This window comes from Dendropsophus ebraccatus, chromosome 11 (genome assembly GCF_027789765.1).
Source record: "Dendropsophus ebraccatus isolate aDenEbr1 chromosome 11, aDenEbr1.pat, whole genome shotgun sequence".
Classification (NCBI taxonomy): Eukaryota; Metazoa; Chordata; class Amphibia; order Anura; family Hylidae; genus Dendropsophus; species Dendropsophus ebraccatus.
Genome location: NC_091464.1, coordinates 36,671,706 through 36,743,794, shown reverse-complemented (window position 1 = coordinate 36,743,794; position 72,089 = coordinate 36,671,706).

Here is a 72,089-nt window from a genome sequence, read left to right as displayed (position 1 = left end):
TTTGTTCTTAAAGGAGAAGTCTGGCGGATTATAAAAGCTGGCAGTAGGCAGGGGGGAAATTAATTACAAGTACCAACATACCTCTCTTTGTGCCTGCGGTGAGCGGTGGGAGCAACCACAGGACCCCCGTTGGACGGCATCCCCCCCCCCCGATCACGACTCGGGGAAAAGGTCTGTCCCGGCCGATGGACTGGCTGCTTAGCCAATCAGTAACTGGAGTGGCGTCCCACCCAGTCACTAACTGGCTGAGCGGCCAGTCCATCAACCGGGTCGTGATGTGTCAGCTCTGGAGATTGGGGTTCCCGTGGCTGCTCACCGAAAATTGCATTTAATCCCTGAATTTCCAGTTTAGTCGATTTGTGGTTGGCTGAAGGATAGATATCAGAGGGTTGTTGTTAATGGTGTAGATTCCGAGCAGAGACTGGTCACAAGTGGTGTGCCACAAGGGTCTGTACTAGGTCTTGTTCTTTTTAATATTATAATATTATAATATTTGTAAGTGACATATGAGAGGTAAGGTAAGGTATATAATTCGAATTTAAATGATGATTGTTATATGTGTATGCAGGAGACAATCGAAAAATCGTTTGTGCGTCATTGATGGCATCTTTTAAGCTGACCATAAAATCATTGTTAATCATTCGCTAATCGTTCACTAAATATTCACTAAATGAACATATTTATTCATTCTTTTGCCGAGATCAGAATTAGTAAACAATTTTTGTAATAACCGTAACTAACGACTATTGTTCTGTGTGTTATGGGGAACAATTTCAGGTCGTTCCCAAAAGCTCAATTTGCAAACGTTTATCGTTAAAAATCGCTTTATCTAATAGGACCCTTATTCTTATTGCTTCTTCTGGGGTAATACTATCTTGTGTTACTTTATGTACTATGTAGGCGCTTATATTCTGTGTTGTGACTTTAAAGAGGATGTACCACCTGGTACATCCTCTTTAACCTAAACCCACTGATCGAACGGCGCCGGCACGGGGAAGCCGATGCCACGGTCCATTTTTCAGACCGAGGCCCCGTTCCCATGCATGGCGCTGTTCTATGCACCGGAACCGGCTGGTGCTCAAGCACTGGAGGCGGGCCGGGCCGCCCCCAGTGGGAGGGAATTCCCTCCACTGTATGACGCGGCTCCATTCATTCTAAGGGAGCCGCGTCATGGAGGGGAGGGAATTCCCTCCCACTGGGGGCGGCCCGGCCCGCCTCCAGTGCTTTAGCACCGTCCGGTTCCGGTTCTGTTTGATCAGTGGGTTTAGTTTAAAGAGGATGTACCTGGTGGTACATCCTCTTTAAATGTAACACCAGGTAGCTGATCTGATTTTGTACCTTGATTTGTTTTTGACCCCTGGCATATTTACTGGTTATTCTTCTGTACTCTGGCCTGATGTTCCTAGACTGTTACCAAATCAGACTGTTTGACTAATCTCACCACCTGATGGCCCCTGCCCTTTGGTCGCATAGGGACCATCGCCCAGTTTGGGTCTGTCGTTTAGAGCAGCACATCAACTAGGCAGGGACAGTGGGCTCAGATCAGTTTGAACTCACTCTACCTCCCTTGATGTGACATAGGCTGTTTTCTCTGTCCCACTATGCCCTGAAGATGCTAAATGTATGTAAGGCGTGCACTCTCCCTTCTTTCCTATTTCTCCCCATTACAGGTTCGATTGGTCTATTATCTGCTGTGGTATTACATCCATTCTTTATTTTTTATCTATTTGTTATGTGGGGAGTCATTGTTCCAGTTTATATATTACTGTGTACCCAGCTTGGTTGGGGTAAGATTTTTCATAGAGTATTTTTTATGGCACTGCAAAATATTTGATATAATAATATCTCTTTGGAGAATATAGTGATCTCATCTGTATCCTGTCTGTTGTGAAGAAGGTTCCTTGTGCATGTTTTTAATGTTCCTTTTCTTCCATTTGTTTTGATAAAAGTTTTTATTATTATGGTGGTGGCGTTTTCTGTGTATCAATAAAGATTATAATATTTATATAAGCTTTTCTAGGTTTGTTTGTTTTTAATTTTTTTGCAAACACACTGAGGCTATGTTCCTACTACATACTGGCAATGGCCGTTCTTTAGTGAATGGAGGTTGTTTAATGCTAAACCACAGCCGTTGTTGTAAAAATATGGCTGGAATTAGGCTGCATTCACATGTTCCGTGAAGTGGTCTGTGCTCACGGACAATTTTACAGTCCATTGCTTTCTATTGGGCTATTCAGGCGGTCCATGATTTCACGGATCCGTGATCCGTGCCTTAAAATATAGGACATGTCATTACTCGGAACAGACGCACCAAAATCAACGAGCTCCGTGTTTTTCATGGATGTGACATCCGTGTTCATCTGTGAAATCAATGTAATTTAAAATGCTTTAAAACAGATCCGTGAAAAAAATGGACACGGATGCAAAACGGACTGTTTTGCACGGATCACAAAGGTAGCCAGCAGACCACGATCCCAGACACGGAAAAACACTGAACGTGTGAATGCAGCCTTAATCATCATGAACATTACACATTACAACAATGGCCTTTGTTTGTAACTAATACTTACAAAGTGGAAATAGTAGCAATGATTATGCAGCACAGTCCAAGTGCCCACAAATAACTCTAACATTGGCATTTTTATTTTTGCACCAGCATAGCAATACCATTTGCACTAATCACTGTCACCAATTGGGTGGAAATAAAGGGAGCCAATAGGGTTTGATTTCCCCACAGAACCCCAGTGCTATAAAGCAACACTGCTAACCACTAACACAATGGGCTACCTTCGATGAGACTTAAAAGAGAATAAAATGTTAACTTGCCCACTTCAGACAAAGCATTGATCATTTCTCACACCATATATTATTTAAAGGTGTGGTTGTGCATAAGTGTATATGGGCACATGTGGTCACAAGCTATGCTTTGTTAGGTGCAAAGAAAAGATACGGATTTCAGACAACGGCAGTGATGCAGCCAGTCTCTGTGTTTCCCTTTTAACATGACAATAAATTATTGTTGGGTTTTAAACAAGATAATTTCACTAATTAAAAGCAGTAATCACCCCATCCATTTTGCCTTTGTCATACCGGCTTACTTCTTCATGAGTAAATAATGACAATGTACAATCTATTAGGTGTCATTTATCACATTGGATTATTTTTAGCTGCCCAAATCTATCTAATTGGAGGTTTCTATGTCTTTTTTTTACTGTCTTTGTGATACAATTTACACACATCACTGTATTATCTATATTATGTGCCTGCGAATATATTCACTGTAATGATTATGGTTTAATGTAGAGTGCAGAGATGAAATGATGAAACTGTATAAATGTATAGACAGTAGTGATGAGCGAACATGCTTGTCCGAACTTGGTACTCGTTCGAGTATTAGGTTACTTGATGGTACTCGTTACTCGGACGAGCATCTCGTGATACTCGAGAAAATCTCATCATCCATTTTCTGTAAGTTCGGGTGCTATTTCTCAGCCAATAAACATGCAGGAGACTCTTTGGTACATCCTGCGATCACGTGGAAACCATACATGTCGATAGCAGCGATTGGTTTGCCAGATCAGATGACCCTGCTATATAAAAATCTTGGCCGCCGAGGCTCGGCTCACATACATGTGGGAAAAGATAAGGGATAGAGCTGCTGCTGGTCAGGGAGAGTGTTAGGGAGGGAATTAGCATTTCAGTAGGCAGGGAATACTAGTGAAACAACCAAACAGCCCTTGTAAGGGCTTCAAATTGTTTTTTAATTGTATTACCACAGACTGCTGGCTGGGACTTGCAGTGCAGCTACCACGATTTTAGCAGCACACTGTGGTGATCAACTGCTGGCAGAAAGTTGACATTAGGTGTTGCATACAGACCCCTATCTAAGTTCACTACTGCTTCCACAGTGTAGAGGGGGTGTCACATAGTGTATCTTACAGCCACTCAAAAACTATTGGGACCACTAGTATATTTCCAGATTTCTGTATTTCTTACTTAATTCTTATTTAAGTTCACTACTGCTTGCAGAGTGTAAGGCCCCGTTCCCACTGAGGAAAGGTAGTGGAATTCCGCGACGGAATTGTCCGCCGCGGAATGCCGTTAGCCTCCCGCTCATAATGGGAGTCTATGGGAGGCGCGCGCTCCTGCCCTGTCCGCGCTGAAGAATGAACATGTTCATTCTTCAGCGCGGACAGGGCAGGAGCGCGCGCCTCCCATAGACTCCCATTATGAGCGGGAGGCTAACGGCATTCCGCGGCGGACAATTCCGTCGCGGAATTCCGCTACCTTTCCTCAGTGGGAACGGAGCCTAAAGGGGTTGTCACAGAGTGTATTGGTGCAGCCACCACCAGATTGTATCTCACAGCCCCCTAAAAACTAGTGGACCCTCTACTATATTTTCTGATGTCTGTATTTCTTACGCAAGGCATATCTAAGTTCACTACTGCTTGCAAATTGTAAAGTGGGTGTCACAGAGTGTATTGGTGCAGCCACCACTAGATTGTATCTCACAGCCCCCCAAAAACTAGTGGGACCACTATTATATTTCCAAAGTTCTGTCTTTCTTACTTTTTGACTTGGAGGTGCTGGGCTGCCCTGCCCCTAGTATGTTGTCAGAGTGGGTCTTCAGTGCAGCTGGTGGCATCATCAGTCACTAATAAGTGCACCCGCCTGTCAACTGACAGCGCTGACAGGCTGACGTTTATTAATATTTTTTTATTTATTTATGTCTTATTGAAGCCATATCCAAGCTCATTGCTAATTACCCTGTGTAATTAGCAGTGAGCTTGGTTGCGTGTGACAAAGGGCTGAACCTGGTGGCGGCTCTGCAACTCGGCATCCTCACATATGTACCATGCCTGGCCCACTTAGTCAACCTAGTGTTGCTGCCGTTCCTTAAAACCTACCCTAATTTGGCTGACTTGCTCACTAAGGTGCACTGCATCTGCGTGGATTTCCACAAGTCAACCATGGAAAGTTACCCCAACTGCTACAGTCAAATTCAAAGTCGAAACAGCAGTGGAGGGAGAAGTGGGGAGTCACATTAAGCAGGAAATGTTACCACAACTGCTACAGTCAAATTCAAAGTCGAAACAGCAGTGGGGGGGGGGGGGGGGGAGAAGTGGGGAGTCACATTATTCAAAGAAATTTACCCCAACTGCTACAGTCAAATTCATAGTCAAATTCAATTTAGCATCCTTGTCTTGTCCATTTCAAACCATATTATCTGTGGATGTCATATTACGGGTGTCCTCTGTCGTCCTTTCACCAGTACCTTTTACCATTTTTTGATGTTGTAGCCGTTTTGAAGGCAGGATTGACCAGGTCTTTTTAATAGACAGGCTACCGGACTTGCCCTCTCTTAGACACTCTTTAAAGGATTGAAAGTGTATTCATTCGATCAAATCTAATTCAGGGGCCTCTTAAGAAGACTGTATTGTTATTCTTCGTCCTTACCTCCAAAAATACGCCTCTCACGCACAACTGCATGAGGGTGTGAGGCTAAATGTAGCCATAATCCGGCTATTTTAGTTTTAGGCGCAGCAGCAGTGCCGTGGGTAAACGCCAACAGGCGGTGCTCAAACTGCTTAACAGCACCTTCTACCTTCCTTGGATGTTTTAGCTGTTTTGAAGGCAGGATTGACCAGGCCTTTCAACAGTAGCTTCTATCCTTTCTTGGATGTTGTATTAGTCGTTTTGAAGGCAGGATTGACCAGGTGTTTTACCAGTAGCTTCTATCCTTCCTTGGATGTTGTAGTAGCCTTTTTGAAGGCAGCATTGACCAGATCTTTTTAGTAGACAGGCTACCGCACTTGCCGTCTCTTAAACTCTTTAAAGGATTGAAAGTGTATTCATTTGATCAAATCAAATTCCGGGCCTTTTAAGAAGACTGTATTGTTATTCTTCGTCCCTACCTCCAAAGATATGCCTCTCACGCACAACTACATGAGGGGGTGAGGCTGAATCTAGCCATAATCCAGATTTTTTTTTTTTTTGGATGATTGTATTGTCCATCTTGGTCTGGGTCTGTGGTGTCAGGCTGTTTTTGGGTGGTTCATATGCTACCTCTGTTTTAATGGTTTTCTGTGTCCTCACCCCCATGATGTGTTTGGACTAATTTTTGGGAGGCTCACTTGCTACCTCACTCACTTTTAATGGTTCTCTGTGTTCTGTCTGCCATGCTCTGACATCACTATGTTTGCAGAGGAGCGGGACTGGTTTCTGGGGGCCCGACGATCACGTCCCCGGCAACCAGCCAGCTGTGTTATATATTTTTTTTGTGTAGTCGCGGCCAGTGCCTCACCACCCCCGGTCGATCGGCATCAGGTATACCCTTGATGGTGACTGACAGCTGGCCTAGCCAGTTAGCTGTCAGTACCTAGGTTCGTGTCCACTATAAATCCCAGCCCCTGGCCTCACTCCAATTTTCTGGGAGGCTCACTTGCTTCCTCCCTCCCTTCCTCCCTCCCGTTCACTGTGTCCTCAATGCCATGCTGTGTCTGGCCTAATTTTTGGGAGGCTTACTTGCTTCCTCACTCACTTTTAATGGTTCTCTGTGTGCTCACTGCCATTCTTTTTCTGGCCTAATTTTTGGGAGGCTCACTTGCTTTCTCGCTCACTTTTAATGGTTCTCTGTGTGCTCACTGCCATGCTAAATCTAGCCATAATCTGGCTATTTTAGTTTTAAGCGCAGCAGCAGTGCCGTTGGTAAGCACCAACAGGCGGTGCTCAAACTGCTGAACAGCACCTTCTACCTTCCTTGGATGTTTTAGCCGTTTTGAAGGCAGGATTGACCAGGCCTTTCATTAGTAGCTTCTATCCTTCCTTGGATGTTTTAGCCTTTTGGAAGGCAGGATTGACCAGGTCTTTTACCAGTAGCTTCTATCCTTCCTTGGATTTTGTAGTAGCCTTTTTGAAGGCAGGATTGACCAGGTCTTTTTAATAGATAGGCTACCGCACTTGCCCTCTCTTAGAGACTCTTTAAAGTATTGAAAGTGTATTCATTCTATCAAATCAAATTCCGGGGCCTCTTAAGAAGACTGTATTGTTATTCTTCGTCCCTACCTCAAAAGATATGCCTCTCACGCACAACTGCATGCGGGGGTGAGGCTAAATCTAGCCATAATCCGGCTATTTTAGTTTTAGGCGCAGCAGCAGTGCCGTGGGTAAGCGCCAACAGGCGGGGCTCAAACTGCTGAACAGCAGTCCATCTTGTCTGAACAGCAGTCCATCTTGGTCTGGCTCTGTGGTGTCAGGCTAAGTTTTTGGGTGGTTCAAATGCTACCTCTGTTTTTAATGGTTCTCTGTGTCCTCACCACCATGCTGTGTCTGGACTAATTTTTGGGAGGCTCACTTGCTACTTCACTCACTTTTAATGGTTCTCTGTGTCCTGACTGCCATGTTCTGACATCACTACGTCTGCGAAGGAGCAAGACTGGTTGCTGGGGGCCCGCCAATTGCGTCCCTGGCAACCAGTCAGCTGTGTTATCCTTTTTTTTGTGTAGCCGTGGCCAGGGCCTCACCACCCCCGGGTGATCGGCATCAGGTGTACCCTTGATGGTGACTGACAGCTGGCCTAGCCAGTTAGCTGTAAGCACCTAGGTTCGTGTCCACTATAAATCCCAGCCCCTGGCCTCACTCCAATTTTCTGGGAGGCTCACTTGCTTCCTCACTCACTTTTAATGGTTCTCTTTCCTCAATGCCATGCTGTGTCTGGCTACTGCTTCTACCTTGCTTACTGTGTCCTCACCCCATGCTGTGTCAGGCTATATTTTAGGGTGGTTCATATGCTACCTCTGTTTTTAATGGTTCTCTGTGTATTCACAGCCATGCTGTGTCAGGCAAAGTTTTTGGGTGGTGCATCATATGCTACCTCTGTTTTAATGGTTCCCTGTGTTTTCATTGCCATGCTGTGTCAGGCTGAGTTTTGGGGTGGTTCATATGCCTACCTTTGTTTTAACCAGGCTGTTGCCCAGAATTTGGCATAATGGTGCGATTAGGCAGCCTCAGAGGCATCCATACATGCTGCCCCTGCTGTATCCTGTGCATTTCCGTTGTGTTTCCATCATTTTCTGAGGTTGACAGGTTTTCACACGACCTTCCCTCTACCTAACTTGGGTCCCCTGCAAAAATGCTCAATGAGTTTCCCATTGACTTCAATCGGGTTTGTTACTCGAAACAAGATATTTGTCTTGAGCAACGAGCACCCGAGCATTTTAGTACTCGCTCATCACTAATAGACAGATAAAATGACAAAAATCAACTTATAAAGTAGTTGTCCACAGGATAGGGGACGTATAAGAGATCATGGGGGGTCCAATCCGCATCAAAACACTTAATTACCGGCCGGGAGGATCTGGACAGAGACTGGCCATTCCGTAACCTGGCCGGGGTCACGGAACAGACAGTCGTTCACGTAATGTGAACATAGCCTCAAACTGAAAAGAAAACATCAGTTCCTGCACTACATGCAGCAGCTGATAAGTACTGGAAGATTTTTAAACAGAAGTAAATTACAAATCTATATACCTTTCTGAAACCAGTTGATCTGAATGCAAAAGAGTTTCGCTGGACAACCCCTTTAAGCTCCATTCACTTTATTAGAACTGAGTTCCATAGGGCCAGCACTTACATACTGGCAGCGTTAAATCTGCTGCGGATATGTTACGTTTGAATCTAGCCACCATACTTACATGCTTTAAGAATATTAGCATATACTTCCAAAATGTTTTTATTATGGGAAAACTTTCTTCTTCAAATTAAATTAGAGAAATCTGATTTATTTTCTTACAAGTTAATTCCATTTCGATATATTAGTATGTGCTCCCTTTGCTATTTTAAATGTATGTTAGCTTGCCTTGCATACAATAGCAGAGCGATAATCTGCATAAAGCTTTTCATAGTGACACATTCACCTAAGGTGCTAGAACCAGTGCTAGATTTAGCTATATGTTAAAGAGATATGAGTTACTGCATTTCCATAAATGGCCACCAGGTGGCCACCATCTATACACCTGCAGCATTTACATCCTGTCATCTAATGATCCTAATGTTTCTTCATGCAGATTAATCTAGAAAATCATATGTGCTCATTTTCTCCATTCAGAAGACACTTGCACATAATGCAACACTGATCTTGCTATTTCAATCAATGCCACATTTTGTGCTAATGTCTTTCAAATGAAACACGAGGAAGAACTTTCATTTCCTGTAATAATTAGCATATTCTTCAGTTCAGACTGGAACTCGGCAGGAGGCTTCATGGCTTTCATAAATACCGTCTGTATTTGTGCTGCCATCCTGTAATAAATGAAGCTATTATGATGAGGGATATGTGCTAACAACTCTTCTAAAAGGATAGTAAAACAATATGCTAAAACATGTTAAATGTACACAGCAGTAATGACAGCACATGGGAAAGAATACATAAATAAATGTGGTGTTCTACCAGAATGGTAACCAATGGACAATCAAGCAAACAATACATAGCTTAATGTTCAATCCTCACTTTATGGCTGTTATGGCGTATCAATTCATGATAATGTCCAAGCCGGATAATGTAATTTTGCCAGAATTGGATGGTTATAAGTAAAGATTCTGATGATGTTTAAAGCGATTTTTGCTAGCATAAATACATCAGGGATTGCCGCTCGTGTGGAAATTGATAGTAGTTACAATACTTAATTCTGTTTTGAAAAATGGCAATAGATGCAGTACATTGGGTCTTAGCTTGAAATCACTGCAGCATATCTGCTATCCTATCATCTTGTAAAATAGCTGAAATAAATAGACTACATACTCACTTTCCTTCACAATTAACCTGCTGACACGTGCTGCACCAAACATCTTTGGGTATAAGTGCTCCATCTAGAGAGAAACTGCTGGCATTGCATGGCTGATCACACTGAAATGAATCATTCGGTGGGCCAAGAAGGTGGAGAACAGGGACTGATGGCTGCTAAAAATATTTAGGTTAGCGTGAACTTGGCAGATCTGATAGAATTCGGATGTGAGAGCACGTGAAGTGTAAAATCTCCTCTATCTACCGTCTTTTTTTCACTCTCAGCTCATTTCCAGGTTTGCAGCTTCTTGTTTTAAACCTTTAGCCATTTAGAGCTACAGTTGGGCAGAAAGGTGCTTGTACCTATACTGAGGCATACAAGGGCTATGTCATACTGAGTATGAGCTCACAGAACGCTGTACTTGCATATACCTATATGATGTATAACCATTTTTCAGTTTAGCTGTGTATTTACATTGACTGTAAAAGATTATTACAATGTCCCTCCATGTGATAGCCACTGTGATTTCCACCATATTTGTAAATCCCTTTATTCACCAAAATGAATTCCTTATTTTGAAAAACAGCTATAAAATCTTAGCTATTAGGTATCTTAAGGCTCTATTACATGAAATGATTATCTGCCATATTCGGCCGATATCGGCCATTACAGCCGGTAATCATCTCGCGTAATAGAAGACAATGATCAGACATAAACAATGTTGGCTGATCAATGTCTGTTGAAGACAAATGACTAAGATAGCAACGATATGCTGCCGTGCCCCGTGGAATAGGCAGCCCCCCCCCCGGTTCATACCCGCTCAATGCCGACATGTGTACGACAAGGAGTAAGTAAGCATTGACAGCGTTCATTTGCTCCTCTGCATCGACCCATGTAATAGTGGCTTTACTCTCTGCAATCTTCCGTCTCTAACAGTAGAAAGACCAGGACTTAACAGAGAAAGAGGGAGCAGGGCTTAGCTTGTTCTATGTAAAGAAGAGAGAGAGAGAGAGAGAGAGAGAGACTAAGAAAGTGTGGGTTGTGTACCTGCAAGCGGAGCCTTTCAGATATCTGTCTGTGCTTCCAGGATGTACAAAAATGATTTTATTCTCTGAGCTGTAATGCCTCCTTACTCACCTCCTCCCCCCTTACCTGCTTAATTGACATCTGGCAGTTTCAGGTATGGGGGGAGGGAGTTAGGAGGTGTTACAGCTTAAAGTGATATTAAAAAAGTGATAAAGTGATAGTATACTCTATACCCCTGTACCTACTGGTGTAAACAGTGCTGCAGTGTAATCTCCCCGTTTCCCCTCCCGTTAGCTTCTTCCTCTCCCTTTAGCTGCGAAACTCACCTTGTCTCCATTCTGAAGGGTTAGTTTAACAAAACCATGTTAGTATTTAAAGGAAAACTTAGCCAGGACCCACTTTTTCAGAACACCCCGGGGAGGGGATGGGTAAAAAAACCTAAGATTCACTTACCTACTTGCCTCCAGCACTACCACCGGCATTCCACCTCCCTGGTGTCCGGCTACTTCCTGATCTTGAGACAGGACTTGGGATTTGGGATGTAACGTGGCAGGCTCGCTCAGCCATTCTACGGCTGTAGTGGTGTCCTGCTTCTGCTCAACATACATAAATGCAGTTACAGAATCAATATAGTTTTCAACATAATAAAAACAAAAAAAATAAGAAACACACATTACTTAGCCCCTGAGTAATATAGGGGAATCACAAAACAACTGACTGCATCACAGTTCTAAATCACAGGACTCTTTCATAGGAATCTATTATAGGTATTTTTAATGCTGTTAGTTTAAACCAATACACCTGCAATTATGCCAGAAAGGAAAGGGTAAAGTAGAGACTCAGAAAAGCCGGTCTAACTTACTTAGCTAGATATAATATACCTCCTCCACTACACGAACCTAAGTGACTATGGGCTCTGGTCACAGTGGATGATTGCAAACGCTGGTGAGTGACTCCAGTAGGTAAGTATGAAAACAATTCGTTATTCAGGTTAAGACAGAATCTTAGTAGTAGGGATGGTCCGAAACCGCTGAACCCGAACGCTCGGCATCGGATTACCGCTGTCTGCCAGCTCCATGCAGCGGGCGGATACTGCGGGAGGACCGCCTGGAAAACTGGGATACAGCCTATGGCTATGACTGTATCCCAGTTTTCCAGGCTTTCCTCCCGCTGGATCCGCCCGCTGCACAGAGCGGGCAGACAGCGGTAATCATTGAGGATGGTTCGGGTTCGTACGAACTCCGTACGAACTCGGTTCGGACCATCCCTACTTAGTAGCATCAACTGTGAAAGGTTGTGTCAGGACTGTATCTTTGCGGAGCATTATGTGCCCCTCGGCTTGTGCCGTGCGGCCGAGAAGGTGCTGATTTTCTTGCATTCTGTTTCTGTGTTTTGTTTTGTAGTGTGTGAACACTGGTTATTTGCTCACCTTGAGAGACACACCCGATTTCACCTGCTGAGTTCTGTCTGGCCATGTCTGGGTTAATCTGTGTTTTGGTTCTGCTGTGACTGACAGGTCTTCCTGCCAGTGGATCTGTTTTGTTCTCAGGTGTCTGTGCTTGGAGTTCTGGGGGATGGCCCAATGATGTTCTGGATCAGAACCCTGGCCTCCTATATAACTACCTCAGTCTGGGATATCATTGCTGGTTATTGACTACTGCTTTGTATCTCTGACCTCCCTTGCTTGCTGCCTGCCCCTGATCATATTGCCTGTTTTCTGATTACGCCTTTGGATCCTGATTTTGTACTTTTGCTGCCCGACTGTTGTCACCCGGATTGTGGACTATTCTTCATTGTGTTTGTCTGTCTGTTTTGTATTTGTGTTTTACCTAGCCAGTGCAGGGACTGCCGCCCAGTTGCTCGCCGCCATCTTAGGGCGGATAGTGGCAAGTAGGTAGGTGCAGTGGGCGGGGCTGAGCTTAGGGCTCACTGTCTCTGTGTGTCTGGTGTCACCGTTTCCTAACAGGTTGCATCTAAGGTTTCAAAATAGTAGTTAAGTTATGTTGAATCATGGCCTTTTGTGTGAATCAGTCCACATCAGTCAAATGCTCTACAGGAATCAGCTGAAAAATAAAGTAAACTGGACAGGATTATTTTTACAGGTCTATCAACAGGGTCGGTGCATTTATCAGTATTGCTTCTTTGCCCTGGGTCAGCTTCAGAATATGTAAACAAATATTTTCTAATTCCAGCTTCCATCTTCTCTAAGGGGAAGATTTATCAAAGGGTGTAAAATTTAGACTGGTGCAAACTGGCCACAGCAACCAATCACAGCTCAGCTTCAAGCTCTGGTGAAAGGAAAGCTGAGCTGTGATTGGTTGCTGTGACCAGTTTGTACCAGTCTAAATTTTAAACCCATTGATAAATCTCCCCCTAAGTGTTTTATGAACCAGCTGACTTCTGGCACATGATTTGGTCATGTCCATGTTTAGCAAATTTCTGGGGGAAAGTAGTACATCTCCTTTCACAAGTTAATCAGTTATAGATTTGATCCTGCCAAATCTTTTTTGTACCCTTAACCCTTAGGGGACACAGCCAGTTTTCATTTTTGCGTTTTCGTTTTTCCCTCCTCGTGTATATAAGGCCATAGCGCCTGCATTTTTCCACCTAGAGACCCAAGTGAGCCCTTATTTTTTGCGCAACTAATTGTACTTTGCTATGGCAGATGTAATTTTTGCCTAAAATGTGCCGGGAAACCAGAAAAAAATTCAAAGTGTGGTGAAATTGAAAAAAAAAAACGCATTTATTTTATTTGGGGGAAATGTGTTTTTACGCCATTCACCCTGGGGTAAAACTGACTTGTTATGCATGTTCCTCAAGTTGTTATGATTAAAACGATATGTAACATGTATAACTTATATTGTATCTGATGGCCTGTAAAAAATTCAAACCGTTGTTAACAAATATACGTCACTTAAAATGGCTCCATTCCCAGGCTTATAGCGCTTTTATCCTTTGGTCTATGGGGCTGTGTGAGGTGTCATTTTTTGCGCCATGATGTGATCTTTCTATCGGTACCTTGATTGCGCATATATGACTTTTTGATCGCTTTTTATTACAATTATTCTGGATTTGATGCGACAGAAATTGCGCAATTTTGCACTTTGGGATTTTTTTGCGCTGACGCCGTTTACCGTGTGAGATCAGGAATGTGATTAATTAATAGTTTGGGCGATTACGTACGCGGCGATAGCAAACATGTTTGTTTATTAATTAATTAATTTATTTTTATTTATAAAATGGGGAAAGGGGGGTGATTCAGACTTTTATTAGGGGAGGGGGTTTTGTGTTATTAAAAATAAATTTTTCTTTTACTTTACACATATACTAGAAGCCCCCCTGGGGGACTTCTAGTATATGCACTCTGATCTCTCATAGAGATCCATGCAGTATAGTTATACTGCATGAATCCATGAGATCGGTGTTCTATTACTTTTGGCTGCTGCAGCCAAAAGCAATAGAATGCCGAGCCGGGATCAGCGCCATTACGGAGCAGACCCCGGCCCGGGATGGATGCGGGAATCGCCCCCCCGCAATCGCGCCGCAGGGGGGCGATCCCCCCACTAGACCACCAGGTATGCATTTGAAGAAGTATTTAGAAGCAGCTGTCAACTTTGACAGCTGCTTCTAAGTACTTAATTAGCGGGCACGGCGATCGGACCGTGCCCGCTAATAGCCGCGAGCCCGGGCTACACGCGGCACCCGGGATCGCGGCAGTTCAGAGGGGGGTCTCGGCGCGACCCCCCTCTGAACTCCCATAGCGGCACGAGGACGTTCAATAACGTCCTGGTGCAGCTATGGGTTAATGAAGAATGGTGGTCCCACAATTTTTTCCACTAGAAAACTTTATTTCTTGCCTGCAAATCCTTTGTTTTACACCAGATAGGTGCCCTCCAACTTGTTTTTCATGGAAAATGTTAGTTAAAGGGGTATTTCACCCAAGAGCTAAAAATGAAAAGCTAGCTCCCAAACCTAGTTGGTTTTTATTTACTAAGTCCCCCTGAGTATTTTAAGCCTTCTCCTGTCTTTTTTTAGTCCATTCCTTAGTTACAAGTTTTTGTAAAAGCCAGTCTATATCCAAGCTTGCACTGGACAGGAAACTACATTTTCCAGCATGCATGCACCTCATAGCCAACTGCCAAGTATCCGCCTCATCTTGTAGTATCTGTCCATCGCTGGCTCAATCAGCTTCTGCTTGAGACTGTAATCAAAATATCTATCTATCTATCTAGAAAAAGGAGAAAGCCGCACTTCCGAATCCAAGTAGCGGGTGCTGTACGGAGTAAGTCCCTTGGCACGGGATCCCAACAAATACAAAAGAAAATCCGTAGCACACCAGCGTCAGGTGAAAAAGAAGTGTAGCAAGAAACACAAAAAGGGATGCAACGTTTCTGTCTACTCCAAGACCATTATCAAGCATAATGAGGAGGTGCACATGGCCTCCTTAAATAGCAGTGCTGATTAGTGACATCATCACTTCATTAGAATATGTACACAAGTGATACAAGATATAAAATACATATAAATACATAAAAAACAGTGAATATAAACATCTCCATATATTTGGAAATATAGTGACACATGTGATCCGTGTACAGTGAAACAGATTGTGTTGTGGCGATGCTTGATCATAAACAAGCTTTACAAAGTTCATAATATGAGTTGAGGTCGCGGGATCCACTCACCACATTGATCAGGTAATGAAAAGAGTAATGTCTGAAGGAAGTATTCAGCAAGCGGCTGTATGATGATCCAGATGGCTAACTGAAAGGTAATGGTGCCGGGCGGCGTGGAGTGAAGCTGTCTGCGCATGTGCAGGGAACTCGTCCCTTATTGAATATGGCATTGTTTACCGTTCCCAGGCAACCAACTGAATGAATGGGATCCTGAGAGCTGCCGGTGAAGCCAGGTCCCGCAGTGGTATGCGGATCAGAGCCGCAGGTCAGATCAAAATGACCCAGCTGCAGTTCACACCGCTGCTACTCCTCCCACAGGACTGCAGGAGACAGGAGCTCACCTGATGCGGGTTGCTCGGCTTGGCTGCTCTTTTGTGGAAACCAGTAAGTGAAGGGTGAATCGGTCATCTTGGAAACAATAGGGGTTAATCCGCCATATTGGATTTGGCAAAAGGAGAGTAAATCCTTTCTTGCGCCTCCATAAAGACTGTGTAGTGTATAATCTGATGGGTGAGTGTTCCGGCGGCCTCAGTATCTAATAGACAAAGATATACAACGTTATTATTTACATATATACATATATACAAAGATCAGCCATTAGGAGGAGAAGGTAAAACACTCTATTTACATATTTTAGGGTTTACCTTAAATTCTACATTCAGCCCTCTAGGTTTGAGAGTCTGGAGTTCATGGATCCAGAATAGTTCCTTTTTCATAAGAATGCTTAGGCGATCACCACCTCTTTTAAGAGGTGGAACATGATCAATGAGCATGAATTTTAAGTCACGCTCTGAATGTCCCTTCTCAAAAAAAGTGACTAGAGACAGGAAGATCTTGTGTGATGCGTGTTTTAAAATCACATTTTGTTTCTCCCACATATAGTAAGAGACATGGACACCATAGGACATAAACTACGTATTCGGAGTTGCATGTTAAGTAGTGTTTCAATGTATATGTCCATTGCGTATTTGGATGTGTGAAGGTAGAGCCTTTACTCTTGAATGGGCAATTAATGCACGTGCAACAGGGGAATGAACCTTTTTTCTGCGGTTTCAAAAATGTCTGTTTTAATTTAGTTTTGGTAGACATGTCATTCTTAACCAGTCTGTCTTTAATATTTCTGTCTCTTTTGTAGCTCATCAGTGGAGGATTGGTCAGTTCAGGAATGTTTGGGTAACTGTCATGGATGATGTTCCAGTGTTGTTTCAGGATCTGAGAGACATAGCCTGCAACATGATGGTAAGTAGTTACAAATGGTACACGTTCCATGGATTGTCTAGATTTTGATGAATTTGACAAGTGTTGTCTGTTTAAATGAGTTACTGTATCTTTATGTTTCTCTATTAGACTTGTAGGATAACCTCTGTCAATGAATTTTTTTGCAATCATCTCTAGGGCTGGAGTGACATTAGTGGGTTCACTAACTATTCTCTGGGCTCTAAGCATCTGGCTGTAGGGAAGATATTTAACCATTGGTCGAGGGTGACTACTCCTATAGTGCAGTAATGTGTTGCAGTCTGTTGTCTTAGTGTAAAGATCAGTTGTCAATCTACCTTCTTGTATCGTCACAAGTGTGTCCAGAAATTGTACTGATTTGTCAGAAGATGTCATGGTGAATTGGATGTTTGGATCAAAAGAGTTCAATTGTGTGTGAAAATCAATCAGATCTTGTTGTGTACCCTGCCAAATTAAGAACACCTCATCTATGTATCTCCACCACCCCAGCACACTGCTGAAGTGGTGGGACACATAGATCAACGTTTTCTCCATGTCTGCAACAAAAATGTTGGCTTACATAGGTGCCACATTGGTACCCATTGCCGTACCTTTTAATTGGATGTAATAGGTCTCATTAAATTCAAAATAATTACAAGTCAGGACTATCTGTAGCAAGGATAAAAGAAAAGTAACTTTTTCTGAAGAGAATGTGGAATTCTGAAGTGCTTTCTCTACCGCTGCCATCCTTTTTGCATGTGAGATAGACGTGTAGAGACTACAGATGTCGAATGATGCAATTAAGCAATCTGGTGGAATATGTAAGTCCTGTATTTAAGGCTGGGTTCACACTACGTATATTTGAGGCTGTATGTTTGAGGCTGTATAGCAACCAAAACAAGGAGTGGATTGAAAACACAGAAAGGCTATGTTCACATAATGTTGTAATTGAGTGGATGGCCGTCATTTAATGGCAAATATTTGCTGTTATTTTAAAACAACGGCTGTTATATTGAAATAATGGAAGTTATTTACCGTTATATGGCGGCCATCCACTCAATTTCAACATTGTGTGAACAGATCCTTTCTGGGTTTTCAATCCACTCCTGGTTTTGGTTGCTATGAGGACCTGACATGAGGACCAAATACAGCCTGAAATATACATAGTGTGAACCCAGCTTTAAGAAGGAAATCGCTGGTGTCCCGAATATGTGATTTGGCAGCTGTTGCATAGTGTCGCAAGACCCGGTCTAGAAAAATAGAGATTTGGCTGGTGATTGATCCCCGACCTAATACAATCGGTCGACCTGGTGGGTTTGTGATGCACTTGTGGATTTTAGGTAAAAGATAGAGTAAAGGTGTCACTGGAAAAATTACTGTCAGAAAGGATTTTAAGTCTAGATTTATGACTTTCTCATTGTATGCTGATTCCAGACAAACAATAATTTTCTTTATTATGGGGAAATAAATGGGAAATAATAAAGAAAATTACTGTTTGTAAAATTCCCTTTTTCATTGGACAGCGTCACAGTCACGGGGAAAGGCCGACTGACGCATGCGCACTGGCCTATACCCCACACTGGAGCTACACGCTGGACTCCATTCCCCTCCATCTCCACACATGGCTGCGGCATTCAGGACTTTGTATACACGCCTCCATAGGTGGTGAGTGCCCTTTGGATCCTCCTCCTTACCTAATATGCATTACTATATGGACTATTATTTGTGTGCTTATCTCAAGATCTGTTTGACCACGTACTGCACTAGTCACAGCACTTATATGGTTGTTTGTTTTTGGTCATATATGCACTTACAGTGCTCTTAATATGTTTATATACCACACTGTATACAATGTTATCGTCATTATGTAAATCACATTTATGGGCGGAATATTTTACCCTGAATACTATTAAATGATGTCATTATGACCCACCCACTATGCTTGAGAAAGACAACTAGAGGTTGTCGAAACGTTGCATCTGTTTGTTCACCATTTTTTGGAATAAAATACACCTTTGTACTATCAGAGCTGGTGTCTATCTATCCACTATCTATCTATCTATCTATCTATCTATCTATCTATCTATCTATCTACATAGGTACAAATTTATCTACATTTAGGTTCTACATTTATCTACATAGGTAGATTAAAAAGAGAAAGATTAAACAACTGTGTTTTCTTTCCCCTATACAGCTCCGGAGGCCGTCACTGTTTTGTTGTTTCCCCACCCTTGGCAAAGTAGAAAATGGAGCTGATTTACTAACGTGTTTCCGGCAGAATATTGTAAGGTTTTTGTCTATTTCCTTGTCAGTTTAGTGTTCCAACGCATTTACTAAAGGTAAACCTGATAAGCCCATAAAGAGTGTGTCCTTTGAAACCAGCCACAACCGATGGATTTACTAGGCAAACCATAATTTTTTTGTCCATAAGCAAGGTAAATGAATGATGCGGCACTCACCACTGTATGCGTGAAAAATCAGTGCTTGTTTTATTCGTCCAAACATTTGTGACAAACATTTCTAAGCAGGTAAAATGCCAACGACACATTATGATAACAGGTAACAGCTGTTTTGCTTTACTAAGCTTCTACAGACAGAGCTTCTACAAGCAAGCTGTTAGGAACCGGACAGCAGGACAATACAAGACAGTGAGCCCTAAGCTTAGCCCCGCCCACTGTCCTATACCTATTTGCCACAATCCACCCTAAGATGGCGGCGAGCAACTGGGCGGCGGTCCCTTCACTGGCTAGGTGGGACACAAAGACAAGACAGACAGACAAAACACAATAAAGAATGGTCGACAGTCCGGGTCACAACAATCGGGGAGCGCAGTACAAAAACACAATCCAAAAAGCAAGGTCAATAAACAGGCAGTATGGTCAGGGGCAGGCAGCTAGCAGGGATAGTCAGAATACAAGAGAAAGTAGTCAGAATAAACATAGAGCTAAACAGAGGCAGAAGCAGGCTGAGACAAGCTCAATAACCAGCAATGATATCCAAGACTGAGGTAGTTATATAGGAGGCCAGGGCTCTGATCCAGAACATCATTGGACCATCCCCCTGATCTCCAGGCACAGACACCTGAGAACAAGACAGATCCACTGGCAGGAAGACCTGTCAGTCACAGCAGAACCAGAACACAGATTAACCATGACATGGCCAGACAGAACTCAGCAGGTGAAGTCGGGTGTGTCTCCCAACCCAGGTGAGCAATAAACCAGAGTTCACACACAGCAAAACAAAACACAGAAACAGGATACAAGAAAATCAGTGCCTTCTTGGCCGAACAGCACGAGCAGAGGGACGCATAATGCTCTGCAGAGATACCATCCTGACAGTACCCCCCCTTTTACGAGGGGCCTCAGGACCCTCACAGGACTCAACTTCACTTAGAAGATTGCCATCTGACTCCCATTCATCAGAAGAAGAGTCCATGGCATGGAGAACAGGCTTACTGACAGGACGAGCAGAAGAACATGATAAATTGGCATCAGATACAGGCAAATCAGTTACAGTAGAACTAGCAATGTTTATTTCGCCGGAGGGTACCTGTGCGCCCAAGTGACCTTCCTGGGTGTCACCTGGACGCTGATGATCTGGGTGCAGGTTTTCTTGCCGCTTGGGATGCTTGTGGCAGAAACTGATGAAGTGGCTACTGTCACCACAGTAATAGCACAGACCGTTGTCTCTCCGGTGTTCTCGCCTGGTCCTGGCGTCTAATAGTCCCAGCTGCATGGGCTCGTCCTCATGAATATCAGGGGTAACAACAGAGTGTTTGACAGAGCAGGGGACAGAGGTCTTAGAAGGGTCAGAGCCTACTTTTTCCCTATGTCTGTCACGGAGTCTACGGTCTATGCGAATAGCCAAATTCATGGCCTGCTTTAGGGTGGAAGGATCTGGGTGTCCTGTCCAGGCATCTTTAATGTCATCAGACAACCCCGGCTTAAATTTGCATCTAAGCGCTGGATCATTCCATCCGGATGGAACGCACCACTGGCGGAACTCGGCACAATACTCCTCCACCGGTCGCTTACCCTGTCTCAAAACTGTCAACTGCCTCTCAGCTGCTGCTGCCCTGTCAGGGTCATCATAGAGTAACTCCAATGCAGAGAAAAACTGATCCACAGAAGACAATTCAGTGGCATCTGGAGGCAAAGAAAAGGCCCACTCCTGCGGAGGTCCTTGTAAGAGTGACATAACTATGCCCACTCTCTGGCTCTCATCCCCAGAGGACCGGGGACAAAGTCTGAAAAACAACTTACATCCCTCTCTGAAGATTCGAAAGGCCTTTCTCTCGCCTTTGAACCTATCAGGAAGCTGCACTGGAGGTTCTGGGGGAACAGCAGCAGATAGCATGGCATTTTGGCCCAGGAAAGACTCTACCTGCTGCACCCGTTGCGTAAGGTCCAGAACAAGCTGGTTGAGACTTTGCATTTGCTCAACCAGAGCTTTCATGGGGTCCATAGCAAGGTGGAGAGAGAAAAAAAAAAAAAAAAAGTATGGCTGGTTATTCTGTTAGGAACCGGACAGCAGGACAATACAAGACAGTGAGCCCTAAGCTTAGCCCCGCCCACTGTCCTCTACCTATTTGCCACAATCCACCCTAAGATGGCGGCGAGCAACTGGGCGGCGGTCCCTTCACTGGCTAGGTGGGACACAAAGACAAGACAGACAGACAAAACACAATAAAGAATGGTCGACAGTCCGGGTCACAACAATCGGGGAGCGCAGTACAAAAACACAATCCAAAAAGCAAGGTCAATAAACAGGCAGTATGGTCAGGGGCAGGCAGCTAGCAGGGATAGTCAGAATACAAGAGAAAGTAGTCAGAATAAACATAGAGCTAAACAGAGGCAGAAGCAGGCTGAGACAAGCTCAATAACCAGCAATGATATCCAAGACTGAGGTAGTTATATAGGAGGCCAGGGCTCTGATCCAGAACATCATTGGACCATCCCCCTGATCTCCAAGCACAGACACCTGAGAACAAGACAGATCCACTGGCAGGAAGACCTGTCAGTCACAGCAGAACCAGAACACAGATTAACCATGACATGGCCAGACAGAACTCAGCAGGTGAAGTCGGGTGTGTCTCCCAACCCAGGTGAGCAATAAACCAGAGTTCACACACAGCAAAACAAAACACAGAAACAGGATACAAGAAAATCAGTGCCTTCTTGGCCGAACAGCACGAGCAGAGGGACGCATAATGCTCTGCAGAGATACCATCCTGACACAAGCACTTTTTTCACGCATACAGTGGTGAGTGCCGCATCATTCATTTACCTTGCTTATGGATTGTGAATTTGCTACTATTGCTAGACGCTGAGCACCCCACTAGCATGTAAACACCCTGTCTGCACCACAAAGTCCAGCTGCGCACAAAGCGCTATCACTGAGTGTTGTAATAAATAGCATGCTGTACCTACATAAGACCATAATTTTTTGACTGGGTTTCTATTCTAAAAAACAGCCACTTCTAGAGTGGTGGGATAGTCAAGTTTTGTTTTTTGTTCTGTGAAAAAACTTCAAGATTTACTTCTTTCTGATTTGTCTAGTTTTATGCTGTCTGAATTTAGAACAGTATAGATAAGTTTACTCGTTATGTTCATCTGTTTTTGGTAAATAAATGGGGAGGTCTACTGTACTTGAGGACTACAGGATGCATGCACATCATGAGGAGGACTGATGCACTCATTTCATGTTGAGTCTAATAAACAGTGATTTTATTAAAATTACTGCAAGAAAAAAGGGACACGACATTGTAATCAAACTCTCTGCCATGACTTTGTGCTGTTTTGCTCTAAAGTAAATGTCACATGTCTGAATGAAATTGCTGTCTATAAAAAGTGGAGTATTGAACAAATTTTGAAAGCAGCTATGGATAAAAAACAACACTTTTTTTTTAAATTGAAAAAAAGTACAAAAAGTACTGGGTGCAAAGTCTTTGCATTATGGCATACAGATAAGGACCTTGTGCACATGGGTGTATAATGGCAAGTTACAACCTCTTGTTTTGTAAGAAGCCTTTAAAGAAAGGGGCAGGGGACACATAAAAAACTATTTCAACTCACCTCTCCCCGTGCCTCTTCAGAGCCGGATTGCCGCTCTGGGACCCCCGCCGGGCTTGGAGATCTAAACCAGAGCTGACATCACAACCTGGTTGATTGACTGGACGTTCAGACAGTCAGTGACTGGAATGGGACGCCACTGCCATCACTGATTGGCTGAACGGCCAGTCTATCACCAGGGACTCTCCATGTCATCACAACTCCAGAGAAAATGCCTACTGGTGGAGGTTTCAAGGTCGGTCACCTGGTGGATGGCAGGCACGGGGAGAGGTTAGTAAGGACTGGTTATTATATACCTCCCTGCCCCTGCTTTAAAAAAAAAAAAGTACTTGACCAGACTTCTCCTTTAATTTGGCACCCATATAAATTTGGTTAAAAGAAATACAGATGAGTTCATCATGTTGTATAATGGGGGTATAAACATTGCTTCTGGGGTATAATATCTCTGTAAGGTTGGGTTGTCACCAGGTTTGGGCTATACACCATTAAATTACTGGCAGAAATGATATAAGTGTAGTGTTGGGTTAATCCTGGATAAATCATTAACATTAAGTAAATAATAAATTTTATGTTAATCTTTTGATTGCAGTTTGAATTTATTATCAAATTACGCCGGTAGAATTTCTCGCAAAGTAACTTTCAAACTTTAGAACACTACACGGCTTCAGTCACCTATCATAAATTATATCTAACGACTGGAAACAAATTAAACTTCATTATTCAAATTACTGAAATGGAAAGCACTAATGATACTGATACATCTTGGAAGAATGATGCCTTTGCCACTTCTAGGCTTTGCAATATTGATAAACTGTATTTTCAGTCTCATTATGATTTGAATGTATTTCACTAAATTACGCTGCTTATTTTTGGACATCTTGACCCCGGCGTAAAACTAAAAATACTTGAATTCACTTAGTGATTAAAAAAAAGCACGTATGCTGAAGTTTTATCAAGCCAATTAACATCATTTAGGAAGTGCATAGTAAAATGAATACTAATTACAAGCACAAAAAGTGTACAGGCAAATTAGTGGTACAGCGTTCCATGTGCATTGAACTTACAAGTATGCAGTTATCTTTCCTCCAAGGAATTTAATATGCTAATGACTTCCTACTAGAAAATCCAAAGAAATTATCATGTAAACATAAACTTTTGTAAAACATAATTTACATTTGTTTTTTTTTCCTTCCACTTCAGCAAGTTTGAAATGCCGCGTGGAGTAAAACACAAAATAGCACTCCAAATGAACATACTTATTGAGTTAAATATTGAACAATGTTATAACAGCCTTAATAGTGCACCGTACGATATGAATATCTTAGGTTAAGCTTATACCACTTTAGTAATTACATTCAGTTGGATTCTCAGAAACATACTTCCCAGAAGTATGCAACTGTATGGATATATAGTTTCACGGGCTGCCGCTCATTTCCCTGCCATGGGCTGCCATTGAATACATGAGTAAAAAGTAGTATAGGATTTTTTTTTTCTCATATGGTTGTATGTAAAAACATAGTAATATGAGCTTTTTGATAGTACTGCATATTCTTACTTATACCAGATGAAGGTTTTCACAATAATAGCCTAGTTTCTCATAGCAAACAAGCATCGTGAACCCAGCCACTAGACAACAGCATTATACATAACACATGATAGATGATCTCTTTTTGATTATTATTTGGGCCCAGGATCTGCCAGTTAAGCATCTGAATGTTTTAGACCAAGTGACTATGGGTAATAGAGACACTTGGCTGTTTTTGATCCACAAATTGGATTTCCAGGTCTATCTCAAGATCCTCCCCCTCACTACTACAGTAGTGAGAGGGGGATCTTGAGATAGACCTGGGGGCAGTCTCAATTCCAAAGTTATAATGCACCATGCAGAAATAAGGTAGCCTGTGTGAGCTGACAGTTTTGTACTCTGACTTGAATAGGCAAAATTCAGGAAACCAATATATATTTTATTTAGATGACAAACAATGTTATGTCCCGATAAAGGGCAAAGTTTGTGGACCTGCTATGACACCTAAGCCTGAATTGGCTTAGAGTAGCTCCTGAAGACAACAGGTAACTCCTTTCCCCCTTTAGAGAGCATTCACACGTCTGGGATTTGATGGTGCAGATTTGATGCTGTGTTCAGTTATTTAGATAAAATCTGCTGCGGATCCACAGCACAAAATCCGCTGTGACACGGTGTGCATGTGAAGCTACTCTTAAAGGGAATCTATCAGTTATGATTCATGTTCCCAACTGACGACACTTTTAGGTCTAGTAGACACATGGACATATCCCTCTGTGCTTCCATAACATAGAAAATAGCTTTAGTGAAAAATTAAAAGAGTGAAAAGAGCTTTCCCGAGCTCCTGAAGTGAATTAAACTGATAATGTCACTCCCTTATGCTGCCTTTACACGAAACGATAATTGGCCCGATTGTACGATTAACGATGTCGGAGTAACGGTTTTTTTCATAACTATCAGCGTTTAGACGGTACGATATATCGTACGGAAAATTCGTTTTGCGATCGTTTTGCGATCGCTTAAGCCTATCTCACACATTGGTTAAATCGGCAAACGACTGTTCACACGGAGCGATCTGCGTTTTTTTTTGCGAATGATCAACGACGATTTGAGAACATGTTCAAAGATCAAAATGAATGATTTCTCACTCGTCGGTTGATCGTTCGCTGCGTTTACACGTACGATTATCGTTCGAATTCGATCGTTATCACGCAAATTTGCAAATTTTTGCTGCAAGGACCCACCAGATCGCTGCCTCTGGAAATAGTCCAGGTGTGGCTGGCATGGCAGGCAAAGAGAAACCAGTATAAGGCTATGTTCACACTACGTAAAACTACGGCCGTTGTTGCCGATGGCAACAACGGCCGTAGTTTTTGTGCAGTGGAACACAGCCTATTAAGCTATTGGATCCCGGCCGGAGCGTACACACATCGTATAAGCTCCGGCCGGGATCCCGTACGGGGCCGCAAAAAAACAGACATGTCAGAAAGACCTGTCAGTGCACACAGTGAAGCGAGCGGCTCCGGCGGCTCGCTTCACTGTGGGCTATGGTAAGCTCTGATGCGGGCGCACTCTGATGCGCCCGCATCAGAGCTCTGCGGCCGGAAAGATCACCCAGCCGGTACTTAAGTACCGGCCAAGATGATCCGACCAGAGACCGGCTGTTCCGTGACACGGCCGGGGTCACGGAACAGCCGGTCTCATACGTTGTGTGAACATAGCCTAAGTGTGAAGTTTCGACCTCTGCGCCAAAGACTGCGCTTTTGGCCATGATCCGTTCCTTGTTTTACTGTGTTTTCTGCTTATGTCATCTGTGTTCCGGTCCATGTTTTCTTGGTTCTCCCTGCACTTTCCTTGCTGTGGTCTGTTCACTGATTGTTGTCTGCTGTGTTGTGATTGACAGGTCTCCTCACCTCTGGCTTTCTGTGTTTCTCCTGTTCTACCTATCAGCTTAGAGTCCGGGACTTCTGTTCCTTTATAAGCTTTTCCTTCCCTTCAATCTGGGTTCTTGATAGCTTTGTCCAGCTTGTCTGTTCTGCTAGATCCTGCCTTTTGCCTTATTGTCTGTTTTCCTGATGCCTTTTGCTTGTTTCTTGCCTTTGTCTTTTGGTTCAGTGTTCCTTGCCTTGTCCTCTAGTTACCTGGTTATTGTCTCTGGTTTCTGTTTCACCGTGTACCTTGTTTACTGTCTGTTATTGCATATAGTTCCTTGTACCTTTTCCTTGTATCTCCGTTCCGTGTTTATTAGTATTTCTGACCTGGATTTCGTGACCTCGACTTTGCTTTTGGATTCTGATTCTGTACTTCTGCTGCCCGTTTGTTGCCAAGCTTGCCCGCCGACTATTCTTTATTGTGTTAGTTTGTCTCGTCTTGTTTTGTGTTTGCACTTACTGCAGCATAGGGAACGCCGCCCAGTTGCGGACGGTCATTTAGGACCTGCACTGCAAGTAGGTAGGGACAGTGTGTGTGTGTGTGGGGGGGGGGGGGCTGTCAGCCATAGGACCCACTTGTCCAGTGTCTCTGTGTTCCCAGAGGCCCTAACACTAAGACACTAAGGAGACAGGCATACACATGTATGGGTAGTCTACGAGGGAATATGCAGCATAACAGCATAGTCAGAGACAGGCAAATCGGTCACAACAGGCAGCATAGACCCATACATGAGAGAGGAAATGTGGTACAAAGAAACAGACAAAGAATAAGATGAGAAGGTTGGCTGAAACTAAGGCCTTATTCACACATTCCACAAATGTATTCTTATTTGCAGATCTGAGATTACGGACATATTCAGGGCACATTGATTTCTATTAGGCTAGTCACGCTGTCTGTAGTTTTACAGATCTTCAATCCGTGCTGCAAAAAATTCACCCATAGAAGTCAATGGGAGTGTCCATATTTTTTGCGGATCCGTCATTTTTATGTAAGGATCCACAAAAAATATATGTTATGGATGCACTAAAGACATATATTTGGGAATTACAGAAGACAATTGCAGACATAATATACTATCCTGTAAACTACTGGAGATTCATTGTAGCCATACACAGCAAAGAGACATCATACAAGGAATAAACCCCTTCTTATCTGGCACATGTTGAATACGGCTAAGTTCACATTGCGTAAGTTTCGCAGAACTCACGGCCGTTGTTACAATGGGCGTGATTTCTGCGGTACATACGTATTGCTTCAGGCTGAGGGAATCCTGGCCGTAGTGTACACACATAGTATACACTCCGGCTGGGATCCCTAGCGGCACTGTAGAAAAATGACATCTCAGTTTTCTGCGGCTGCTATTCAGTGAATAGTGGCCGCAGAAAACCCTGTCAGTGCACACTATGGAGCATGCGGCTCCGGCCGCACACTCCATTGTGTGCTGTGGGCACTTTTGATGTGGGCGTGCACGGAAGCGCCCGCTTCAGAAGTCAGCAGCGCTTAAGATCATCCGGCTGATACTGCAGTACCGGACGGGATAAACTTTTCTGAGACCCGCCGTTCTGTGACTTCTCTTCCGTCTCTCACTATATGTGACCATAGCCTAAGCAAGCTTTAACAGCAAGTGACCTATAGTGATTGAAAAGGGAAATAGATGGAAGTACTGTAGATTGTTGCATTTCTTTTATACGAGTAATACTACTTTAATGTTTAAGAAAATAAATTACAGCTGTATATGCAGTTTACTAATACACAAGTACTTGATGATTCTATGCTGTATACAAGGCTATCACTTTTTATTTTTAATCTTCAGCCACTATATATGTTGCATTGTAAGTGTCCCATGAAAGACTTTAATTATTTTTGTAGACATCATCAACTTATGCAAATATTTGAACTCTATATGTTCGCTGGTAATTATAATGTGGTGACTGCTTTATTCATTGACTTTAGAAGCATATGTATCTACAGTATGTGGCGTAAGTGTCAAGACATTGCTGTCATATTTGTTGTGGGAATTTTGTAATTGGATGTCAAAAATAATACAGCACATACTCAGTTGTTGACTATAATGCCACCCCCTGGAGTTCCCTTTCACAGCTTGGGCAAAAGAACACATATCACTTTCAGCCATTATCTGTGACATTTATGACAAAGGAAAAGGTTACACTGATAGATTATTTCTGCACAGGATTATCTAAAGGCATCAAAGCTATTTTACTTGACGATCAGACTGAGAAATGCTTTTTTCCCCCGTGAAAGCATTTTTCACGTAAATAGATATGCTGAAGTTACATGTATTTGCAGAAGCATAAAACAAGACCTAAATTGGAGTGACAATTGTAGTTTAACTGGTCACAAACTTGCAGAGAAAAAAAAAAAGAGCAAAACAGAAGATTGAATGGGAGATGACATATAAGAAAATAGCTGGAAAGTCGAAAATAAAATTGTACAAAAATAAAGCCAACGATGACACTTCAGATGGTTACTGAAAAGACTGTGAAGAAATATGGGAAAAAGTTTATGGAAGGTTCCATTGAATTGATAATATGTGTCAGTACATTATATGATAATATAATATATAATATATGATGATAATATGTGTCAGTATATTATATCGCCCTATTACACGGGGCGATTATCGTGTGGAAAATCATTATATTGTTTTGGTTGGTTATGGTTTTAAACGATAATTGTCCTGTTTAATTGCAAGCAATGATCGAAAAATCGTTCATGTGTTGTTGATGGTTTATTTAGGGTCCTATCAAAGTGATTTTTAACATTTAACGACTAATGATAAACAGTCGCAAACTAGGTTGTTTATAGTTAACCTGAAATCGTTCACCAAATTACACAGAACGATAGGCGTTACTACGATCGTTTACTCCATCTGATCCCAGCAAAAGAATGAATGAAGTGCAATTACACTGAAGGATTAGTGAATAAATGCAGAACTATAGCGAACTAATGTGAAATTAAGGCAAAAGATTAGCGGACGATTAGTGAACGATTAGCAATGATTTTAGGGTCAGATCTAAATCAACGATCAACGACACACGAACAATTTTTCTATCGTTGCCTGCAGAACGATTATCGCTTAAATTTGAACGATATAACATTTTTCTTACGATAATCATCCCGTGTAATAGGGCCCTTAGATCTGATACTAAAATTATTGTTAATCGTTTGTTCGTTCACTGTAATTCCGCATTTGTTCACTAATCGGTCAGTGTAATTCCAAATCGTTCCTTCTTTTGCTGGGATCAGATGGAGTAAACGATTGCAGTAATGATCGTTGTGACGACTATCGTACTGTATTGTATTGTGAACAAATTCAGGTTAAATGATCTTGTTTGGGATCGTTTACCGTTAAAAATTGCTTTGTCTAATAGGACCCTGGTCCTGAAACAGATTTATTTAAGGTTTCAATGAAATGAAATTATGAACATTTAGGGGGGGAACATATAAAGAGAGGCATTTTTACACCGCTTTCCCCGTTCTGACCTTGCCCACATGGTGAAGGAGACTCAAAATTGCAAAATGTTAGGCAATTTTTGCATACGCTGAGTCTTCGCGCAAAAATTTTTGACTTTTTGATGGAAAGTGCTAGGTTTAGACCTCGATATACAGTATATGCTCCTTAGAAGAAAAGCTTGATTTTACCTCCAAAAAACAGAGCATATAAGCCTTATTTAGTTTTAAAACTTCAGAAATATTTTTTCTCGGCAATCTTTCACAAAGAACTGTAGATGGACTCCCATGGTCCTTCAGATTTAGAGCTTCAGCTTGACCTGTATGCAAACTTCTGACATTTTTTGTGTCACAATCCAAGTCCATAACAATCAGCAGCTCTACTCTTTTGAACTTGCCGTTGCTGTCCCTACTGTTATAAGAAGTGATTTTCCACTGGTAATATTATTTTACGGTTTGAGAAAATAAATGTTTTTCTTTTGAGGAAAATCTCCCATCTATGTTATCAGAAGACATCTTGCTTTATGTCTCTGAGTAGTGTTAAAAAGACATATACCACTTGTCTTGAGGCCAAAATAACGGGGCAGATAAATATATTGATATGTTATAAATTTAGATATCAGTTGTTACCGTAGTCTGCAGATATTACACACATGCACACATATACTCAGTAAAATGATATGGTCAAATATATGGTAAAAAGATCAGGAGGTTCAGTAGCTAGTGATATAAAATGCCAGATACAGAACTGTGGATAGGGAGGTTTGACTGTCTCTAAAACTGCTGATTTCTCAGTATGTTTATAAAGAATGATATGTGAAGCATGAAAACTGCCTTGTAGTTAACAAGGCTAAATGATGAGAGAGGTTGAGGACAATGGCCAGAATGGTTCATGTTGATAGGAAGTAGTAGTTAATTCAAGCAATCATTGATAACAAGCACTTTAAGGCTATGTTCACACAATGATTTTTCAACCGCCGTTATTTTAAGTGTCAAATATGGCCATTGTCTAACATGCTTTTGTGGCCGTCAATACAATGACGGCCGTTGGTACATTATTCTAGTTCAGGTTATGATGGCCCTTTTGGGTGGGGCTAATTTTAAAAGGTCCATTGAATTTAAAGGGGTACTCCAGCAAAAATCTTTTTCCTTCAAATCAACTGGTTTCAGAAAGGGGTACTCCAGCAAAAATCTTTTTCCTTCAAATCAACTGGTTTCAGAAAGTTATATAGATTTGTCATTTGCTTCTATTTAAAAATCTCTGGTATATCAGTACTTATCAGCTGCTGTATGTCCTGCAGGAAGTGGTGTTTTCTTTCCAGCCTGACACAGTGCTCTCTGCTGCCACCTCTGTGTGTGACAGAGCAGTAGCAAATCCCCATAGAAAACCTCTCCTGCTCTGGACAGTTCCTGACATGAACAAAGGTGGCAGCATAGAGCACTGTGTCAGAATGGAGAGAATACACCACTTCCTGCAGGGCATACAGCAGTTGATCAGTACTGGAAGACCAGAGAAGTAAATAAATAAATAAATAGAAGTAAATCACAAATTTATATAACTTTCTATAACCTGTTGATTTGAAAGAAAAAAGATTTTCGCTGGATAACCCCTTTAATTGAAAAAGTAACCTAACAGTCACTGTTTGCTCAATAAACAGCGGCCATTATTTTAAAAATTGTGAGAACCAGTGGCCGTTGTTTCTATAGACTTCAATGGAAATCATTAAAGACTGAAAACAATGGCTGTTATTTTACAGTGTGTGAACATAGCCTTAACTTTATAGTGAAATGACCACATTGGATTCTATTTGTGTCAGATATCAACAAGAACCTGAGGCTACAGTGGAGTCAGGCTCAAGAAAGCTAAAGTAGAAATATATTGGCTGTAGTAAGAATTTGGAATCTGTCACATGGACCCACAAATCTTTTCTGTATTGAGTGGGGAATGTTTTCTTGTCCTTCATACCATTTGAGCAATATTAAGTGTTACATTCTAGCTGAATATAATTTCTCATTGTTTGCATTCCTTTATGGACACAGTCTACACATTTCTAATGACTATATGCAGTAGAATACTATATCATGTCATAATTTATGTCATCTTAAGGTGGTTCCAAAAACATAACAATGAGCTCAATATACTTCAAAGGGGACATTTATGAAGTCCGGGTTTTTTTATGCCAGGCTTACAAATGTCCCCGCAGCTCCGGACCTCAGGGGATTTATGTAGAGGCGCATTGCCTCTAAATAAATCCTGATCGCACGGAGCCTGTCCGTGCGAAAATTTTGAAACCAGTTTCAGTATCATTTTTTCATTTTTGATAAATGCGGCGCACGCAGAGGCAGCGCCCGATCTGCCTGCAGCCGCACCACCCGTATTGCCCCCTTTCCACCCCACTGGCGAAAAAAAATTCGCAAAAATACCGTTTGCGATTATTTTTATGCCGATTTGCCCCATCTGCGGCTAAAAAAGTCATTTACACCTTTTCATACATGTCCCACCAAATATGTATATCAGCGTTTGCCAAACACCAACAGGGCATCACAGATTGAAAAAAACATGCTAATAATGTAATAAACCCATGACTTACCTATGTAACATCGAAGAAATCCTCAAAAGCAAGGTTTGTTGGGGTTCTTTAAAGATAGTTTGCGGAAACTTACAGCAAACAGACATATATAGTAGGTTGGCATTACTCTCCCAATACATGTCAGTCCCACAACGCTTCCACAGATTAAAGAGGGGAACACAGCGGTGCTCATTCATCAAGCAGAATTCCAAATCATAAACAATGAATGAAGAAATAGGAAGTGCACTTAATATTTGCACAACAAACAACAGAAAAAATGCAGTGTTGCGGGCACACGCTGGGTGGTGGTAGGTAGTGGTAGGTCTAAAGCAGGGTCTCGCTATGGCCGCTGGCTGGCTGAGTGGGGCTGACATGTCACGACCCGGGTTCCTGCTCAGACCAGAAAGCAGGGACTGGAATGGGGGAAAGCAGACCCTTGGGCTGGAGCCAGAGAAGTAAGAGCATGTTGTAAAAGTCAGATGCCGGACTTCTCCTTTAATGTTGGGTACCCACTGGGAGAATGGAGAATAAACTAAAGAGATCTGACACAATTTGGGAGTCACTTGCTTATAGGGATCAATATCTCTTTAGTCTGAGAGAGCCGTCACACCAGAGATTTTATTTTAAAACTCAGTTTTATTACTAGATATTACAGTACAAACAGAAGGTATCATGGACAATAATAATGTCAATAAAACAGGAATATGACTAAACAATTCCAAATATACACAGTAAGGATCCATTAATAAAAAAAAACATTTATAACAGATAGCAATTGTTTAGACCTCACATTGTATAATACATCTAAACAAGACTTCAAACCAATCATATAATGCGCGAAGGAGGTGTTTCTCCAATACATGAGAATCACTCAGAGTTAGGCATGTGTAATTCAGAGAGCACTGTCAGAGGGGATTGACAACAAATGTCCCACACCTTTCCAAAATGTACAGCAATGTACATTTTAAATTGACCTTAAAGGGGAACTGTGGCATTTTTTTTCTTTCTTTCAAATCAACTTGTGTCAGAAAGTTATGTATGGGTATGTCTTCCAACCTCAACGGTTAAGAGTACTTTAGACATGGTGTTTGTACAGTACGCTGCTATAAATGTTAGTCAAGGGATAGACCCGTACCTCCCAAATAGGTATATAAATCTCAATAGTGTATATACTGTACATCTAGCGCCTCTACCGCAAACTCTGGTATAGACAATAAATACGATTGTAGTATAAAATTACTTACTATTCTCCTCCGATTAGAGTTCACTTGCATTCATTCAATTAGACGTAGTAGTTGTGAGAACTGGGAGTGCGCCCTGGCCAGCGGCGCAGCTTCTACCAGCTTTTGCGTTCCTTAAGTGTTCTGTGTTACGTCACAAGGTTGCACTAAGGAGACTCTAAAGGACCAAAACTCAATCCAAGGGGTTTCAGCGTAACCTTAAGCTTTTGTTAGGAATCCGAAGAAACAGTATTTTATTTGCATAAATTAAGGGTTTCACAGATGCACAGGTGATCATGTGTTGTTTTCCAATAGTGTGGCCTCTTCACTTACCTGATCTCACCTCATGTGACTCCTGGTTATGGGGTTTCTCGAAGGACCGCTACATTTAGTGATAAAAAAAATACTGTATAGTTTTGCAATAGAGGAAATATTGAACATTTGTAGTATGATTTGCTATAGGCGATGTCTTCTAAAAATTTTTTTATTGAATAAAAAGCAAGCACATCATCTGAAGTGCCCATTGTTAATTTTTTTCTATTAGCAGACCACTCTCCTTTTGAGTTAGGAGCCTCCACTTGGGAAGCTCAGTCCAACCTGGGAGGGCTCTCCTACCTCTGGCCTCTAGGGCTTGCACACTGCCCTGGTGAAAACAAGAGTACACCTTACTTCTTCAAACATGTGTAATGAAATAATGTACTCTCTCCAGCTTTATTGGAGAGGGAGTCCAGGACTATATATTTAGCAATATTATTAATACTGGAATGTCGTGGAATAGGTTGTGCTAAAGTCTAAGGCTATGTGCACCTCTCGGTATTTTGGACAAACTACTGGTCAAAATTAAGGAACAAAACACCATTGGGGAAATTTGTGTTAATTTTCATTTGAATAATTAGATCTTTCAACCGTTTTTGGTTCTATTTATATTTATATTTATGAACCAGTATTCAATGGGCGAATATTTTTTAGATGCAACTTTTTTTTTTAAATCTGCCTGTTTTGAGTGTTCACCAAAAAGCTTGCTTTATTCGGGATTAGTGCCCAATTTATCATTTGCTTTTTTTTTTTTAAGTTGCAGAAACAGGTGCAAGCCTAGGTCTGGTCAGTACCAGGTGAATATGCTTGTGTGAATAGTCACACAAATTAGACTCCTTAGTAAATGCTACTACATGATATATACTTTTTCTGTTGTAATAATAGGAAACATTAAAGAAAAGAGATACTGTATAAAAAGGCCATCTGTTTTGGTATTGGGGGAGTATTTTTTTAAATAACTTTTTATCTTCCCTCCCTAAAAGAGGGAGAGAAGCACATCGTAAAAAAAAATGCTGACTTCCGTGCATCCTCGCGTTGTCTCTTCTTCTCAGGGTAGTATTGCAAGTGATTATCGTGGGGGATCGGTAAGGTAAGTATAGGGTTTTTTTCTATTTTCACAAAGCAGTATATGAATTGCCAAAATATCCCTTTAAATAACTCTTTTTACAGTTGAGTAATAGATATCTACAAGTATAGGTAGCTGACGTGTGCAACCATACTAAATATATAGTTGTCATATATATGTGACACAAGCAAATAAAATCAACAGCAATTCAAACTGCATAGCTTGCATTACACAGTCAGTATCTTTATTTATGAGTGTACACATTATGTCTGCGGAATTAGGAAACCATGTCCTCACAGCTAAATAAAACAGTAGAACGCCAAGGCACCTGCATATATCATCCAACAACAGCAACAGTTGTCCTTATTACTTGGAGGACATCAATGAAGTGGGGAAAGTATAATGGTATAATGCTGTCTATAAATGACAGCAAAACTCCTGTACTATAGTATGTTCAATACATGTTCTGTTTAGACCTCTGGTTTATCTCATGTCTATGTACTCATATGCATTGAATATCTCATAAACCTCACTATCAGTTTTAGTGAAAGAGGACACATTTTAACTTTTTGATTGATTTTGTTTAATTGTATGGGCCAACAATTCCAGAAGGCTCCAGCACCACGTGACACGTCAAGGTCCAAACCTTGTTTCTCATGCTTCAATGTGTGTGTGTTGAATGATTAGATTAGTTTCATTGTAGAGGGTAAAACATTATCTATTTTTATTGACGAGAGTTTATTTGTCCATATATTAGACATGTACGTTCATGGTGCTTTAATTATGACAGTTTCAGGACAGTTCTCCTTGCTAAGAACCTGTATGGTATTACAAGTGAGGTCTGCTTGGACAATTCATCTTGTCACTAGAGGGTGAAGAAGTAGTTACCTAATCTAATAAAAAGACTCACAGATACTTCTTTTCAGGAGCGTGCCTCTTGGTGAGGGATTGTTGAAATTGTTGGTTAGAATGTTAGACATGCCTATATGTATTTATTGGAAAAAAAAATCTAACTGGTCATTTTACAATGAAATGAATAGCCTTAAAGGGGTACTCCGGGCCGGGGGTATTTTGGAGGATCGTCAGGGAGGGGGTGGAAATTGAAGCTGAAGGTCACTTACCTCCCCCGTTCCAGCATCGGTGCCCGGATCGCGACGCCCAGTACTCCCATCCTGCGGGACTCCGCTACGGCCGCTGATTGGCAGAGCTGCCTTGAGACGTCACATCTCATGCTCATGCGGCGGATCGCGGGTGGCGCGATCCGAGCACCGGCACTGGATCGGGGGAGGTAAGTGACCTCCTGTTTCAATTTCCACCCCCTCCCCGGCGATCCTCCAAAATACTCCCCGGCCCGGAGTACCCCTTTAAAGAAGAAGTCCCATGTAACTAAAAATTACTGAGAGGCAGGGGGTTCAGGAAAATACATGAAGTATACTTACCTCTCCTGGGTCTCGTTGACAGACACCAGCGCCCTGCAGCTCCTCTAGCTGCAACATCACATACCCAGCTGCTTAATTGCCCCAGTCAGTGACTGGCTGAGAGGGCAATTGATCAGCTGGGCAGCTGGGGGAGCCAGGTATGTGTTGTACCTAGATTCCATCCAAAAATGACAGAGGACGGCCATTAGACCCGGGGACTGAGCAATAGGGACTGGTAAGTATACATTGTTTATTATGTTCCCCCATCCCCCTGCCTGCCTTTTTTATTTCATGGGTCTTCACTTTTGAATATCAGCAATACCCCTTTATAAACAAAAGAGGAGATTTGCTCTCACATTACAGGATATGCCTATATCTGTTTTTATATTTGAGCAATGTAGAGCCATTAATACAAGTCAGAAGCTACAAAGAGCATCAAGATGGATGAGTGGGCAGAAAAGGCTTAATTAAATGTTAAATTATGTTAAGTAAAGGCTTAATAACACAGTTAGCAGCTAAAAATAGCCAAGAAGAGATGGGTCTAAAGTATTGTAGGTTGGGAAGTTGTATTGTTGGTCTTTTATGCATTTACATTCTGTAGGTAGATGTGGAGAAAGCGTAATTCAATATTCGATTTAATTCCCTTCACATTTATAGGAATGGTATGTTATTTTGCTTACACAAGGCAATTCTGGGATTTAGAAATGATTATAATCATTTTAGAAAACAAGTGAATTACACTGATTTAAATGCTTAAAGGGGTATTCTGGAGCATACATTTTAAATATAAAAATGCCCAGGATGGCAATATAACATAGTTGTACTCACCTGAAGCTGTAGCGCCTTTCCAACACCGCCGATCACTTCTGCCAGCACTTCCTCTTTTCCATCCTGACACACAGGAAATGGTCACTTAGCCAATCACACCCACAGAAGCGACCTCCCATCAGCCATCATGGTATGACAGCAAAATTGTCTGTCAAATCCCTACTTTGTGCTGAGGCATCACTCTTCATTTCCTTTAGGAGTGTTTTTGCCTGATGAAGGCTCCAGAACTAAAAACTGGAACCGAAACGCATTGCATGTATATTTTAACAATACATTTTTAGTTGTTTTTCTAACTGAATGCTGTCTCCGCTTATTCACACATAGCGGTAGCAGTTGAGTTTTTTTATATATATTTTTTGGATATCCTTAAGCTGGTTATGCCTGTCAATTGGAGGAACTTGCTTATGGGCCAGGTCTTGCCTTCACTTGTTGTATGCCCCAGTTGCTGTTTGTTGGTGGTCCTCTGTGAGCTGCACCATCTCAGAACAAATGAGATATAGAGTTGAACCTATACCATCGCACAAATCTGCTAGGTGGTCTCTTGCTTGTATGCCCAAGTGTGCGTGACCACCGAAATACTACACTAGAAAAGCGCTCCCCTCTTCTCCCTCTTCCTTTAGGAATATGGCATTTCCTTTCTCCATACAAATGTGGGGTTCAGAAACGGCAGAGCATTATGTAGTGTGGGAGATGAGGGGGCTTACCACACCTTACTGACTCACACATTTAAATCAATATGGCAAATGTATTAAAATAGTAAATACAATTTAATTGTAAAAAAACACTGCATGTCTGTACATGTTATGACACAAGCAGGGCGCTACAACATTATTGTGTTTATTTACATTGCCACAGAATGAACAATTCTCTTTTAGACAGCAGGGAGCAAGCTAATAATTAATCACTCAATTAACAGCTAACAAGACAAATGTTTAGCAGAATCATCAAACAATTAGGAATGTATCTGATAAATATTTACCGAAATAATTTTTTTAGTAATCAAATACAATAAGAATAAATTTGAAAAAAACACTGCTGTTTTCTTCGAAAAACAAAATCCCAACTGTCCTCAGGTTATTATTGTATTATCATTGTAGCTCAGCTCTATTTACATAGTGAATCGGAAAAATTTACAACTTAAATTAATTCATCATTAGTTCAGCAAGATCCAATGTGGGCAGTGTACTTCCAACTGCTCATAGATGTCTAAAGGGAGGATAGGGGTGCAAGATAAGGGTGTAGATGTTGACTATAAAGCACGGTTGAGAAATATCCGTAAGGATAAGAACTTTATTCTTGGCGTGTGGCATATGGATATTACTACAAAACGGGCACAAGAATGTAGAGCATTTCCTCCCTATATTAGTAATAAAGCAATGGCCGAAATAGAGTCGTAGCTCATTACTTGGCAGCTTGTTTCTGAGCTGGAAGAGTCCATTGTATGTGGGTAAACCTGTAAACTGTGCTGTTCTCTTCCTTTAGGGCGGGTTCAGACTAAGGAATTCACACGGATAAAATCGGCCGGCCCATAGAATGGTGTCTATAGAGCAGGCAGAAAGGCGCGCAGCCATGAGCGCGTACGAGCAATGGAATCCGTCGGATTTTATCTGCGCAAATTCCGTTGTCTGAACCTGCCCTTATGCTGGATGATTGTATATGACCAGGAGAGAGAGAGGCAGAAATAAACCCTTACAAGCAGCAGATGTTGTTATTTAACAGAATAAAGATTTACAGCTAAGTTTTAGCCTTGTTTATAACACTTTGCGAAATCATCCCTCCTTCACACTCGGTATCTCCCAGATCAGCAGAATCTAGCCAGATTTTGATCTCTCTTACCAACTCTTCAATCGCTTTGCAAAACCCGAATAGTGAACAGAGGGAGAATTCTCCCTTTGTTTTTCCTTTATAGATGCTGCAATAGCACTGACCATAGCATCTATAGGGTTAACTCAAAGGATCTGAGCACAAGGCACTGGTGATCACTGACAGATGGGAACCACTGCTGTTGGGACGTAACGCGTAGAGTATCATGGGTCGCCACGTACATGATCCTCTCCCTGCTTTTTTCTGTACTTATGTGTGCTTATGTGTGCATAATATGGTACACACAGTGGCGTAACTACCAGGGTTGCAGCAGTCACCGCTGCGACCCGGCCCGCCACAAGGGGGGGCCGCGGGGCCCGCTGGGCCCCTGAAGCCCCCCCCTCATCAATCACTCTTGTGACCGCAAGCATTGTGTTGCTTGCGATCACAAGAGGCCGCCTCCGTCTGCCCCAGATCATGCGCTGCTGCCAGGGGTGTTGCGTCCTATCCCCGGCAGCGCGCGCATCATAGAGTTCACTGCTCCGGCACAGGGAGCGCACATTAGAGACGCTCCCTGTGCTGGAGGTCCCAGCACAGGGAACTCTATGATGCACGCGCTGCCGGGGATAGGACGCGACACCCCCGGCAGCAGCGCATGATCTGGGGCAGACGGAGGCTGAAGAAGAAGAGGATCGCCGGGGGAGCGCGTTGTTAGGTGAGTTGTGTGTGTTTTTTTTTATTTATTTTTATTTGTTTTAATAAAGGAAAGAGGGGGCTATCTATAGGAGGGAAGGGGCCATTTATAAAGGAGGGGGGAGAGGTGGCCATCTATAAAGGGGGGCAAGAGAGTGGGACCTTCTAGAGGGGGGGTATCTATAAGGGGGGGAGGGGGACTATCTATAAGGGGAGGGAAGGGGCCATTTATAAAGGAGGGGGGAGAGGTGGCCATCTATAAAGGGGGGCAAGAGAGGGGGACCTTCTAGGGGGGGTATCTATAAGGGGGGGAGGGGGACTATCTATAAGGGGGGGGAAGAGGGGGACCATCTATAGGGAGGGGGGGGGGAGGAGACCATCTATAAGGGGGGGAAGAGGGGGACCATCTATAGTGGGGGAGGGGACCATCTATAAGGGGGGGAAGAGGGGGACTATCTATAAGGGGGGGAGAGGGAACCATCTATAAGGGGGGGAAGAGGGGGATCATATATAAGGGGGGAAAGAGGGGGATCATCTATAAGGGGGGGAAGAGGGGGGCCATCTATAAGGGGGGGGAGAGGGGGACCATCTATAAGGGAGGGGGACCATCTATAAGGGGGGGGGGGAGAGGGGACCATCTATATAAGGAGAGGGGAGAGTGGGCCATCTATAAGGGGGGGAAGGGGCCATCTATAGCAGAGGGGGCCATCTATAAGGGGGAAGGGGCCATCTATAGGAGAGGGGGCTATCTATAAGGGGGCAATATATAAGGGGGGAAGGGGCCATCTATAAGGGGGGGGGCATCTATAAGGGGGGCAACATAGGGGGAGAGGGGGCTTTCTATAAGAGGGGATATACAGAGGGGGCATCTATAAGGAGGCTACATAGTAGGAGGCATATACTATAAGGGGGGATACACAGAGGGGGCATCTATAAGGAGGCTACATAGTAGGAGGCATATACTATAAGGGGGGATACACAGAGGGGGCATCTATAAGGAGGCTACATAGTAGGAGGCATATACTATAAGGGGGGATACACAGAGTGGGGACCATCTATAAGGAGGCTACATATAGGGCATACACTATAAGGAGGTCACATAGTGTCAGGGTTACCCACTAAATGAGGCCAATACAAATGTGCAGTTTGTAGAGAGATTACGATGGTGTCAGAGTGAGGAGTCTAATATGTCTGTCTGGCAGATTCTGTGGATTCGTGGCTCGGAGAAGTTCTCATAATGGCCGAGAGCAGATGGAGAAGAAGATGAAGAGGGAAGAACTCCGATCAGAGAAGACGTCCCCTGTGAGTCACCTGATGTAACTGCACTGTAATGTATATGGTGTCTAGAGCCTGTGTGGAGCTGCGTCCACCTCTATATGACTGGATGCAGTGATACGTGTACAGTGGATGTTATTCAGTAGCAGCGGTGGTGTTAGTAGGTGGTGGTGTTAGTAGCAGCGTTGGTGTTAGTCAGTATGTGGTGGTGTTAGTCAGTATGTGGTGGTTTTAGTCAGTAGCAGCGGAGGTGTTAGTCAGTATGTGGTGGTGTTAGTCAGTATGTGGTGGTGTTAGTCAGTAGCAGTGGTGGTGTTAGTCAGTATGTGGTGGAATTATTTGTTACTTGCTATCTGGTACTATGTTTTATTGGTCTTAGTATACAGGATTTGGTCAGTAACAATATGGCGGTAATATGTGTGGTGATAATATTTCCTCTTCCTATCTTAAGATCGTTATTCGTAATATCTGTCTTGGTGTATATATATATATATATATATATATATATATATATATATATACACACATATACCAATAGCATCACTTGGTCGAGGAAGGGGGGGGGCCCAAGTTGACCTCTCGCACCAGGGCCCAGGAGTCATTAGCTACGCCCCTGGGTACACACTGTGGGTCATTGATTGATACAGTGGTCACACCTTCTTATCCAGCACATAGCACTTTATATGTTATAGGAGGAGGGTCTGTGGGTTGTACTGTTTACCGTGTTGCAGGCCCCGGGGGATCCTTTTATTGTATAGGTCCCTCATGGTTGTCTATATTTTAAGTGCTTTTAAATAGTGTATTCTGTTTTGTTTCTATGCCATTGTATATTTTTTGCTTTTTGGAACTTGTAATAAATATTTTCATAGCTTTGCTTTTTTTGTTAGAGTGCTCCTTTTTTTTTTTTATAACATACCTCTGTTCTTTTCTGTTAAGCTACAATTGGTTATTGATCTGTTATAGGAAGCACCCAGTTTAGGGTTGTGCGCCCCCCCCCCCTTTTTAATAGGCACAGCTTCTGTGCCCCTTTCATATAAGGATGTAATTGTACGTCCATAAGCGGGGACCCACCACAAAAATGGATGTACAGTCATGTCCCCACTCCTGAAGAGGTTAAATAGTTTTATATGTGCCCTGTGAATTTACATGTTCTGTCAAAAAGTCATAGCGAACAGGGTATATAGCACTATATAACTTCACAGAGAACAGTGGATTGATGTGTATGTTTGTTTTTGCCATGACAACAAACAAGAAATTGTGCCCGATGTCCAATTAGGAGAGCAGCTGAGTACAAGTGCCGCAGCTTTGTTTATAAATACAGGTCTGAAGAGCAAAGAAGATAGGAAATCGAAACTTTGCCCTCCTGGGATAGCTTAATTAGAGGAGAAAACAATCTGTTGTATGGACTATTTATATGAAAGTGTTGAATTACTGTGTATTTAGCTATAGTTACTATAATATATTGTTAATATGTGACCCTCTATAATGAATTATGTTTGTGATGGGGTAATATAAATATGTGCCATGTACTCCCTAGGCTTGAGATAATGATGACTTGTCTATCTGAATAATCACACAATGTATTAATGATGATATTAAGCATTATAGTAATTTAATTACATATAAAGGTATAAGTATTTTGTTGAAATGTAAGTCACATAAAGCGTATACATCATTCAAAATTGATACAATTTAAAATTATATAAAAATGTGTTGTTAATAAAAACATTTTATTCATAAAGCTGTTTTCTTCGCTATCATTTGTTCTTCACAAAACACAATTGATGCCTTTCATTATACATTTAATATATCTGATAGAATCCACATATTTCTGACTGAATGGAAAGTATATTGACCTATTTGTAGTAAGTTCAAAGGCGACCACACTGTCAGATCTAATAAGGGAAAGACAGCATAAATTACATATGTTTACACCTTCATTCACAGTAAGCCATTGGTGGTACAAAGTAATTTCTACAATAATTTATTTCTATTAATTACCTATCAACCATATGTTTATTCCATTAGGTAAAATGAGATGATAGATAATTAGCTGGAGTGACAGACGATTTAATGTATGGTGGCACAAGAGATGCAATTTTGTATGTTCTATATAAGATGCAAATAGTGTACTGTTTTTGCTACATATGATTACAAGGTTATTGTTATTATTGTTATCACTATTATTACTATTATTGTAGTTTAGACATTGTCTGTTTAAGGTAAAATAAGTATAGACAAAGCAATCTAAGGTACATAGTCAGCATTAGCAGTTTTAGGCTATGTTCACACTGCGTATATTTCCGGCCGTAACGCGAACCGCGAATATACGCACGTAGTTTTGAGGTTGATGCGTTCGCTTGAAAGTATACGATATACGCCCTCACAATGCAAACTACGTATGAGCTTACGGCGGATCGTATACGGCACCGTGAAAAATGAACAAGACCATTGTTTGAGGACAGAAATGTTGAAACTCACTTCCGTGGATTTCCATGAGGTCCCGTACGAAGTACTTATTTCAGCCAAATTGAACTTGATTTTTCGAACCAAAAGGTTCTGTGTGGTTTACGGGGCTGGGCGAAGATTTCCAAGTAAATGACCTGCCTCAGATCGCTTCGAAACAAGCTAGGGAAGCATAACTGTACTACGGGCGTATGTTCGCGGTTCGTACACATCCGGCCACATGTCTATATTTCCCACGCCCGTAGTTTCGGTACGGTGGCGTATGAAATGTGGCCGGACTCATACGAAGTGTGAACATAGCCTTAAAAAAGTTATTCCACATATTATTGGACAGTGGTCCTTTAAGGTACAATGGCCCCAAGTTATAATATTTTTTAACATACAGTGGTCTTGTCTGGACCATTGTAATGTGAAAACATACACAACATACAATGCTAAAGAGTGTCCATATCTGTGAGATGAATCAATGACTGGAAAACCTGGCTGAATAGTAGTGCCTCTCTACAGTAGAGTGTAGTACCACATGTTCTGTAGGATGGCCCCCTGTGTAGTCCTCCTTTAGTAGATTGCCCCCAATGTAGTCCTCCTTTAGTAGATGGCTCCCTGTGTAGTCCCCCTTTAGCAGATGGCCCCTGTGTAGGTCCCCCTATAGTAGATGGTCCCCAGTGTATACTCCTTTAGTAGAATGTCCCCTGTGTAAGTCCCCCTATAGTAGATGGCCTCAGTATAGTTCCCTTTAGTACATGGCCTCCTGTGTAGGTCCCTCTACAATAGATGGCCCCCAGTGTAGTACTCCTTAAGTAGATGGCCCCCTGTGTAGGTCCCCCTATAGTAGATGGCCTCAGTGTAGTCCCCTTTAGTAGATGGCCTCCAGTTTAATCCCTCTTTAATAGAAGACCCCCTGTGTAGGTACCCCTATAGTGGATAGCCCCCTTTGTAGTCTGCTATAATAAATGGTCCATGTAGATTCCCTTTAGTAGATTTCCCTCTCCTATATAGTTCTGCTTTTGATAGATGGCCTCCTCCTGTGCAGTCCCCCTTTAGTACATGGTCCCCATGAGGATAATAACAGATGTAAAAAAAAGCTCATATCCCACACGCTCTACTGTTGCTGCAGCTGTTTTTGCGCAGGCAGTGTATGTCAGAGATGCTGCTTGTGCCAGAAGTGTCTGGCGTATGCTCAACTAAGTAGTGTGTGTGTGTGTGCTGTCCCACCACTGGTGTTTTTCTTCTTTGCACCTGTCCTAAAGTTCTCAGGTTAAACAAGTGATGGATAAAGTATGCAGTTTCCTCACTAGGTGTTTCTTATATGTATTCTATTGCACAGCTGAAGGAAGTAATGGGTTAATGTTATTTGTACAATGTGTTACATGCTGACCACTAAGAGGTACTATTTCTCTCTATCCTATCCTCTTTAGCCTTTCTCTTGCACACACTTATCCCCACCACTCACAGGCAAGTACACAAGGTCCTCTGTAGGAGAATCTACTGGTGGAGGAAGTGCAGTTCAGTTCTACTTAGTTTCTCAGTAAAGGAGGACACAAACAAGATAGTTCCTGCTGTAGTTAGGCAAGGGCCCCTGTCAGGGACACCAGTTCAGTTCAGAATAGGTATCCAGTGTGAACAGATGCACAAGAGACTATCTCTCACAAAGATTTCTTCTAAAACAACTACTTACACTTTGCAGTGCTAAGCAACAAGTAGGGGACAGCAGCCACCAAGGAACACGCTAGCCCACACCAGGAATGTGTCTCAAAAGTGCAGGACAGACTCCTGATACAAGAGGAGCTGATCCCAGTAGGACAAAACTACTGTTATATATAAGGTCTATGTATCCTACTGTACAATGCAGGTAACTGGGAAACCTCAGACACCTCGCTAAACCCAGATAACCACGACTGGGGCTCATGCAACCCACCTGGGAGAGGTTCGACGATACCAGGGGGCAGAAGGCAGTCAGACATAGTCTAAACATGAGTACAAGTATCACTTCACTACAAAGATATTTCTATTAAAGTTCCGGCAGAGTACAAGGGCTACATTAAGCATAGGGCTCCTCTGGCAAACTCCTCTCCTCTTCTGTCTAACTTTTACAAAGCACTACTACTTTTACTCTTTCCAAGCACCTATCTCAAGCACTAAGTCAAGCACTCAAGTCTGTATCAAGATTACTATTGTCTGCAAAACGTGTACTGTTATCTAGCAAAAGCTCTTCAGTTAAGTTGTTCTATTTTTCTATCAAATGCACTAGACTCTGTCTACCGATGTCTGCACTAGCACTTATACACACCACCGCACACTTTGGGTTATTTTTCCCCTCTTCAAGGGTGGCGGTACCGACATCCTGGGTTGCTCAGTTGCCACTCCAGGCTGCCAAGACAAGTGCCCAAGGGACCCATAACAACCCAGAAGGTTACTGACCATTTTGGGGAATACAAGCCAGCCATATACAAAAAGCAGGTATCAACATCAACATCACACCTGTGTACTGGACTAGCACTGGTGTTACAACAAATAACATAATTAGCCGAGCTCACAACAAAACCAACCAGAAGCCTACCATATGTGCGCTTAGGGGTGGCCCTGCTGCTGCAATTCTCTAGGGGACACACCTGAGGATTCTCCGGGGGGCCCCTGAGTAATGTGTAGCTGCACAAAAAGATCAAATGAGGCTGGGATTTACGGCTGTTGGACCCTCAGGAGCCCCCCAGGAACCACCACTGATTTAAGAAACCTCTGTACATAACGATATATGTTTCATTTCAGTTTATTATAAGCACCTTAGGACCTCCCACATATCGGAATCCCTCTATAGACCACAGGGCGCTGAGTATGAAGGTAAGTTTCTTTTTTATGATATTAACAGTTTATTACCTATGCTAATGAGGCGTTTTGATGCACTAGGGGTGCACCTACCTCCTTCAGTGCACCAATCCACCCCATCCTGTCTGCCCCTTAATGAATATCAGCAGAGTGGGCAGGCTAGGGGCCAACTCAAGTGCACAGAGATGCCTCATTAGTACAGGGAATAAACTGCTAATATCATGACAACAGTGCCAAGGATGAAGGCAAGAAACTTGCACCAAAATGCCTCATTAGTAGAGATAAGCAAATCACGAGCATACTCGGCTTAATCCGAATGCTGCATGCTGGCTCTGGCCCCTTGCTCAGTGACAGTCCACTCAGCTAATCACTGGCTGTGTTGGGACAGCGCATTGGTTTGCTAAGCAGGCATTCAGTGAGCCAGGGACCAAATCTGGCGGCGTAGGGCATCAGGAGATCAGGAGAAGTGCAGACAGGTAAGTATAGATACCTATTGAATAGTTTTTTGTGAAATTTTTTGTATATTTCTTCCCTTTACGACATGTTTAACGAAATATACAAAAATTAAAATGAAAAATGTAATAGGTGTCTGCAAGACAAATTACACCACTGATGGAATGACAGCAATTGCAGGCATACCGAGTAATGCTTGACTTGAGTGACAAACATTTGAGTATTTAAGTGTTTGCTCAACACTAGTATGTGATGTCTACACTATACATGTTTATGTATATCCCAAATACAAACAGGATAGCGGAATTTTATGTGAACAGGGCCTTATAAATATTGTCCAGTAACTGGTAAGAGTAAACATGAACCCGTTTTTTTTTTAAGTAAAACATGTTAGCAGCATGTTAAATAAAAGTAATTATAATTTGTATTTTTAGTATAAATGTGTAATCAGAGTTTATGCACTCGAGAAAGGTCAATGTACACCTTGTTTTCTTTTTTAATTACCTTATGTATTTTTCCATTTAATTATAAACATTTTCATTTGACTATGCTCCCTAATTAATAATCCACAAGAGTGCATGCAATTGTAATTAAATAAACAAATAGGTATGATTGTAGAACGAAGCTAATCAGCACTTTTTCACCAGAAACAGCTGCCACATGGAAAATAACAGATTTTCTGTATATATATATATATATATATATATATATATATATATGATCATTAACATTTTGTACAGAAAGCATACTGTTTTTAATACTATTTTAACAACCAAATACATTATTTTGAAGGTTGTATTTAGGGCTTTGCCATTATTTTATTGTTTCGTTTTTCAGTCCATTGGTTTCCAAAGAATACTGTAACTAATCCTAATTTATAAAACATATGCTCAATTATAGGTCTATATCTTACATTTAGAGCATGGTGCCCTGGGAAATAACTGTATTGGCTTGTGCTCTCTGGATACTTGTGTGTTTTTTCCACCTTCCAAAAACATGGCGACAGGTGACTTATATGAGTGATGAGTGATGTTTATACAGCTCTGATCTACTGTTGACGCTATATGGCTATGTTCCCGCTAAATCTTTCTTATGTTGAAAATGTCTGTATTTTATTAATGATGGACATAAGATATTGACGGATGTTTTTCATGTAAAAAATACGTTGTGGAAACATAGCCTAGACATGAATAAAACTAATAAATGGAATGTATAAAATATGTTTTTTTTGTTTGTTTTCTTCACAAATGTCACTATTCCTGATTGTACTGTAGTTGGATGCAGCCCTAGGTAGTCCGGAAAAACTTGGATACAGCCATAGGCTATACTCTAGGACTGTTAGGGGCTGCACCCAACTTATTCAGCTACTGGTATTCAAATGCTGAACGATCAGCCTAGATTGAGTTTATTTTGCGTTTGCGTTTATTTCTATTGATTTCTCCACTTCTTATTGACTCATTATAAAGCATAGCCTGCTGGGAGGAGATATCAGCGTTCCTCACCAACAGTATTGGGTATGTACTGTATTGGTATTTTTTCTGACTTCAATATTTGAAACTGTCTCACAGATATAATACAAAAGTATGGATATTGGTATATGTAATAACTTTAATGTAGCATTGTGCTTTTTCAATGGTGGGTGAGTGTGAGATGTCACCTTTCTTTCCCTACGTTGTATGACTCACTTTGCTTATTTTTAGTCTCTTTAGTTTCAATGTGTTAATAAAATATACATTCTAATATATTTGTTCGTGAATAACTGTGTATTTTTTATACGACAACCTGTTAAGAATACTATAGCAGGACGTTCAGATAGGTAGACGTGGCATTAAAATGGATGGAAAACCAGGACACTCTCTCACATTTGGCTCATATGCCCTAATATACAGAACTACTGGAGGGAGATTATCTAAGCATATGTGGCTGTACGGTCCCATTAGACTAAACTCTTTTATTGCTTCCCACCCCATCATTTACCCCGGGTAAACACCACCTACCAACTTTTCTTTTCTTTTACCAAACTCCTTATCCCCTTACATTGGAGATCAGATTCTCCACCCACCTTGCAAGAATGGATAGAAAGGACTCAACAAATTGCACGGCTAGACGAATGAGGCAGTTGGGAACATGATAAATGTTTGTCTTTATGGGAGCCATGGCTCTTACATACTTATCCTACAACTAGGTTCCGATAAAGTTCACTTGTTGATTTATCATATTTTGTTATGTTACTTTATAACATGTGGTCACCTTTTTATGTACATCGTCTATCCAAGAAAAGCACAAAAATGAACATATAATGTACAATGTACAGTATATTGTCTAAGCATAATTTACCGAAATAACTTATGATGGGCCCTGCGTGTCCCTGGTTTGAAGATTTCCTGTTGCTCACTTCTGTATACCACTTATATTTATTTCATTTTCAATAAAATTTTGTTTTGTAAAAAAAAAAAGAATGGAAAACCATAGGTGTAATAATAGGTGTAAAGAGATGAACAAAACTGTACAGTAATACAGATCAATAAAGTACAAGTTCCATAATTTACAATCTCTTCAATTCTATCCTAAAAGGTGACTACATCTGCTTCCAGAGCCACGGTATGACCACCCTGGCAGCTATTAAAAAGTGTCTTATGAGCCCCTTCTTGGCTTTAGGTATAGAGCCAGGTATACTTAACAGAAGAGTAATTTCCGGGCTTGCAATTACTGAGGTTGAACAAATCTTCTATAACTCTTCTAATAACAATTGTATTGTTGGATGACAGAGGCCCAGAAGGGCTGGATGATATGAAGATACAAACTGATAGCTCCATCACACCTCTAGCATATAGGGGAAGTTGCATTTTACAAAGTGTGTGCACTAATTTTAATTGAACACGTTATTGGATTGAAAAATGGCCGCTGTTTACATCTATTGTTTAGTGTGGACCCAGCCTAAAAGTAAGATGCAGCAAATTTATTAACCACCACAGACCTCAACAGTGGTGTGGCTAAACAGAACTCATTTTAAACTATAAGGTGTCTATTACTGTGATAAATTAAATCCATTTAACAAATTATTTATTGTATGTTGTCCTCTGAAATGTTATGTCTGAGCAATCTAACATCAAGTTTTTGTTGTAGCTACATCCCAATGTACCCGATAGTGTACCTGCAGAACAAAATTATGCTACCCTAAATTTTTGAATATTGATAAAAAAAAAATATTTTCATTTGTTTACTGTAATTTTATTAACATTGCTAACTTACTCTAATTTAAGAAATACATGCCAGTTATCAGTTCACTTTGTATGCATTACAAGAAAAGCTCCCAACATGCTAATTGCATCCATAGGGCTTCCATTTACTCAGTTAGGACCAAATAACTGTACCTTTAGGCTGTGTTTCCACTACGGGATTTAGGTGAGAAATGACAGGAGTCTATAGTTGGTGGTTGAAAATAATGATAACAAATAATTTTTACGGACGTCATTATTAATAGACAGCCAAAATTTGTCATTAAATGTTGGCCTGTCCCCATAGTTGTAACATAGCCTTAAAGTGAATTTTCCACAAAGTACATCACTATGGGCTTTATACATTAACAGGCCGGTGCAGGGATGCTGGGGGCACGGTGCTTTTTTGAACCACCACCCGATTCCCGAGCATGGCGCTGGTCTATTCCCAAGCACCATCATGAAGCACTGGAGGTGGTCCGGCCCCCAGTGTTCCCCTCTCCTATGCGATGCCTCTCCATTGATTCTCAGAGGGGAGGGGCTTTCATCATACTGGGGGATGGCCATCCTGTCTCCAGTGCTTCATGCCTGGCTGGTGCTCTGGAGTAAACGTGTGTCGTGTTCGGAAAGTGTGTGGTGGTTTGAAAAAAGGACAGTACCCCTGGCATCCCCCCATGAGCTCCAGCCCTTAGCGATGTACCTAGTGGTACATTCCCTTTCATCTTCATTGGGCTAGAATATACCAGTATACTTTTTTTTACAATCTAATTAAAATGACAACATATCCACTAAAGGCCATATATTCCTATATGGTATATACTGCAAGCTTCTGCCGGAAGTACACGTCAGGAGCTTTACTTCCAAGTAAAGACAATAATGTGATGTGTACAGGGCCTTTAAATTATAAAAAGAAACTAATGTTCCGTATATTATATATTGAGCGAAAAGAAAACCAGCCGTGGACAGGCTATGCATTTTTTGCCGAAAAAAAATGCCCTAACAAGAATGCAGCAGGGTGAAAAGATCACAGGCACTTTATACACATTGTGCTAATTACTGCAAGTATTTAAAGTTGTAATTAGCTTATTATGCTGCAGAGAACCTAACATGGCATGTCTTTTAAAAGAATTTCTCTCCAGATCATTAGTGGGAAAGCTAACAACATCTGCTTCAAATAAAATCAACCAATTAGCACCGGCAACTTCATATAGTTTGCAATCAGAGAATTATATTGTGCCAAGTGCTAATTTGAATGTGAACACTATCTTCTTTTCACATCCCACGCTTATCTGCCAGCACAGCTGGTATTTAATACAACCAACTTTAGTACAGCCTCCAAAAACTTATGTTAATTTGAAGTAACCTCTGTAATCAGAAGTGTACAATACAGGCTGGGTTGTTCTTGTCTTAATTAAAAGTGGCCTTGTTATTCCTTTCCATAGAAAGCTCTATTATCTCACGATTTAGTGTACAAATACAGTAAATATTCACATTGCAAGAAAAAAAAAAATGTGATGCATTACCAACTATAATGAAAATGTAAGGCATGTACATTTTTGGCATGGTGACCTTGTGCCGCTCATAATCGAGATCGGTGGTAGGATCCAGATTGTGGTACAAATACTTACTGTCACCAATGCCAGGATCAGAGACAACTGCTACCATGTATAAGGGACTTGGAATTCTTTAGTTTGCAACATGGCCTCCTGATCTTCTGCACTTCAGACATTCCCCTCCCAGTGATTAGCCACTTCTTTCCAGACTTACTGTAGATCTTTCTAATTAGTTAGCAGTAAGTATTACTCTGGTTAAAGGGGATATCTGGGGAGCAGGAAAGGTCCTACTTTTTCTGCTGTTTGGCACCCCACCTCCTCCATCTGCCCATCCATACAAACAAGAGGAGGGAGCATGTTATAGGCAGTGATCAATAGCTAAAGTTCGCGATTTTGCTGTGACATCAGGCAGCTATTGGACATTGTGTACACCCGTGCACAATGCCTGCAGTTCCCTTATCATGCTCCTGTCCCCCCCTCTCATCTACAGAAGGGCAGACGGAGAAAGTGGAGTGATGGAAAGAAGAAAAAATAGGACCTTTCCTCCTCTCCCAATATCCCCTTTAAAGGGGTACTCCAGGCTGGGGGGCTTTTTCAGCTATGACCGGGGAGGTGAATGAGGGTAACGACTTCCCCTTACCTCCCCGGTTCCAGTGCCGGGTCCCAGATCGCGTCGCACAGGTCCGTGCTACCCGGCCGCTTCCTGGTCTCTAACCTGGGCTTGAGACTGACTGAATGAGCGGACTGAAAACGTCACGTCTCAAGCCTGCGTCAGAGACCAGGAAGCGGCTGGGCAGCGCGGACCGGTGCAATGCGATCCGGGACCTGGCGCTGAAACCAGGGAGGTAAGGGGACATCGCTGCCCTCGTTCACCCACCCGGTCATAGCTGAAAAAGCCCCCCAGCCCAGAGTACCCCTTTAAGCCTACTTGGGAGTAAAACATTTTCTCTTCAGTATGGATGTTTTCTCTAAATATGGGATACCTCACAGATTTTTACAGATACCTACAAATGTACCACTTCCTTCCACCCTTATCTAAACAGTATCACTGAAATCCATGTTTGAGCTTGTTTTCCCCCTAACCTATCTAAAAGGCAAAAAAATTGTCCCAAATCTATTAAGCGAATCATTGTCCACTGGCTGTTCATCACACTTCCAAACCTATCTTTGTAGTGACAGGCCACTAATCGCTGGCTGCGTCTCAGTCAATGATTGGCTGAGCAGCCTGTCACTGCAGAGACTGGTCCGGCAGTGTCAGTGGCAGCTGCAGTAAGTGGCGAATGCACAGAAAAGGCAAGAGCACATCGGAGGAATGTGGACAGATAGGTTAAACATCTTTATTATTTACACTGTTAAAGCAAGGGCTGCACGGACATTGCTAAGGATGTCCAAGCAGCCCCACAAATATGGAGCCATGTGATCGGGCCAATCTTTGTAGCCATGTGATATGGCCTTAAAGCTCTATTACCGTATGAACTGTGATATACATCTATCTTTGTTTTACTTTACTGCCTACTCTTATGTTCCCTGATAATCTGCTTAAACAGTATGATAACAAAACACAGTGTGTGTGTGTTCTATTTTTTTGGTAGACCTTTAGCTTACCATCTTCTTATATACTGTAACCATCAAAAGTTTTGCTTCCCGAATACCCAAATGAAAAAACAAACAGTGTTTTGGTCCTTAAAGGGAATCTTTCAGCATTAATTCAGGTTCCAAACAGCTGACACTGTTATAAAGCTGTTAGGACACATGGTACCTGTCATATATGCATTTGTGCTTCTAGAATGCAGAAAATGATTTTATTCTATGGAACAAAGAGTCAAAGGGGCTTTTCCAAGCTACTGAATAGCTGCAAGCTAGAATGCCCCCCTTTTCTTGCTTGACACTTGAAAGCTGAGTCCCAGTAGGGTCAAGTATAGGAGGCTGAGGGATAAGGTCTTACAGCTTGTTGCACTTCAGTAGCTCTGGGAAAGCATCTTTGACTTCATTCTATAGAATAAAAACATTTTACTATGTTCTGGAATCACAGACAGATATACGAAAGGTACCATGTGTCCTTATGTAATATCTATCTAAAAGTGTCAGCAGTTTGGAACATAAATTGCAGCTGACAGATTCCCTTTAAGCCCCAAATTCTTGTTTATTGATGAAATCAGACAATGGTAACCTATGTGTCCTCCTTGTTGTCCTTGCTTGGCAGACTGTACTGTAGGAACTTTGTGATATAGCTGATTTTTAGCTTTTTAGATTTCACAAATTGTCATATAGAAATCAAAATACAGAGGATTAAGTTATATTGTATTGTATTACTTATTATACTAAAAGACTAAAATAATGTCATATTCGGAACACTGGACATAGGTGGACCAATAAAATATTATTTAGACATCTTTCTTACAAATTAAGTATTATTAATGCATTTAATTTTATTTTTCTATTTTTAGTTGCCCTTCATGCTTCATGCACATCAAACATGTGTAATACAACAGAACACTAATAGAAATATATGGGGCCATACTATACTGAATACTTCTGATTCCATATGTACATAGGGGTATGGAATTTTTCCAGTTGCCTTGTGCTTATTTATCACCTGGTTTTGCAAAATGTGTTTTGTTCACACACTGCTTTTTTTTTTTTTACTCCAAATTACGGCTGTATTTAGCTTTTATTTTACTGTGTGAAAACCTAGCCTCAGAATTATTCAGAGGTATAATTCAACATCATTTGACATAGCCCACATGGAGTTGATGTGCAACCTAGTGCAAGAGTCCTTAGAATGATCTGTATAAGGGGAATTTTGAGTAGTTATAAAAATTGCCTTGTGATATATCTTTTTTTTTAGATGCTTCTTAGAGGGTTTTTTTTTTGGTCCAACCTGTAGTCCTAGTCTTTGTTCATTTTGAGCATTGAGTATGAACATATCCCATTGTATTTGTTTATTCCTTTAACTAAAAAGTTATTGCAAAAAAGGATCGAAATAATATACCCGCTAGGAGTAATATCACAAGACTGATGAAAAGGCCAGCTTTCAAGAGCAGCAATTCACTGATACATAATAATGACTGGAGGCTGTGAACTAGCAATTGTGGAGTGTATAATTGCTGGTTCTGAGCCTCTACCCATTACTATGTATCAGTGCTTTTATTTGAGATTAAGTACCATGCTTAACAGCTAGTGTTTTAATCGCTTTTGTGACAATACCCTAAGGGTAATGTCATACAGACGTATAAAACAACCATGCCTTGTGGCTAAAGAAAAAGGAATTTGATTGTTGAACTTAATATAATATAGATTTCATTTAGGGAATGAGGCATATATTATTATGAACATGTATGAGAGAACAGGGAAATGTGGATTTATATTGATGATTTTTAAGCCAGTCCTCAAGGATTCTATTTTTTTTCTTTTACTTATAATAGCCAAAAATACTGTGGCTTTATAGAATCACATAGATAATGTATTGTGAATTTTTTCTTTTGCTGCAATTAAAAAAAAAAGTCACTTAATAAGGATTGCTACAGGCCTGGGCTATGTTCCCACTACAGGAACGGGAAAAGGCATCCATCTCTCCATAATGTCGGCTGCAAATAATGATCATTATAATCATTATTGATAGACTGATGTTATTTCGATCTAAAATCCTATAGTGGACATGGTGTTTACATGGTGTAAAGACAGCGGCTGATGTTTAGCATGGCTGTGTCAAACGACAGATGCTGTCTTACGTGTTCACATTCGAGTGTGTCCGCACTCCAATTTACCATTGACCAGAGTGGAACGTATGGCTGGTAGCCGTACTTTACACTGTGAGCACAGCCTATTTTCTATGGCCGCTGTTCACCGAACTGCAGCCGTTGAAAATAGACCTGTCAATTATTTTGTGCAGCCACACTGAACAAGGGCCGCAGTGTATACAGCATGTATACACTACGACCCTTGTCCTATTCACTGCAGTGGACCAGAGTCCAACTCCTGTGACCCCCACCAATTATGAGAACAAAAAGGGTCCCAGCAGTTGGACCATCATTGAAACAGGTTGTTTTTAGAGTTAATTTTGTTGTTTGTTAGGTGTAGTGTAGACATGGATATACTAACACTGTCTAATGCTTAGATTGTGCAAACATAGACTCAACAGTTTTTATCACAGTGACTCCAGGCTGTTTAAAACTTTTAACTTTTTAACTAGTTTAACTTTAGACCACCTATTAGTTGGCTTATTTGACACCATTACTGTACAGAACACTCTAAAATTTTATTTTCGGGACCAAACTAACAAAGATAGTAGTCCTAGTAGGGTACATGACCCTAGTAACTTCATTTTACTAATTATGAAAATGTGTCCAGAATAGTGTGTGTGACTTCGTATAATATTTTCTCAAATTACACAGCAGGACTGCTAATTTGTAAACCCACAGCTCACAATGCCGATCCCACCACCAAAATCCACTTATTAAATGTGTTGCTTACAATATGTGTTGGCAAAACAAACACTTTTTGGACTTTTTTCCCCTTCTTTTTCAGCCAAACCCTGAAAGCCGTGTGTATGAAATGATTTAATTGCCTAATATAAATTAAAATATTGTACATTTTTTTCTTATTTGTCATGTTTTAACAAATGCGTTCACTAGTGACGTGACTTTGTCTAACTTAATCTCCAAGGGTCACTTTTCTGCTATCATGGTGTATTTTGTATTACGATTATGTGCAAATAGCCTTAAGTAATACATTTTATGTGCATAAATCAATTCTGCTAATTAAATACATGCCTATTAAATATAATTACCTTCTAGGAAACAGAGAATTTCACCGCAAAGTAAATTTACATAAACGCTTCTGATAAAATATGCTTCTTCTTGTGTAGAAATGCAGTGTGTGATATAAAAATATACTAATAAGTTTGAAACAAGTTCTTCAACAACATTAACAACTCAGGTATTGAGAAAAGAAGGTGGTAGGCTCTCAAAAGACAATTGGCATAGGTATTTTGGAATAATGTGTTCCGATTTGGTCAACACACAATGAATGTCATAAATTTTAGGTCATAAACTTAAAATCCAGTTTTATTTGTAAAAGGAAAAAAGGAAAAAAGGAAAAATAAGAATGTAAAATAATATTACAGCATGTAAAAAATGACACATAAAAAACAATATATATATATATACAGTCAAATGACAACATATATTCCTATTGTTGGTCTATCTGCATATTTGATTAACTATACGTATTGATTCTCGTATTAATATTTCATCATCGTATTTCACCACGCAGTATTAAACCATATATATCAAAAGCTTGTATATTAATATAAGTATATTAAAAGATAAGTATTGCCACTCTTGAAATTGAAAAAGCGGTGCAGGGCCCTTGCTTTACCGCATACTATGTTGTTAGGTTCCCGTTCACCTGTCACTGTTAATAGAGCAAATGTATGAGGAGTTAGGTAAATCTGTATGGTGGATATCCACCCCTCACCAGTCTCTGCAGATATAGGAGCTCCTATAGGCGCGATATCTGTGAAACGGTAACTGGCGTCCTCCGCTCTCTCCGCTGCTGAGCTGTTTTTTTGTATCAGATTTGTTTTCCCATATGGGAAGCTGGTTCAGTATTCAGCGTTCATTTATGCAGGTCCAGGTGCACAGGAGGCGTCCCCCCTGTGGTTCTTGGATAAGGTGTTTTGCATGCAGTGCACGTCTTGCGTGCGTGTGGATATTCGGGATAGGTGACAGGTATATATGTCTTGGTGGCTAAGTATTATACTGCAACCCTTCAGACGCGTTTCAGGATGTATAGCATATCCTTTCTTCAGTGAGGAATGTTACATTAACAACTCGTTTTCATTTGATATTAAAGGTATTTTAAATATCATAAAACCTTGTTACTAAAATGGTGGCTCATATAGACTAATAAAATGTGCTCAAAAGGTAGTCATATCCTGTTTGTACCACAAGTAGGGATGTTCCGAACCGAGTTCGGTTCGGGTTCGTACGAACCCGAACCCTCGGTAATGACTCCCGCTGTCTGCCCGCTCCGTGGAGCGGGCGGATCCAGCGGGAGGACCGCCTTAAAAACTGGGATACAGCCATAGCCATAGGCTGTATCCCAGTTTTCCAGGCGTTACTCCCACTGTATCCGCCCGCTCCACGGAGCAGGCAGACAGCGGGAATCTGCTGCCGAGCGTTCGGGTTCATACGAACCCGAACCTCGGCAGGTTCGGCCCATCCCTAACTACAAGCCTTCTTTTAAAGAAAAACTATCAGCAGGTTAGAGCATCCTAAGCTGCTCATATTGGGTAATAGAGAATGTTACAGTAATAATGATGGGGCCTTTTGGTGCACTGTTTTTAGAGTATTTGGTGCACTGAGGGTGTTACTTTATCCCTAGTGGCCTCGAGCCACTTCATTTTGGACAGTTGGATGAAAATGTAAGTGGAAGCATTGTTACGGGAGCTGTTAAAGAAAAAAAGAAGGGTCCGGGAGAATGGCGCATCGTGTAATCCTGTTACGTGCAGATGTGTAAAATAAAAGTGTAGGTGGACTCTCAGCTTTAAGCCCCTTGATTACGTTATGTAGCCATTTTATTATTTTTTATACTCCACTCATTTTTGGCAGCTCCAGGATATCTACCCAGGTACCTTTTTTTCCCCTGTACACTTGTCATGAATGTGCCTGTGCGGAACTCCGTGCGCCCCTTGGCTCGTGCTGCGCGCTTGAAATGGCGCTGATATTCAGTGTTTTTGTATGTTTGTGCGGTGTCCTGGGCCTTGTCTGAACACTGGCCTATTTCCTTCTGTGTTTGTTCAGCCACACCCGCCTGAGATACTCCTGGCCATTTCGGAGTTAACTCTGATGCTGGTTAGCTTGTCTGGTCAGGTTGCTCTTGCCCCAGGTGTTCTGTGGAGATTAGGGGTCTGGTCCAATCAGCTCCTGCACTGGACCTCTGGTCTCCTATATAGTGTCTGCCAGCCTGCCTCTCACTGCCGGATATTGAGCTTGTCTCAGCCTGCTTCTGCCTCTGTTTAGTTCTCTGTTTATTCTGACTATTTTTGCCTTGTATTCTGACTATCCTGCTTGCTGCCTGCCCCTGACCATATTGCCTGTTTATTGACCTTGCTTGTTGGATTGTGTTTTTGTACTGCGCTGCCCGATTGTTGTGACCCGGACTGTCGACCATTCTTTATTGTGTTTTGTCTGTCTGTCTTGTCTTTGTGTTCCACCAAGCCAGTACAGGGACCGCCGCCCAGTTGCTGCCCTAGGGTTTAGCCTAGGGGGGCAAGTAGGTAGAGTCAGTGGGCGGGGCTGAGCTTAGGGTGCACTGTCTCTGTGTGTCTGGTGTCACCGGTTCCTGACAACACTGTTTTCTGTATAGAAAGAGGGAGTGTCATGGCATAGAACCTGTTCTTATATTTATCAGAAGAACGATATAGTGTAATAGTACAAGTGATTTCAATAAACTCTGTAATAAGTTACATAGTTAATACGGTTGAAAAAAGACACATGTCCATCATGTTTTATTAGGTAAACTCAAAAGGCTGTTTTGCAGCCCGCCCCCTCACTTCTTATCTATCTATTATCAAGGCAAAGTCGTATTCATTACAGAGGAGCAAAGTGAAGAGGGGTTTGCTGTGTCCATTATAACCTATGGAGGGGAGGGGCTGAGAGGGATGAATGGGCAGGAACAGGAGAGAACCAGTCCTGCACTTTGGAGACTGTCTGGGCACATAAAACGCTTCATCCACAGGTCAGACTGCTCAGTGCTGGTCAGGGAACTTGGAGAGATAAGATTGTAGGATGTTGTGCTGTGCTGGCTCTTATACGTGGGCTGGTTCTCTCCTCTCCCTGCTCCCTTACCCACTTGACCCCTCTATAGACCATAATATACACAAAAACCTGCTTCTTCTGAAGTGCTGCAAAACAGCATTTTAAGTACAGAATGAAACTGTTTTGCTTAATAAAACCTATTACAGAGTCTCTTAAAATCACTTGTACTATTGATTTCTGCAAGTAAGTTAAATGACAATTACTTTTTAAAAACAGTAATTGAGAGATAGAGAGAGAGAGGTAATATCAACCATGTGTTTGAAACTACAGTGGTGCCTTGGATTACGAGCATAATTCATTCCGGGACCGTGCTTATAATCCAAATCCACTCTTAAACCAAAGCAAATTTTCCCATAAGAAATCATTAATATGCAGACAATTGGTCCCACCCCCCCAAAATAATGATTTATTATTCTGAATAACATGTAAAACAAATGAAAAAAACAAACAAACATTTATAAGCAGCTGAATATGTGATATTATAAGTTACTGTACAGTATAGCAAACAGTATGTGGAGTATAATGTATAGTAACTGCATATCCTGATAACACAGCAGCAGTTAAAAGATACAGGATGGGGCTGCAGATCCCCATAATGCAGTAGCGTAGTACAACAGGCTAGAATAGAGAAGCAGGGCTGCTGTCAGAGGTCTGTGTGGTCACATGACAGCAATGGAGAAGAGGTGTGTGTTCAGCATGGACCAATCAGGACTGACAGAGACTGCAGGGAGCATGAAGGAATGAGCAGGACATATGTGGGCACATACATGCAGTGTTCTCTGTCCGGGGAGAGAGGGGTTACAGCTATGAAGATATTACCTCCACAGTCCTGTCCCCTAATGTAAGCCCCAGCCTGAAGTGGATCTGCTATGATTTGGAAGGTGAGTGAGACTTCCTGGGTCAGAGTACAGAGCTGTAGACCCCGCTATGCAGGCCATGCCCCTCTCCCCTCCCCCTCCCACCCAGTACAGGGAACTCTTAAACCAAAACAATGCTCTTAAACCAAGTCACAATTTTGAAAAACTGTGAGCTCTTAAGCCAAAACACTCTTAAACCAAGTTACTCTTAAATCAATGTACCACTGTATTTTATTGCAGGTTGAATGTCTCTGTATAATTACCAAGCTTTAAACCTAAGTTAATGGTAACATGTTTCTTTTCCACCCGTCTCCTTGAAGCATATGAATACATACTGGGAAAAGTAGAGCCAGATAGGCCACATTATACCTGTGTGGTGATTGTAATAGAGGTGAAATTTCTAGTGGATTAAATCCCACCTGCACTCCTTCTTCAGTCAGTTCCTGTGCTCCACAAATATATTTTCCATATGGCATGTTCCAAATGATTAAAATAAATGAATAGTAAATAATAATTTTAATAAATAAGTAAGGACAGAGATTTTCTATTTTAGTCTTCGCAAAAATTTAAGACACTTAAAGGGAATGTCCAAAATTAGCAGGATATGCCTGTGCTCACATGTCTGGACCTTATGTCTTCCCCATTCTGTGAGAGCAGCAATGGTAAGTGTAATACCATATCCATACTTGTTTTGTTTGGGGGCAGCCTTCCCCGCCGGTGGTGCTGGCTGGGTTTTGGTGGGGCTTTTTGGGTCTGGTCCTGTGACATTGGGGTTGCAGGGCCGTTCCATGGCCTCCCTTCCCTGCATGTGCACGCTTTGCGGGGTTGGCGGTCGCCGACCGACACGGTGTGGAGTTAGCGTAGGGACCCGTGTGGACCAGAGGACCTGCGCGGTGGTACATGGGGCAATATGGCTTGATCAATTCATATACAGACACTCTGGTGTTGATTTTTAATATAGGCCTAGCGGCATTAGTATCAGCCATAGATGGGATGTGCAGCGGTTCCATTCTCTCCAGTTCGTGTTATCAGAAAATTGCCTACTGTTTAAATATTAGTTTTATATTAAACATATTTTTAAAGAATTTGGGGTATTTTTTTTCTTCTAATTTTCCATTTTCTATCTATATTATAAAATAATCTATTTTGCAGTTTACATTCTCACTATTTCGGGTTACAACTAAGCTGAGACTTCCTCTTTTGTCTGGTGATAAGAGGAGGCTGCTGTAAAGTGATATGTACAGCTTTACAGTGACATGTGACACCAGTAGATAGCAGAGACAATAGCAGCTCCCTGTGGAATAACCTCTTCAAATGTCACAGAGTATGCTTAGTAATGCTTTACATTTATCTCAAAGGGAACGGAGTCTGTCTATTGTTGTCTATGTACACGAGGCTTGTTGTAAAGCATGCAACTAAATGCTGTTAAAAAAAGAGCCCATATAAGATGATAGCCCCTATAACAATGTTCAAGAAGTGAAATAAAAAAAAATGACAGTCAGAAAATAGAAACAAATCAGAATAAAATAACAATTTTTAGTATCTGATTATATTTGGTACAACAAAATCTAGGTGACACAGTCCCTTTAAAAGGGTTGCCCGGTGAGCAGAAGATGGCTGAAGCATTTTGCTTCCCTGCACGCACTTCCTGAAATCCTTCCCAGTGAGCCTTCCCAGATGTGGAGGGGCGGGGCTAAGTTGAGATCATTTTGCGTGGGTGAAACTCTAGCCGTCTTCTGGTTCCCAAATAACCCCTTTAACATTATATAGCTCATCAAGAGACATTGCCCCCTCCTGCTTACAATGTAATTTATAATATCTTATTATAATATCTAACATCCTATCAATTGCCATAGGCCCTCAGTCTTAGTTTATTTTCATTTTTTTTCTATTTGCAATAGAAATCACTTCTGACTGTTACTTCTAGAAACATGACCAAAATCTGATCCAAATTAAGGATCTCTAAACAGTCATTTAATATTATTACATTGTAACCTAATATTAATGTCCATACTCTTGCACCATAATTTCAGATACTTCAACAAGCTTGTATATAATTCATCACTACAGAACTTGTGCTGCTATTTTGGTTGCAAAGTGCCTCATATTTGCTCCTGATCCCTCTGTCCTTCTTTGCACATTAGGGGGGAGATTTATCAAACTGGTTTGAAGTAGAATTGTCTTAGTTGCCCCTAGCAACCAATCAGATTCCACCTTTCATTTTCTAAAGAATCTGTGAGGAGTGAAAAGTGGAAGCTGATTGGTTGCTAGGGGCAACTAAGACAATTCATGCTATACTTTACACCAGTTTGATAAATCTCCCCCTAGGTGTTTTTCTCCTTGAATTGAGAAAAATCTGCATGGGTACATACTGTACACTAAACCTTTTCCAAAATAAATAACTGGATCCTAATTGCATACCCTTCGAGGTCCAGGCCAAATATTATTTTGTGCTTTTGTTTTTATTTTTAAATTGCCTTATTGCCATTCTCATAACGCTTTTATCCTTTGGTCTATGGGGCTGTGGGAGGTGTCATTTTTTGCGCCATGATCTGTACTTTCTATATGTCATGCATAGATCAATAAGATCAGTGATGTATTACTCTGGGCTGCCAGAGCCCAGAGTAACGGAGTGCCAAACAGGCATCAGTGCCATTACGGAATTCAGGATCAGGAAACAGGTCATTTACTTTAAATACTGCGCCCAGCCCGAGAAACCGCTCAGAATTTTTTTTACATCAAAATCAAGTTTAATTTGGCAGATATAAGTTTTACGTTCGCGGCCGCATTGAAATCCACGGCCGTTGTTGCAGTATTACCGGCCGGAAATAATTGACATGTTTATTTTTCACGGGGCCGTATAAACAACGGCCATTATCTGATACGTAGTGTGAATTCAACGGCCGTAGTTAAATTGCATTGCAGTCATTATAGGGAACCTCAAAACAAATGTGTAACTGGATTGAAAACTGGCTTAATAATCGTACCCAGAGAATGGGGGTCAATGATTCCTACTCCGAATAGTCCCCGGTAATAAGTGGTGTACCCCAAGGGTCAGTACTGGGCCCTCTTCTGTTTAACTTGTTTATTAATGATATTGAGAATGGAATTAACAGCAATGTTTCTATCTTTGCAGATGACACCAAGCTTTGTAGTACAGTACAGTCTATGGAGGATGTGCAGATGTTACAGGATGACTTAGACACACTGAGTGTTTGGGCGTCCACTTGGCAAATGAGGTGTACTTGTAGATAATAGACTACAGAACAGCACATAATATCAGTCAGCTGCTTCTAAGGTCAGCAGGATATTGTCATGCATTAAAACAGGCATGGACTCTCGGGACAGGGATATAATATTACCGCTCTATAAAGCCTTGGTGCGGCCTCATCTGGAGTATGCCGTCCAGTTTTGGAACCTGATTCATAAAAAGGACGTTCTAGAGCTGGAGAGGGTACAAAGACGGGCAACTAAACTAATAAGGGGAATGGAGCATCTTAGTTATGAGGAGAGATTAAAAGAATTACATTTGTTTAGTCTGGAGAAGAGACGTTTAAGGGGAGATATGATTAATTTATTTAAATATATAAATGGCCCCTACAAGAAATATGGGGAAAAGATGTTCCAGGTAAAACCCCCTCAAAGGACAAGGGGGCACTGCCTCCGCCTGGAGAAAAAAAGGTTCAATATCCGGAGGCGACAAGCCTTCTTTACCATGAGAACTGTGAATCTGTGGAACAGTCTACCACAGGATCTGGTCACAGCAAAAACAGTAGAGGGCTTCAAAACCGGCCTAGACAAGTTCTTAGACCAAAATAATATAAATGCATATGTATAGAACCTATCGCCCCTCCCCCTTCCCTGTATCCATCCCCTCCTTGGTTGAACTTGATGGACATGTGTCTTTTCTCAACCGTATTAACTATGTAACTATGTAACGGCCGTTATTTTACGTAGTGTGAACATAGCCTTAAATGAAGTGGGCGCTGCAATCGGACCACATCCACTAATAGCCACGGTTCCGACTGCTGATAGCAGCCAGGAATTACGCGGTTCAGAGTGGGGTCACGGCGTGACCCCCCCCTCTGAACTACACTATCCTACCCAGGACATACGTCTACAGGTTTTTAAACTCCTAACATGGCTATTTTGGCATTAATAATTATGATCTTTAGATAAAGTATATGATAATGTGTAAATTTAAAGCTATTTATAAGAATAAACATTCACAAAAAGTGGGATATTGGAAAAAAAAAAATCTTTACCCAAAAAGTTTGGGGACATGCTAATAACATCAGATATCTAAAAGAGAGGTATAGTAAAATGAGCAATGTGAATGAGACAAATGAGCTAGTTGGAAGGAAAGAGCGAGGGCAAGATTTGCAAATGAGCCTTTCTGAACGCATTAAATAATGTGTTTAGACTAGTGGCTCTAATGATAGACTATGTTTAATTTGAAACATGGTTGGGTAGCTTTGAATGAAAGAGCCATTATTAGTAGTCATAAGGTCACTGTGTTTAAAATTAAGAACGCTGAAATAATGCAATGTGCTAGGTTAGCAAGGGGGATACAATATGGTGTAAATTGGGCAAAGAGAAAGGAATTGTTATTGCTCATAGTCAGAATAAAATATGAAATCACAAGGAATGAAATGGTAGTGGTGAATCACCTGCTGAGGAAATTCTAAAGCTGATTGCAACTGAATGGCTCATTATAAACAAGGACATTGTAAGTAATATTAAAGGAATACATATCCTTTACAGAAGAATTTTCATGAAATGACATATTAGAGCAAAGATATTTGGTAGGATTTGAGTGTGAGTTTATAAAATATATAATCACGGAACCAATTGTATAGAGATACGATTAATGTATTCATATTATAGGAAGTTCTTTAACAGCTCATTTTGCATAAACTACAGTTCTGCTAATATTTAGTCGTATCAGTTATAGTACAATGACCTGAATCACCAATCAGTCTCTCAGCTGGTGTGAAGCAGGTACAGGAGCTATCAAGAGGCTTTAAAGGAAATTTCAAAGTTAATAGCTCCATGTATAAATGAATAATAATTCCAGATTTCACTTCCAATGAATCACTGTAAAGTTTAATTATCATTGATGTCATTGAAGTAAAAGGCCACTAATAGGTAAAAAGATTTTTTTTTTCTTTTTTTAAGATCAAGTAATTAACAAAAAGGAAATAGAAGTAGAATTTAAAGATAACATATTACACATAATCCCATTTAAACATACACAATTATGTGTTGAACCTTTCAACAGAACATATTTAAGGGGAAACAGGGCAATGAGTATCACCACATAATGTATGGAATGTTGGATCTAAATCAGAGTGCCGAAAGGGCTTATTCACATGGTGCAGTCATAGAAGTAGAAACAGAATCTAAGTGTGACTGTATATCAGCTCACCACTTTCCGATATGTTATGAGACACCACTCCACCAAAGCTCGGCAGACAGTGTCAGGCCGATTCTCGATGTGCACATGCCGATAGAAAAAGGAAAACCCTTCGGCTCCAACATAGATAACATTTCTTACTTTATTTCATATTCATTAAAAAAAATTGTATACATCGATGTCCAAATGCCATTGTTTGGACATCAATGTACGTTATTTTCTTTTAATGAATATTAACTAAAGACTGAATTTTTATCTATGCTGTATATTTAACATACCAGTTAACCCCTTCAAGAACGAGCCCATTGATGCACGGATGTCCGGGTCAATTTAATGCAATGTTCCTCACCGCCTTTTTTTCTCCGTTTACGCCATTCACCATGCAGGAAAAATAATGTTAGATTTTAATAGATTGGACAATTCCGCACACTGCGATATGTAATATGTTTGTTCATTTATATACCTCTATACCTATACCCCAATACCTCTATATCGACTGCAGGAACGTTCTTCTTTTTACAATTGACTTGTGGGCACCATCAGGAATCAATTAAAGGGGAACTCCGCATAAGAAAACCGTTTTTCTATTAAAAGTACAATAGACAAATATTCCATGCCTTTGTCTCACATTGTGTGTGTTTGCTGAGGACAGGCTGATGATGCAGACAGGGGGCAGGTTGTGATGTCAAAGGAGGCAAGGCTGGATCCCCCAATCCCCTGAGTGATCCATCATCTCTGAATGGCCAGAGACAGGTGCAGCATTAATTTTTACTGATTGTGATGGGTGGGGGACTGTGATGATCAGCTGAGGGAAAGCATTGCATTCTGGGAAATGCTTAACCAGGAAGGACTGAAAAACAATACAGAACAACCCCCCCCAAACAAATAGATTTTTGGTAGTTTAAAAACTGGGATAGACCGGTAAGTAATGCTTTCTGTTTCTGCAGAAGTTTCATTTTTTTTAACCTCTACCAGGAGTTCCCCTTTAACCATTCACTTCAATGTAAAGTATGGCCGCCGGCCGACTTTACATTTTGTGAACAGCTATTAGTTCCGGATGCTGTTCGGTGGACAGCGCCCGGAAATAGGCATGTATATTATTTAAAATAACGCTGTGTGCATACAGCGCGCGACATTGCATTGACTTCAATGCAATGCCGCCACTGTAGTTAAGAATGGACCCTGATTTCATTGCAATCAGCATCTGCTCTTTACTCAAAAGAATGTCTAACACTGAAGACACCTCTCCTTTGGTAGGGAAGCTGTGTATCTGTGGTGCATCTGTGAGCTATAGCAGCACAATCATGCTGATTGGTTCCCTTTAAACGTTTCATTAGTATGTAAGACGTTTCAAGTATGAAAAAAGAACTGTCAGTATATTCTAGGGGAAAATGCCCTGGCCCTGAAGGAGGCGGATTAGAGCGGACATGAAACGGATCCCGCCTCCTTCCCTGACTGGCTGAGCGGACCTGAGACGTCACATCTCGGGCCCACGTCAGACACCAGGAAGCGGCCGGGAACCGGGCACTGGAGCGCCGCGATGTGGAACCCGCTGCTGGGACCGGGGAGGTGAGTGGATGTCTTTTCCCTCAGCCACCTCCTCCCCGATCCCAGCAAAAAAGTGCCCCCCCGCTGGAGTACCCCTTTAACCCCTTAACGACATCGGGCGTACCCATACGCCCCCGCAGGGTGGGCTTTAACGCAAACGGGCGTATAGGTACGCCCGATGTTTCCCCGATCGCTGTGTGTTCACACACAGCGGTCGGGGAAGATGGCCTGCTATAAATCATAGCAGGCCATCTTAGCTTCACGGCACGGGGGGTGGTTAACACCCCCCGTGCTTACGATCGCCGCTATAGGCTGATCAATTCAGATCAGCCAATAGCGGCGATCGGAACCTTTCCGGGTCATCGGTGACCCGATGACCCGGAAAAAAATGGCGGTCAGTGCTGTCCGAGGACAGCACCGACCGCCATTACTGTAAAAAGTAATGGTGGTCACCGTGCCACCGGCCCGATCGATGTGAACGGTGATCGGGCCGGTGGCACGGCGATCAGAGTCCCACAAATAGTAAATACCTGCCCTGGACCCCTCAGCTAGGTAGCCGAGGGGTCCAGAGCAGGTATTTGTACATTACTCACCTGTCCCGGGCTCCTGATCGGCGTCTTCCGGGTTCGCGGCGTCCTCGTCTTCGTTCGGGTCTTCGGCTTCCTCCGTGACGTCACGTTCGGCTTTTCTCGGCTATTTTCGGCTCCAGCGTCGGCTTTTTCCGTATTTTGCGCTCTGCTGCCCTCTAGCGGCTGATATGTGTAATACACTTATCAGCAGCTACAGGGATGTTCAGAATGTAGAAAAAGTTTTTTGTTTTTTTTCAAATTTTTTTTCTTCTATTTTCCGCACCCTATCGCCGCTGAGTGTTGATCTGCATCGCACGAAAGTTCGCTGCTAATCAGCAACTCCTCCTTTTTGGCGTAGGGTGTTTTTTTTCTATATTCTACTGCCACGGTCTGCTTATAAGTGCCGCACATAAGTGCGGCATTTATCAGCAACTCCTTTGTTGGCGTAGGTTTTTTTTTTTATACTTACTGTAAAAAAACACGTAAAAAACACTACATTACACCACACTACATTGAATAAAGTTTGACACTACACCACTACATATCCCATATACCAATCCCCGTATAAAGATGGCCCCCAGGGTGTTTTTGGCGTCAGAGAGATACGTTATTATTGCCTCCGACACCGAAACAGCCAGTGAGGATGAATGGGGGGGATCCTTCTTTCCTCCATTCATCCTCATCCTCCTCATCATCCTGTGACGTGTCTGGGGGGTAGCGTAGCGTACGCTGCCCCCCAGACACGTCTTTTCTGCCAGTACCGTCCCAATAAGAGATGACGGTATGGCGTGAAATTCTACAAACTCTGTGAGAGTACCTCAGGGTACACTTACAGATTTAGGGTACGTGCACACTGCGGAATGGCAAAGGATAACTCTTTGTGCATTCCGCAGCTGGCACCCGCCGGCGGACTGATGCGGGCGCATGTCTCCACCCATGTCATAGACTCCATGTTATGCATGGGCGGATTCCATCGTCCGTCCAAAGAATGAACACGTTGGACGGAGAGCGGAATCCGCCCGTGCATAGAATGGAGTCTATGACACGTGTGGAGACGTGCGCCTGCATCAGTCCGCCGGTGGGTGCCAACTGCGGAATGCACGAAGGGTTATCTGTCGCGATTCCGCAGTGTGCACGTACCCTTAGAGTGTATGTAGGAAGGGACACCCGAATCCTGCCCCAGATGCCCCCTGATGCCCCCTCCCCTCCCATCCTCGGAACAAGTGGGAAGATCGTCCGGGAACTGAACTTCCCACTGCTGGATAAAGGTCACCACCTGTACGGGGATAACTTTTATACCAGCACCCCATCTTCCGGTCCCTCGCTGCCCGAGCTACTGTAGCTTGCGGCACGATCCGAACATATCAGAAGCAGTAATAGAGCCCTAATATTTAGCAGCCATGGAGCGGACCCAGCGCTTCTAGATATGAAGGACCCCGTATCGCACCAGGGAAACATTTTTCAGGTGACGTCCCCCACACAGGAGAAAGGGAGACCCCAGAAGACGTGCAGAGTGTGGAGTAACAGGGGGATCAGGAAGGACACCATTTACCAGTGTGACACCTGTCCTGATCCCCCCGGCCTCTGCATACTGGATCGCTTCAAGGCGCACCACACGTCACTGGAGTTCTACATTATCTAAATTCTGTCCCTTATTCCTATTTCAGGGGTCACGTTGATCCAGGGATTATTCTGATCGCCATTATGGAGTCGGGAAGGAATTTTTCCCAGTGATGAGGCTACTGTCGTCTGCCTCACGAGGGGTTTTTGCCTTCCTCTGGATCAACACAGGTTGAGTTTGATGGACACCTGTCATTTCCAACCTTATAAACTAATAATTGGCCTAATACCCCAAATAAATTAGAATTGTCCCTTTTCCCCAGCTAAGTAGGTATGGCCGCCATTCCCATTAGAGGATGCCATGATGCAATTACAAAGCATTTGTGCGGCCAGGACAGTAGAAACCCCCCACAAGTGACCCCATTCTGGAAACTACACCCGATAAGGAATCTAACAAGGGGGGCAGAGGGGATATGGCCCCCAAGTGACGGACACATTTGGGACGTGAAAATGAAAAAAAAATTATTTTTTATTTTCTCGGCACATGTTCTACGTAAGTGCCCGTCACCAGTGGGGTCCATATCCTCACTGCACCCCTTGTTAGGTTCCTTATGGGGTGTAGTTCCCAGAATGGAGTCACTTGTCAGGGGTTTCTACTGTCCTGGCAGCACAGGAGCTTTGTAATTGCTACATGGCCTCTATCCTCCATTCCAGCCTCTAAATGGCACTCTGTCCCTTTGGTGACTTGCCCTGTGCCCATATGGCACATTATGCCCACATGTGGGGTATTTTCGTACTCATGGGAAACTACCCTACACGTTTTGTGTTCATTTTCTTTTTTAACCCCTTGTGGAAATGGAAAAAAATCAAGGCTAGACCAACATTTAGTGTAATTTTTGTAAAATTTTTACTCTAAATCATTAATCTTGTCATGATTTTTTCATTTTCACAAGGGGTTAAAAGATAAAAAAAACCATTTAATGTGTAGCGCAATTTCCCCTGAGTACGGAAATACCCCACATGTGTACATAAAGCGCCATTCGGGTGCAGGGTAAGCCTCCAAAGGGATGGAGCGCCATTTGGTTTTTGAAGGCTGGATTTGGATGGAATGGATTTCGAGGGGCCATGTTGCATTCAAAAGGCCCCTGTGTTGCCAAGACAGTTGAAACCCCCCACAAGTGACCCCATTATGGAAACTGCACCCCTCAGGGAATGTAACAAGGGGTGTAGTGAGCATATGGACCCCACTGGTGACGGGCACAAATGTGGAACAATGTGGCGTGAAAATGAAATATTACATTTTTTACACTATAATGTTGGTTTAGCCTTGAATTTATCATTTTCACAAGGGGTTAAAAGAGGAAAAAAAAACAAAATGTGTAGAGCAATTTCCCCCGAGTCCGTAAATACCCCACATGTGGACATAAAGCGCCATGTGGGCGCAGGGCAAGCCTCCCAAGGGAAGGAGCGCCATTTGGATTTTGGAGGTTGGATTTGGCTAGAATGAATGATGAACGCCATGTCGCATTTACAGAGCCCTCGTGCTGCCAAAACACTGGAAACCCCCCACAAGTGACCCCATTCTGGAAACTGCACCCCTCAAGGAATCTAACAAGGGGTGCAGTGAGGATATGGACCCCTTGATGACGGGCACATTTGTGCCATGAAAGTGAAAAAATGAAATTTTTTACTTTTACGTCACATTGTTCCACATTTGTGCCCGTCACCAGTGGGGTCCATATGCTCACTGCCCCCTTGTTAGATTCCTTGAGGGGTGTAGTTTCCAGAATGGGGTCACTTGTGGGGGGTTTCCAGTGTCTTGGCAGCACGAGGGCTCTGTAAATGCGACATGGAGCTTGAAATCCTTTTCAGTGAAATTCAGCTTCCAAAAGCCAATTGGCGCTCCTTCCCTTTGGAGGCTCGTCCTGCGCCCCCTTGGCACCTTATCACCACATGTGGGGTATTTCCGTACTCGGGAGAAACTGCGCTACACATTTTGTGTCTTTTTTTGCCTCTTATCCCTTTAAGAAAATGAAAAATTGAAGGCTAGAACAACGTTTTAGTGTAAAAAAATTAATTTTTCTTTTTTCACGCCATATTGTTCGGAAAATCTGTGAAGCACCTATGGGGTCCAGATGCTCACCGCACCCCTTGTTACATTCCTTGAGGGGTGTAGTTTTCTAAATGGTGTCCCTTTAGGGGTGTTTTTTAGGTTTTGGCACCCCAGAGCCTCTGCCAACCTGAAGTGGTACAGTCAAAAATGACCAAATATAACGGAGGCGTTAAAAATCACTAGGCGCTCCCTTATATCTGAGGCTTGTGGTTGCGTCAAATAGCGCAATAGGGTCACATATGGGGTATTTCTATAAACTGCAGAAACGGGACAATAATTATTGGGGTGCATTTCTCTGGTAATAGGTTTATAATTATGAAAAATATTGGATTACAATAAAATCTCTGCACAGAAAATTAAAATTTTCAAATTCCTTACACACTTAGCTTTTATTTCTGTGACTCCCCTAAAGGGTTAAAACACTTTCTGGATATGCTTTTGCAGAGTTTGGGGGGTGCAGTTTCTGAAATGGGGTGCTTTGTGGGGCTTTCTAACATACAGGCCCCTCAAATACACTTTAAACCTGAACAGGTCCCTAAAAATATCTGATTTTGAAATTTGACTGAAAATTTGGAAATTTGCTGCTAATGTTTTAAGCTCCCTATTGTCTAAAAAAAATGAAAGATCGTTTAATAAATGCTGCCAACATAAAGTAGACATGTTGCTAATGCTATTTAATATATAATTTATGTGGTATAACCACTTTCTGTATACGCAAAAAAGTTTCAAAGTTGGAAAAATGCATTTTTTCACATTTTTTCACATTATTTGGGTTTTTTTCATAAAGATTTGTTATGAGTATCGACT